General features: G+C 38.6%; 1 protein-coding gene across 1 annotated transcript; it reads right to left on the bottom strand.

The window, feature by feature from the left end:
- Window positions 1-15,191: 15,191 nt before the first annotated feature.
- pudp (pseudouridine 5'-phosphatase) lies at window positions 15,192-67,130 on the bottom strand. Its single transcript, XM_053314334.1, has 5 exons — window positions 67,056-67,130; window positions 66,065-66,283; window positions 62,013-62,242; window positions 16,237-16,835; window positions 15,192-16,009 (listed from the first exon to the last, which is right to left on the bottom strand). Exons 1-4 carry the CDS (start codon window positions 67,123-67,125, stop codon window positions 16,659-16,661), a joined length of 696 nt encoding a protein of 231 aa, XP_053170309.1. The 5' UTR covers window positions 67,126-67,130; the 3' UTR covers window positions 15,192-16,009; window positions 16,237-16,658.
- Between the last annotated feature and the right edge of the window lie 4,959 nt (window positions 67,131-72,089).

Here is a 72,089-nt window from a genome sequence, read left to right as displayed (position 1 = left end):
AACAAATTCAATCAGTCCTATGTTTCTGCTCAAGTATAAAGACTAAAAAAAGCAGCGTGATATTTCATTTGAAAACAGATTGCAAGACTCAGAGAACTGGAGTTATTTCCCAACCCATCTTTCATTCAGAGCAGCCTGACAGCAGGTCTGCCTCCCGGCACTTTACCACTTCCTTCATGTGTTGTACTAGATGTGGACAGCTGGAGGCCACTGAAAATTGAAGAGCTGACTTCAACTGGAGACACACCTCTACAATTCTACTGATGTCATCTTTTACTCACCTCTTTCCTCCTGCCCAGCTGTTCAATGAAAGTCTATAAGAAATATGGATGAATTCAAACGGCCGATACTGCTTTAAAACCATTACAAAAGGATCTCATAGGATAAACAGCTTGAGTCATCTAATGCAGTGTTTGCTGTGGTTTGAGTGCCATTGACATCTTGGCTGGTGACGGCTTGAAGAGAAACACTTCCATCGACCCGGCCGGCCCCCAGAGTGCAGACGCTCGCCGCCCGATCAGAGCCAAGCCATGAGAGCAACTGACAGAGCTCTGAGGAACCTTTACTGGCCATTCAGCAAAGGGCTGATAGGGCCATTTAAATGGAAGGACACAAGGCATCCCTCACTGTCCATTGGGATCCCAGGGGGGTCCTGGAGTTTGGGTCATTGACGACTGCTTTACAACAGGAGCTTGTAAACGGAGAGTCTCCTACTGGTTAGGGATGAGGAGAATTAATCATGTGTCAAATGATTTGGAACCGATAGATAGATAGATAGATAGATAGATAGATAGATAGATAGATAGATAGATAGATAGATAGATACATACATACATACATACATACATACATACATACATACATACATACATACATACATACATACATACATAGATTTACTTTATTAATCTCCAAGGGGAAATTTAAAATGTCGAAGCAGCAATACATGGCACAAACATGGTAAATAAAAGGTGTCTTTTAGTGGGATGAGGTTGTAAAATTGTTACAGTCATGTTGTGTATAATCACATCTGATGTGTAATGAAAGAAAAGTTGCCCAGTGTTTTATTCAGCAGTGTTTTATTTTCCTCCCTCTGCCATGTACAGTGTTGTGTGTATATAATCAAGTCAGATTGCTAAATTCAGTTTTTACCATCATGTTCAAATGTTTTCTTTAGTATGAAATCAGTGACTGTCTGTTACCATGGTAACAGGCTGTCAGTGTTGGGGAGTAACCAGTTACATGTAATGGTGTTATGTAATTTAATTATACATTTTAATTATAATTGTCCTTATGTAACATGTTACTGAATACATATATTGCCGTTTTTAATTATTTGAAATCAATATTTTTTTTATATTTAGTAAATAAATCATGACATGGGCTTATTTGGAGCACACATGGACTTAAATGATGTCACAGTACCAATTAAGCTCCATACCAAAATCTTTATTTCATATTCCAAAATCTACATGAACTAATAATAATAAATCTTCTTTATAAGAAATGATCTCTCTTATAAATCATGTCAGTATCCATGAAAAACAGCTGAACTTAGATTTTGGTGCTTAATGGGAACACTTAACACCCTAACAGCTGATAACATTACTTATTACATTTCAAATAGAGTAACTAGTAATCATACCAGCCATATAACCTTCACAACTCTGCAGACTACTAATGACCAAACTACTAGTAACTCATTTAGTGTGATATTCAATGGTGCATATTTACCAAGTTGTATATACAAGGTGAGACAGTTCAATATTCAGGAATTTGGAAAGGTTTATCCTCAATAACTTTTCAGCAAGCAGGTATGATCTGATATTGAAGCCTGGGGCTTTAAAAAATATTGCGTGACATGACAGGGAACATCAAGACCGTACATACAAAACGGCCAAGACACTTCAAAACCAACTTCACATTTACATTCCATGAGACAAAAAAAGCCTTATAGTAGACATCAGAAAATTCACAGGGTACCTTTTTAAATAGCAATAGAAAACAATTAAACAGAATATTAGGTAGTCTAGAACAATTTCCAACTATTTCTATGTCTCACCTACTGCTGCTGTAAATCTAAATATGTCCACAGATATGATGTGAATGTAACAACTTTGTGTGACACCTCTATAGCAGCACAAGCACAGAGATGGGAATTTGGCTGAGGTACACTGAGACATTTTGTGTGTTGTGCGCACCCTACTGTATGATGGAAATGTTGCTCCTAGCACCTCAGACTGATGGCCACATACATAATTCAGGAAATCAAGAACGACCAGCTCTCCCGACATTTTCACGGTGATGCTCGAGGCGGTTTTATTGAACTCAGATGACCTTGCACTGCATCATTTACTCTCCTTTAAATTGAGCTATTGTCTTAACTGCATACATTTATATTTCATTTCCTCTTATGGAAGTGTGGGGCGTGTCTGTAAAGTCCTCACAGAGCTCTGCTCGTGCACAGGGATCGAAGAGGCATTTTGTCTAACACTTGTTTGCACACATTCTATTGGCTTCAATAGAAACTGTAAGCCACTTAGTGAACGCCTCAAAAGAGGAGATTAACAACAAGAGATAAATAGAAACAGAGGGAAGGCTCAGAGAGAGTGTGAGGAGCGTGGAAATGAGATGCTGAAGCTCTGTTCACTCATTTGTCTCTGTTCTCCTTCACAGAAAAGCCTGTGTAAAGTATTCATGGCTTCCTTTTTACTTTACATTTTTTCCCCTCTGCATTAGATCACTATTGACTCTTGTCGGGCCCTCCACAGCAAAGAATCTGTGAGAGAGCAAGCGATGATGTGCCAAAGTGTGATATCGCAGCCTAGGCAGAACGTCTGCTGAGGCATACCAAAATGACTATTCCCCTGCCAGTTTCACACTGGCTGTGTCATACAAGTGGCAAAGCAAGGTGGAATAGATTTAGATGTGATTAAAAATTAAGTCAGGAATCAATCCCTACCATAAATAATTCAGCAGACCTGCGCAGGCTCAAATTAAAAGCATACAATATTATTAATGTTTGATGGGGTAATTTTAGTTAAAGAAAGAAATAAAATTGAGCATCTTGCTGGCACAGGAGGGAAAACACATCTGCAGTCAACTTCTGGCAGCAGTCCTTGTGACTTGGCCAGAGGTTCTATCAAATATAACTGTGAGGCTGGGATCTTATGCCAAATTAGGTAGGTTCCTAAAATACAGCTAGAAGTTGGCCTAGGGTGTCAGAATGCATAATGAGCCCTGGCCAATCATAGCATGTTGTTTTTCTCTCAAAGGTCAGTGGTGATTGAGTAGGAGGGCCCTGAGAAAACTGTCTAAGACAAGCTGTAGCTACTATGAGGCTTGAGGCTGAAGCCAGTGCACAAGGACCTTAAAGTGGCTCCAACTGACTCCCATTCACAGAGCTGCCAAGTTTGGACTTCAGCTTGGTGTGAGAGACTTAAAGTCCATGTAAAGTAAGAATAAATATGTGTTCTGAGTTTGACATACCACAGAAAAGTGTGTTGTTAACCACCCTGCCAAATTTGAATGATTAAAAAAATCGCCAAATATATGAAATTAGGCTTCAAAGTTGTGTAAAAATCTGCCTCTTTCTCTGCTACCAAACGCTGTGGGAGTTCACTGAAACTCTGCCCCCTACCAAGTGTCACCTGTCAATCAAAGTCATCACCTCTACCAGAAACCTGGATGCTACATCTGAGAGCTTTCTGCTGCTAACTCAGCTGCTAGCTCAGCTACTAGTTCAGTGGCTAGCCCAGCAGCTCACTCAGAGCTAACTCAGCGGCTAGCTCAGCTGCTAGCTTGGCGGCTAACTCAGCGGCTAACTCAGCTAACTGTAGACTGTAGTAGTAGTAAGGCAAGGCAAGGCAAGGCAGTTTTATTTATATAGCGCATTTCATACACAATGGCAACTCAATGTGCTTTATATAAAACAGAAATACATGTAATTTGAGAAACATTAAAACATACAATTAACCCCCCCCCCCCCCCCCCCCCATAATAAAAACAAAGTACAGAGAAATAGAAAGACATAAATAAAATGCTAGAATAGAGCATTAGAATAGTAGAGAGCTAGAATAGTAGTGTGTGCTGAATGTATTTATACCCCTACAGCAGCAGGGGCGGGTTTATGCTAATCACGCCGCTGTGATTTTCAGACCCGCCCACTAAATCCTGAACACAGTAATCTTGAAACACAGTTTGTGAAGCCTAGCTCCACAATTCAAATCTAAATGGCTAAAATGCTTTTTACACCTTTTATAGAAATACATTTATGACCTATTTAATGTGTTTAGAAGAAAATGTATGAATTCACTTTACACAGTCTTTAAAGAACAACATTTGAGGTGTTTTTACAACTGTCAAATCAAAATGGGTCAAATTTGACCTGAATAGTATGTAAGGGTTAAATTTGGAAACATACTGTACATATTTAGCAGGTGGGGTGTGGTGAAAAATAAAGTGATTTAAAACAAATTTCCTCTTGGATTAAGTCAACAAACAGTCAACTGCACTAGTCTAGATGAGTTAGAATAAGGATGCTGTGAAAACCAAGAATGCATCAAGAACAGTTAATAATTGGGTCGATTAAGACGAGAAAGCATTATTACAAGCTATTTAGGGCCCAAGCAATACAGTGCGAAGGCCCTATTGTAATCGTACCGATTATTATTATTATTATATAAAACAAACGCCTTTTTGACAGCCTAAACGTGCCCAAAGCAAAATGGCTCAATAGCGCCCCCTATTGAATATAAAAATGTGAGAGATTGACATACATGAACGAAATTTGGTATATATATCATGTCCAGACGCACAAAAAAGTCTTGGGGCCCATGACGTATCTCCAGCAGGAAGTCGGCCATTTTGAAAAATATGTGCGATTTTGGCATTTTCCACTCCTCGTACTTTAACGAACTTGTCCTAGAGATTTAATCCGACCGACTTCTAATTCACTCAGAAACATCTTGAGACATTGGAGATGAAAAGTTAACAAAAACTTTCTGATTAGGGATCCGGTTTGGCCGTGGCGGCGCCGACAATTTCCTTCACCATTCGATCCTTCGCCATGAAATTTCAAACCCTCATAACTTGACTCCACATGGTCTGAGCTTTCCCAAATTTAATATACTTGTTCAGTGTCCCGGTCTGAACACATATACAGTCTCATATTTAGTGACAGTCATAGCGCCACCTACTGGCAACAGGAAGTCACTTGCTTCAGTCTTTCACTGATTACTCCCATAATCTTAAGTATTTACACCTGAAATTAACTCAGCTGAGACATAAGACCTTGGTGATGCTACATTCTGCAACTCATGACCCATCATCAAATACCGTTGCCATGACAACACATTCAACGCCATGATAATAGGATTACAGTTTTTAGGGGCAAAGGATGCGTCCACGGTAACGAAACTCAACACACACGTCTGGAGTGGGTTCATTAAACATCCTATATACTTCAATGGGATGGGCGTGGCTAAACGGCTCAATAGCGCCCCTTGATTATTTCAAAATTGAACCTTTGAACCTCAGCCTTCCCGATTGACATAGAAGAATGAAATTCGGTAGGTTTATGTATCATCTCCAGACGCACAAAAATGCCATTTGGACCCATACCCTAAGTCCAACAGGAAGTCGGCCATCTTGGGAAAAATGCTATTTTTTGGTGAGTTTTTTGGTCATTTCCAGGCCTCATATTTGAACAAACTAGTCCTAGAGATTTCATCCCATCCACTTCGAATTCACACACAATCATCTTGAGACATTGGAGATGACAAATTATCAAAAGCTTTTTTATGACTTCTTCCTGTTGGGCGTGGCTGTGCGGACAATTTCGATGCTTCGCCATGAAGCAGGAAGTCCTTATAACTCCTACAGACCCACCTACACCAAATTCATCACGCATGTAGAGGGTCCCGCCCTGAACACATCTATGCATCAATACTGCTTTATATACACAGCGCCACCTACTGGACACAGGAAGTCAGCCTCATATGACAAACATTATCCGATGAAATTTACAGGATGTGTTCTCCACATCACACACTGCAACATGACATATAATTGGTGGGTGATCTCTAGCGCCACCTAGTGGACACATGCAATGTGACTTAGCCCCATCACACAATGTTCATTGCAAGCCCGGGTGCCAAGACGTCTACGTGCTCGCTGTGTCTGCCGTGTGCACCGACATGCACGGCGTACGGGGCGGTGCGTGGGGGGGCTTGGGCCCGATCATCGCTGCTTGCAGCTTTAATTCATATTTGAAATTATATATATATATAGGTTGTAGTCTACTACAAACAAAGACAAACACATTAAATGAAATAGCCTGACAACACATCACAATATTATTTGGATAATTAAAGCTAGTTAAACAATGTTAAACCTGAGGGCTGCTCTTCTCCATGCTCACAAGGCCATCTTCAAAGTCTAACAACTGCAATGAAGTACAAACAATATGGATGAATGAAATGGCCGCCAAACTTACCTAAAAACCATCACACAGAGACACAGAGCACCCCCATAACCATAGTACTCGTAGTATAGACACATGCTGCTGCCAGAAGAGCAATTTACTGATCAATATACATGGAAATATATTACCATAGAACAGATGTGGTAGGGTTAGGGTTAGATTAGGATTATGTGTCTATATTTCTAGCTCAACTATCAGCGTCCTCTTTTTGTGTCTTGATGTTATCAGTTATGAATTTGTTTTTCGCAGCCTGAGGAAATGGATGAGTGGTGTGAGAACATTTGGATAGAGTTAATTGCCTGAGTCTCATGATCAGTGCGTGAGAGTTAGCAGCCCTGTCCAATCAAAAATCACTGTGGTGCGTTTCAGAAGCCAGACACAGAAACAGAAACAGTACCTTAACATCTGGTCCATTTCCAAAATAAAAGAGCAGTCAGTTACGCCACTACTGCTGTAATTACAGTAGTAGTAAGCACTGGCCTGCTTTAACAAGGCTGCTGTAATTACCTTAATAACAGTGCAACTGCAACTTAATATAAAAGCCAGCTGTCAATCAAACACAATCAGTTAATCAATCTTTATTTATATAGCGCCAAATCACAACAGATGTCATCTCAAGGCACTTTACACATAGAGCAGGTCTAGAAAGCTATGATTTGATATTTAATTTCAGGCATTTGAGTGTTGTTAGTGACTTTGTTATTGTTGCTGTTTAATTAAATAACTTTATTACTGTTGGGGAAAATTCCTCCCAAAAGCAAATGAAGACATCTGGTCCCTTTTTAAAGAGGAAACAAAGCAATTGACAGTTGAGCTTAGATAATAAGACTGTTCTGTAATCAATCCAAATATTATTGTTTTTAAATTAGTGTAAGAAATTGTTACTATTTAATGCCATCTCTCCTCTTTTTCCATCAGTAGATCAAGAGGAGTTATTATTGCATATGTGTCATAAAGGCATGACATTTATTTTGTAATTAAATAACATAACGTTGTAACATGGAACTAGTTACTCCCCAGTGCTGATAGTCACAGATCTAAGCATAAGTGCAGGAGTTGAATGAAAAAATAATACAAACAGATATTTTTGAGATGAGGTTTGAGTATCACTGTGGATATTTTATGAAACTCTTGAACTGTGTCACCCAAATCTACAAAATAAAAGAAGGACAGGATCTCTTGTGAGGTGTGAGTTACAGACAATATCGATGCTTCTACACATTTATTTTTATTTATCATTACAATTTATATGTTTTGGAGTCATTTTGATCTCAGATTTATAGTTAAATAGTCTATAAATAAAACTATGTTGATGTATCATCAGCACCGCTGCATCCATGGATATACCCTCCCAGTGAAACTGCACCCTGATATATGAAAAGAACTGTCTGTCCACTTTATGCATTTCACAGGAGACGCATCATTTTCTGCACCACTTTCATGCAAACAAACTGAGCTGTTGTAGTAAAAGAAAATACCTCAGTGACGCATAGTTGAGTGAAAATTCGACAATGCCCCTTCACATTCTGCTTACTTGTTGCTTCCTTTTCAGATAATTAATCTGATATTGTGCAGCTTTAATTGTCTATTAAACTCCTCTTTGCATGGCTTCCTAGCAACCTCCTCAGTATCACCTGTTTCTGTAATCAAATACACTCTCATCACTGGAAGCTGAATAAAACATGAGGTGTATTTACATCACTGAGGAAGCAGAAAGCAAGTGTAGAAAGCGCAGTATTCTGTCTCATAACAGTCGTAGTACTGCTCGCGGTCAGAAGCCTTCGATATCTTCATCTCCATAAAATCCCTTTTGGTTCAAGTAGAGGTTGCACACTTGGCAGTAGAATAGAAAACGGCATCCAGCAGAACTACTTCCATCAGATCTTGGCATTCTTCGGTGCTTTACGCTTCTTGGCAATTCAGCCGTGGCCTGCGCTTTGGAGATATGCAGACTCCAGATATTCTTTCGCTTAGTGTCAAGAATAGAGGAATCTATCTTTAAGTTCTGCCACCTTGCATTTAGTAGAGTCATTTGTTTTGCCCGAGCCTTTAAAAAAAAAGAGGATTTTCTGAGGACTGTTGCCAAACACAGAACTATTGTGTACTGAGTATTTAAATGCAAACTTTTGGATTTTTGATAATTTCTCTCAGACAAATCAATTAAATGAGTCAAATCAGCGTTGCTTCACTGGATTTCCTGACCATAATAGAGAAGCTGCTGTATATTTAATCCTTCATTTCTTTCCATAAGGTGATGACTTTTTCTCTCTGCTTCTTAATCCCCCCGAATAAAAATACAAAAAAACTGCTTCCCTGCCTCCTTGAAGATATGACATTCAGGCAGTATCTTTTGATACTGCGCGTCTGAGACAAGATTGAAGGAAATGTAGAGAAAGAGGCCAGCCTGCATTATCTGATGAGCTTTCCCATCCTGCTTTTTCAGAGGGACTGTTTGGCAGCCCCTTAAGACCAAAGAAAAAGAGAAAAAAAAGCTTTAATGTTTAAAATTAGGTCATCCATACAATGTCGCTCCCTGGCGTCCAGTGTTTTTTCGACTTTGCCTGTAGAGGAGCTGCTTGTCTGAGCGCTGATAAAATCCGGGTATAAAACCTGACGTTGAAGATGAATGTGTCTCACAGCTACTCTTGCCTATCAGTCCTGAGCACAGACGAGGACAGAGGCCTGGGAAACATGTCAGCCAGCTATCTCCGTCTCTCTCCTGCCCTCTCCTCTTACAGGCAGAATTAAAGTTGAAAAGGTTTGCTGTGGGGATAAAAGAGACGGTGATTGGCACAGAATGCTAATGCATGTTGGATAAAAGGATAGGTTTTTAAGGTGTGTAATCTGTGTAACAGGTATGTTCAGAGACACACTGTGATGTGGATGGCTGAACTACTGTATGCTCCACCAGCCAAAAAATAAGTAGTATATATTTTTAAATATTTTGTATATTTTAGATTTTATCTCTTTAATATTCTGTGCAACTGTTTGGTAGAGCACATCTTGAGTCACTATATCTTCATTGGAAAATGTGTTGAACTTAACTCAACATGATTTAGCCATCTCTACCGTTCAGTTTAGTTGTGTAATGCTAAAAAACTCCACTAGATGTCACTTTGTCTTTTAGTAGCCTTTCCAGTTTGCCTCTAAACAGGAAGCGAGAAAGAGAACATTTTGGTGGAATTTTTGAAGATAAGGACATTTTTTGACATATTATAGTTTCAGATGTCTCACGGAACAGTATGATGTAACCTGATGCAACTAAAAGAAGTCTAATATTGGTCAAATCTTTTTCTTTTTAGACGTGCTCTACCAAACCGATTCACTGTTATTAAGTTAAGTTTAACTCATTTCTTTAATTTGACTGTTTAAAAAAAAAAGTTGTTATTATTGACCCAAGTAAATAAAAAATGCAAAGAAAACATTTTTCCATAGCTTTTTTGTTGGTGAGAACATCAAAGTGTTATGAGTTATATCTCCATCAGGATGCATTGCTTCTATTAAGGGATAAAAAATGGTCATAATGGTAAACAACTGAATGTTTTATTTGATAAAGAGAAGTGCTTTCCCTGGTCATCAATGTCACGCATACTAGTTTCTAAACTGAGTCCATCATTTCTCAAAGTATAGGCTTACCAACAAGCTTCAATTCTATCAATCTAATCACACATGCAATGAAACAACCACCTTAACTAAGCATGCTGCTGTGCTGACACGGTGTTAAGGAGTCTGTATCTCCTGGTGCATGTTGCCTGTTTAAGGGTTAAGAATGACAAAACCCAGGCTTGAAAAAAAAGAAATCAGCCTTCAGCTGGAAAGCTTTATCTTGAAATGGGTCAGAGCATGCACAAATGAGAGGAAACACGCCAAGCTCCACAACACTCCTCACAAGCTGGATTTCAATTTCAAAGACATGTAACAAGACAGCAGTGACAGTGTGCTAGCCTGCACGCACTATCAAATGCGCTCAATCAGTGGAATCACACACACAAAGCCTGCTAATCATGTTGTGAGGCAGCGAAGCCGAGGCTACACCGCTAAGTAAGAACATTTCAAGTCTTTTACACAGAGTGAGGACTTCACCTTGAATTATTAACGTATAGCAACACAAGATTAAAGATGAATTCCTCTGCCTATGATAACAGCATTGTGTTGTGCTTTAGAGGTTTTCATCAAGCTTCACTGATTCATCTCCAGTTAAATAAGAGCAGTAAAGCTTCCAGAAAAACATGTGAAATTCACTTCACATTCAGTTTGAAGTCACATCACTTAATATTAGTGGTATGACTAAAAGGTTAAACACAGGTAGTATAGTGGCTGTTTTTTGCTTTTATGTAATTAGCTAAATATCTTACATTTGACTCATGTTCCACTGAATGAAATCCACTTTTCTTCTTCTCAGGGGGGAAAACAGCTATTGAACATTTTGTATTTGATGTTACATAAAGTCTGGTCCATTACTGACTTATTATATTCCAAACTGTAACACACAATATTATCAGCTATCTCAATGTACTCATTAAACATGTTACTCATAATCAAAACATTTTTTCCATCTAGATTTATTTGCAGATTTCTCTACATTTTAGCACTGTATGCATTAAAACGACTTAATAGCACAATCAACAATTACAAACAATAAAAAAATGTTCCTTCATATGTTTAATAGTGTTGTATTGGATAACACTGTTGAGTCATCATATTTACTTGTGATGACTTTTGCTGCCCCCTGTGGTTGACATGTGTCATCATTTTGCCTACACTCTTGAACCTGTTACCTTGTTGTCATGGTGAACCGCCTCTTTATATACTTTTTTAAATTTACATTATAGCGCTATTATTCAGCACAGTTTTATCACTCAATCTGACAGCCTCAAATGGTTTTATTAGAGCCATGTCGTTTCCTACACATGAAATTAATTTACATGATCATTGTTGTTGTACAGTCTAAAAGCGACTTAATAGTTGTAGCTAATTGTTCTTATATCTTAACTTTTTCTGTAAAATACGTCTTTGTCTTCTATGTGATATAAGCACAAGTATAAACCTTCAATTTGTTGGAGCCACTCCCCCAGTTTGTGGGTCACACAAACGCCCCCCAGTTCTCCCATTACCACTGGCACCACTGTTGTCTTTACTCCCCTCAACTGTTCTAGCTCCTCTTTCAGCGCTTGATACTGTTCAAGCTTGTCGTGTTTCTTCTTCCTGATGTGGCTGTCACTCAGGTTTGCTACGTCTATCACTGCTGCCTTTTTCTGTTGTTTGTCCATCAACACAATGTCTGGTTGATTAGTCTGGATCTGGAAGTCCCACAGGATCTTAGCTCGGTCATTCTCAACCGCCTTAGGAGATGTTTTCCATTCTGACTTGGGACTTCCAGCCCATACTCAGTGCAGATGTTCCTGTATCCAGTCATGGCATATTGGCAACCCTGCACTTGATGCTATGGTAGGAGACACAAAGGCATAAAAAAGCCAGACTGGAGATTGCCACAACTTTCATAACAAAGCCAAAATCTTTCTGGGAGAACATACTGTGGACAGATGAGACCAAAATCGAGCTTTTTGGTAAGTACATCATGGTACTGTTTACAGAAAATGAAATTAGGCCTTCACAGAAAAAAACATGATCCCTTCAGTCTGTCCTTCAGTGTGTTTTGGAGTTACTTGTTACATGTCTTGACTGTGTGAATGGCATCATGAAATCTGATGACTACTGAAGAATTTTGGGGCGCAGTGTAGTGCCAAGTGTCAGAAAGCAGCGTCTCTGTCAGAGGTCATGGGTCTTCCAGCAGTACAATGACTCAAAACAAACGTCAAAAAGCACTCAGACATGGTTAAAGACAAAGTGATCGAGAATTCTGAAATGTCCAACAATGAGTCCAGATGAGAACAGCTGTGCAGAGATCTCAAAACAGCAGCAGGGAGAAGACATCCTTCAAATGTGAAAAATGTGGAGCAGTTTCCAAAAGAAAAGTGGATCAAAACTCCAGTAGAGACGTGTAAAGGCCCATTTATGCTCAACATATGTACGAAAATGTATCCGTCCTTTTCAAACAATGTTACCGTCACTGCTCATATACTTCCATGCATCCTTTACGTTGGCATGGATGTTAACCAATACATCCACCAGGGGGCAGCAGAGTCACGTTTATGACAACAACAAACTCAAAAGTTCCGCCATTGTTGTTTCTTCTTGGTGTCTCACTAGAGCTACGTATCAGGTAGTGACAGCAACACTGCCCCCCCCCACCCCCCCATGGTTTCCGATGGTACTGCTCCGTTTGGTCCGTAAGCTTTATGGAAACATGCAGAAATATAGACGAAATGAACGCAGAGCACGGACAGAAGGCTCCGTCTGTATCCAGATCTGCATTTAACGTTGAGCACAAATGGGCCTTAAGACACTCATTCATGGTTACAAGAAGTGACTGATTTCAGTTGTTGTTTCCACCAAATATGCTACCAAATATTAAGCTGAGGGTGCCAATATATTTGTCCAGTCCATTTTTTGAGTTCTGTGTTGAATTTTATCCTGTTTTTTTTGTTTGTTGTTTGTTTTTGAGTATGTGCTAGACCTCCTCTATGTATAAAGTGCCTTGAGATGACTTTTGTTCTTATTTGGCACTGTATAAATATTGATTGATTTATTGATTGATAGATTGTGTTGTTCCAATGCAAACAAAATAAATACACATTTGAATACCAAAGCATTTGTAATTGGTAGACTGGTGCATTATCTGACAGCAGTGCACGGGTGCCAATATTTTTGACTGTATATGTATGATATTATTCCTCATCCACCTATACAGTCAGCAAACTATATGTGACAAGATTAATGAAGCTGTACATTCATTGAAATGCTTAAATAGATTAAAAATCCACGCATGAGTTACATCTAAAGGTTCTGAAAATAACCCAGAAATTGATTAAATCTGAAATCAAAGTCAAGAGGAAAATGAATTTAAAAAAGCAATAAAAAAAAGAATAAAAAAAAGAAAGAAAGGAAATTGCATAATTACCACGCTCTGGGTTTCTGTTACGGATTTCTTTATTTGATAATGAACAGTTAACACATTTGCACAGCAGAGAAAATGTTGTTACACAGAGTGGATGAAGTCATTTCGGTGGTCTGATCCGAAGCTATTTTCAAGCAGCCTTCATTTGAATCTAAATCAAAATACGGGAATTCCTTTTAACACTGCAATCACTGTGTAGACACGCTGTAAGGGAATCTCTCTCACACACACACACACACACACACACACAGGAAAGGGTAAAACTACAGTGATGAGTGTGTGAGCAGGAAAAGGAAGAGAGAGAAGAGATTACCCCCTCCTTGAGGATGAAAGGCTAGGAACGCATTGAGGGGAGGGGGGGGACTGGATGGGAGTGCAGCGAAATCCTATTTCAGCAGCCTTGAGGGAGCTGTGGCACCGGGCTCCTGTGCCGGGGGGGCCCTCTCCGTCTTAAAGCCTGCTCGGCGAGAGGACATGTGAACTGTAGTAAGTGCAGAGGCAAGACATGAGCAGAGATGAAAGGGTGAGGACGACTGGCAGCCTCTCTCCTGGATTAGACTGAGGAAGGGAAGTAGTGTGTCTTTGGCATTTCAATAAGAGAGCTTTAAACACAATGTAGAACAAGGACAGTGCGGCATAGGCAAATATGAGCCAGTAAATGTATGACATCATGCAACAGTTTGAAGACTGCAGTACAACAAGAAAAAAAGAGAGCTCATTATTACAAAAGCAAAAGCACAGATTAGGTGAGTTGCAGGTCAAAAGTGGTCTAAAACTCAATGTGGTCAATAAGTGGAGGTCATTTTTCGACATTTAGATTAAAGCATATTGACATTAATGTGGAATTAATGTGTGTTATGATGGCCCTGTGAAGTAGTAGGGGTGCAGTGAAAGTTCAAATTTAGTGAACTTTAACTGAGCTGTGCCATTTGAAGTGGAAAATAAATGAAATAAAATGACTCTCCAGAACTGTAAAATAACAAATTAAGATCCAGACCAGACAGGAAAATATTCTGCTGAGGCAAAATATCCTCATGCAGATATAGCTAAACAGCCAGAGTCTCTGAAACATTGTAAGCTACTAGCTTAGGATAGGAAACTAGGTAACAATGAAGTAACCAGGGGAGATGTAGGTGGTGTCCGGTGTTTATTTTAGTTCTGCACCACCAGGAGTTGTGAAGCTGTAAATGATTGTTGCAGCAGGTAAAGAACATGGCCGGATCTACCACACAGGAAGCCTGGGCAAATGACCCTTGAGCAAAAAGGAGCCCTGGACTTGTTTTTGGTCAGGCTGCACAGACATACGACACAAGTCTTGACCCATTCTTCTGATGTCAGAAACCTAGTACAACCAAAACTAAACATGGAGTCACAAGGTTTTTCCACCAGACAGCAGCGTTATCCAATCAGAATGAAATAAAAAGTTGTTACCAGGAAAACAAGTCTCATGATTGGATGTTTTATTTGTCATTTTGATAGCTGGTCGAGTGATGATTGGTTAGCAGACCACAATGCACTGTGTTTAGTATGTATTGACAAGTGTGTGTGAGTACCAATCCAGCCTTGGTAAAGGATAGACATTTTTTAAAACAGATGAAAACAACCAACAAACTTGATGCAGACCATTACAGACCAGGTCAGAAACCAAAGCAAAACCCTAACCCTAGTTTATATATATATATATATATTAGGGATGGGCAATATATTGATATTATATCGATATCGTGATATGAGACAAGATATCGTCTTAGATTTTGGATATTGTAATATCGCAATATGTCACCAGAATTGTCTTCTCCTGGTTTTAAATGCTGCATCACAGTAAAATATATGATTTTTGGAATTTACCAGACTGTTTTGTACCTTTTACCCACTTTGTCATTGTATCCACATTACTGATGATTATTTATTAAAAATTTCATAGTGTAAATGTTTTGTGAAAGCATCAAGAATCATCTCTACAATATTGTTGCAAAATCGATATTGAGGTATTTGGTCTAAAATATCGTGATATTTGATTAAAAGTCTGGCTCATTTCTAACCGGTATGACTAACCCTGAGGCTTCCTGAGGCATGGAGCAGATACACTACATAACTATGGTTATGTGTCACACTCGAGGTCTGACATTGTAGCAATTTGCAAAGAAATACAATAAAGTGAATAATCTATATTAAAGGGTAATTTCACACAAATGACAGACATATTTCTCCACTTCCTCTAATGGTATGTACTCCTGCTGATAGTTTCAGTTTTATGTGCCACATGAGGTGTCGGCCTCCACCCCGACACAATGGAGATAACTGCTTGGTTTGTGTTTATTTGCGGTGCTCACAGCATCAACTGTACCTTATCTGTCCAGAAACAATGTCCCCATTACTGCGGATAATCCTCAGACCTCACTGTCGACAGTTTTTCAGTGGAACTACTTTCTGCTGTAAAATGAACTGTCCAAAGTGAGGTACAGGGTTCATTTAAAGCAAGTTTTTAATCCAGCATGAAAAAATACCTTAAGTCGGGGGTTGAGCATAGCTCAGCGGGTAGCGCACCCGCCCCATGTGTTGAGGCTATAGTCCTCGTTGCAGGCGACCCCGGTTCGAATCCCGATCCGAGCGGTCTTATCCTGCGTGTCATTCCCCCCTCTCTGCCTCCTGTTTCCTGTCTCTCTACACTATCCTGAACATTAAAGGCAAAAAGCCCAAAAAAATATACTTTAAAAAAAAAAAAAAAAAATACCTTAAGTCAAGGTCCATGATACAAACCTTAACACTGATCCTGACCTCCAGTTCTGAGGTTGGATGTTCTGAGAGACAAATATTAATTCCTTTTACTTTTACCTTTTTTATACCTTTTAATTCATTGTACTGAGGTGGAGGAATATCTAGAGATAAAATCAGTGTGACACAAAGCTTTCAAACAGGAGTGAGAATAGAAAGTGCTGATAAACCAGCTTTAAGGGTTTGACTAATGATGTGATGTCTCATCCAACAGAAAACAAAAGCAGAAAAACATCAAATGGCAACAAAAAAATATTATATTATATTCCCTGCAACATGATGAGCTACGCAGGAAAACAATCAGCTGGGGTTCCCACTCCATCATACTTCCCCCTAGAGGCTAATTAACGTAGCTGTGGTTCCAGGTTGGGTTTCCAGGCTTTAGTCGTACGCCGGCAGTCCGAAAAGCTGCGGCTCAAACTCCTCCATGCTCCTGAGCCACAGCGTGGCCTCCTGGGCAAGGGCTGGGTCTAGGTTGTCGTCAGGAATCATCACCACCTGCATCCCAGCAGCCAACGCCGCCTTCACACCGTTGGGAGCATCTTCAAACACCAGGCACTGAGCAAGGACAGGAGAGAGGAAAAACAAAGTGATATTATCCTATAAGCCTATTAGGTCTACAGGATTTCACCCATCACCCCCCCCCCCCCACTTCCCCCTCCTGACGCCACAGAGCTCAGAAGAAAAACAAACATGGGAAAATGGGAAACACAAGCACCATTTCCATTTTCAATGTGATTCACTTGACATTCCCCAGAGGAGTGCTGTTTACCTCTGGCAGCTGGACTATCCATTAAATCTGCAATTTGAAAAACGGTTTCCCCTGCAGCCCCGCTTCAGTAGCTTTGTTTAGATTTTCATTTACCGCATTCAAGATTTTTTCATTCTCAAACCGAATGGAGACCTTGTGGATATCAAGAGGGCCGGACACTAGTCATGCCTGCATGTTGGAGTGGCTTTAGTGTTTGAAGGCATTGAATCTGAGAAGATGATTCAAATCAAAGGTTGTGGATATTGGAAGTGGAGGTAGTGTGTAGTACACGTAGTATATCGGTTTTGTGTTGGTTTTTTATCACCTGCACATCATTTCAAAGGAATTTTAAGTGTGTTGGAATTAAAACAACCAAAGAGGGAACATATTATTTTGCACTGTGGATTTTGTCCCCCATCACTTCCATTATAATTATATTATCAAGGGCTGTATTGATATGAACAGGAAGAATCATTACAGCAAGAAAAACCTATTTCAGAGTTCATCTGGGCTTCTGACTGTTGTTTTAATTGTGAACCCATCCTTTAATTACCAAATTTGAGGGCCCTTATGAAAATATATATTTTTTGTAATAACATATAATTACCAGAATACAGAGTTAGTTATCAGAAACTCAAAGAATAATACTGGTATCAGTCGGGCTATAATTTCATTTAGGTCCGGTTTTAAAGACAGACAGATCAGAGTTCAATCCAACAATAGAATTAGTGAACGCTTCATTAAGAACACCTGTGCTTTAGCTTAAATTCTACATTTACAAAGTTTGTGCATTACATAGAAAGTGTTCCTATTATTTTGTCCACCCTATTAACGTACATAAGGGTGGCAAAATCAAGTAGGGTATCTTTATCCTCCATCTTCCTCTATTTAGTTTGATTACATTTTCATTCAGTTCCTGAAACAAGCAACATGTGGAATCATGTGACCACAGAACACAACCTATTTCTTCATATTATTCTCAATAGCTGATTGTGAGATTAAAAGATTGAATGTGTGACTTAAGGATGCAAAACAATTTGTGGTCATTATGTCATAAACAAATACAGAGTGTTTGTGTTTCCTGTTTCCACCCAGAGGCAACGACATTTGAGGTAAAATGTCAATTAGGTACATTTTCATTAGCAATGTTGATCCAGGAAAATTGCAGTATGCAGTGTGTGTGTGTTCATGCAGATTTTAATCAAAAAACAAACCAACCACACAAACTAATATCCAGACCATCATCACATAAAGTTGCACAAGTGGATTCTGACAGACAGTCCATCTCTGTACAGCTGTGCTTACAAACACAATACTACAGCTCTCTGTCAGAATGTCAAATCCACTTCTCAGAGTCTTCACACACGAGCTCATATCACAATGTATTTGAGTGTGAGTAAAACTGTATTTCCACAATGGAATAAACATAATATTGCGTCATTTTTGACATTTAGTGTCACATTTAACAGCAGACAGTATCCTCCACCATTTAAAGATAATGATGCTGAACACTTACAGATGGTCAGAGGACTTTTTTTATCCCAACTGTCAATCTGTGTTATTCCTTTCTAACAAACATGTATTAGTTTACACTTTTGGTTATAAAACCAGATGTTTGAGTTAAAGTTAAAGTAAAAGTTAAAGGTAGGCCTGTCACAATGATTACATTATCAGCTTATCATATCATTTTTTAATCATCAGCATCATGTCTATATGTGGACTTATCACATATACATGGACATGATCTTGATCACACTTCACATTAGCAGCTAAGAGGCTATTCATGTCACATTGGCTAAACAAGTATTGTCCTCCATTCCTCACTGTGTACGTCCTGAGTGGAGACTGTAGAAGAATTAAAGGTTAATAACTCTGTCCCCAAACATAATGACAGTCTCCAATCCCAACCCCCCTTGCATTATTATGCTATTATATTATCATTATATCAGTGGTATAAAATGATCTTCAAATGACAATAATATTGTTTATCGTGATTATTTCTGAGATAATATATTGTCCAACTAAAGCAGTTATCATGACAGACCTAGTTAAAGGTAAGTTCAGTCATTTTGGAGTAAGATTGTTGATATTTGAACTAAACAGCCAAACAAATACACCAATCATTTTGTACTCCTTCAGAAGCTGTGCCCCTTAAATTCATGGGCCAGCACTGCCATGGCAACGACCAATAAAGGAAATACGGTGAAATTTACAGTGGTGAGTCAGTTTTAGTCACATCTGTACTTCTAACACATTATCACGAACAGCGGAAAAAAATAATCTCATGAACACAACGGTCCATCTATACTTTCCCCCTGTCCTATGTTTGAGTATGACTGCCGTCTGCTGGCTGGATGGAGTAGTGTTGTGTGGCTTGGATTAGAATTTCAGACTCTACCTTCAAAGGCAAGAACATTTCACTTTCCTGAGTAGAAACACATTTTTCATCAAAACTTAAAGTTTGACAAAATAATACAGATTGTTTAGTCTAGTGTGTACATACATTTTGAATTAAATACAAGCAATATCTCATTATAGATAAGCGGAAAACTGTACAAATACTTGTAATGCAGTTCAGAACAGTGTAAGGCAATTTCAACTGTTTATTTCTTCACATTTTCAAGAGTGTTAAGAGAAAATATGTGCCTTAAATCTACTCAGACAGACACTTTACAACATGCTTTTATCCACTATTAAGAACATTTATCAAACTACAATATACTGCTGACAGAGAGGAAGAAGAAGGTGCAGAGGGGATATTATTCCACACTCTGGTTGGGTAAAACAGACACTTGAGGGATCATCAAATCTGATGCATTTCTAGGTTGGTTGCATTTTACTGCTTGCAGCATGTACAGTGTGAGTTTACAAGTCTAGCAATAGCATGACTTTTTCAATGAGGTTTAGTGCCTGGAATATGAAATATGAAATATATATAAAATACATCTTTCTGTGTGAAGTTTCTTTTTTTAAACAAGCTGCTGCTGTGAATCGTCTCTATTGCCATTTTTTGGGAATTTGTGAGGCGAAACTCTGAAACTCTCACTGCAGCATACCCGAGCCAAGCCAAAATATGAAAAACACAGAAGCTAATTGGCATTTGAAATCCTGATCTGTGCACACGTTCGACAAGTACATTCCAACAGCTGCGCTAAAATTAATACGACTGAACCTTCACCAGGAGGTTAATCATTTTTCAGTATCCAATAATCACATTCAGGAGTGTGCAGACAAAGAGAGGGAGGGAGTGGAGGAACAGTTCCTAACTATTCTATTGCACTGCATATTTTCATTTTCTGTATATTTACTCATGCAACTATTTGGCCAACTGCAGGTGTAAAAATATATCTACAAATGCAGATTTGCTGCACTAACATCACTGAGCTCTGTATTGTATGACTACTTATACAGTTGAAAGTACAAAATCAATATAAAACATAGAAACATCCACTGCAGAGTGTAACGTATTTAAAACATGGACATAGTAGGAGGTGGAGGTCAAAGGTCGACAGCACAACTCACCAAGCTGCTGTGTATGTACATCATGTGTGAGACATGTACAAACACACACACACATTATATATATAGAGAGAGAACGAAATATTTCAATTAAGCTTCTTCTGTTTGCTGAACTTTGTATAAAGAGGAAGAAAAAATCTATTACTTTTCAAAGCATCACCACTTTACTTTAAATGCCTGAAACATTTGCACAGTACTATATTTCATGAAGACAGACATGATAAAAGTAAGCAGTATTAAAAGAAAAAGACAAAAAAAGCTCAGGCAGTCTATTTCACTTACTTCATCATTTCAGGCTTTGTATAAAATTCCTAATATATCCTATAGGGACTTAGAGTAGTGCAGCTGAAGCTACTGAATGGAAGTTGATGAGATCTGCTGAGTCATTTTACACATTGGAACACTTTAAATTTCACTCATGAGTAGAAAGGTCTATCATGAAGGAGAGTAGCAGCTATAATAGTATAAGAGACTGAGCTGGATTTTCTCTGTCATCAGTCTTGTAGTTATAACTGGTGACTGATGACTCAACCTTTATCCCCACCTGACCTTTATCCCCAGCTGTGTTTGCCCATATGGGCTTCAAGTGGGTTCTTACTGGGTTTCAGGTGGGGCCCAACTGGGTGAGATCCATGTAGACCCCATAGGTCTGCCCATATGGGGTCTAAGTGGGATCACAATGGACCCTAACCCTAACCCTAACCCTAATTTGCCCTGTTTATGCCCATGCCCGCTTTGCCCACTTACATCCCTTATGGGTTAGGGTTAGGGCTCATATAGTCAACCCCTGTGGGCTTTACATATGGGGCCCATGTTATTGAAACTATGTGGGACCCAAGAAAATTGCCCAGTTCAAGCCCATTCCCACTCAGTACCCACATAGCCCACATTTAACCCATGTGGGGCCCACATGGACATGCTGGCTGGGATCTTATTTTAGTGCTAAGTACACACTGATCCTGATTTAGAACCCCATACCTTTTGACCAAACATGTGCTTTACTCCAGGATACGTTACACTAGCACAACTTTAATACACAAGTCTTAGAAATGTAGATTTAAGAACCCTGTATTTTGATACAAAGCTAAATATATTACTACCCACTCAACAAGGATGGACATAAACACTGTTGTGTTGATAGGTAAGTGAAGTGTCCTTGGCTCTGAGTCATACTGAGATGGATTGAGTTCAGTTTTATCACCAAGTCTTTTCTGGTCGTATAAAGGTGAAATGTGTCATCCATATTTTCATGTTTGTATGAAGCATGTTCAATAAGAGAGTCTACAGTGTGAGAAGACTTTACCAACAGACAGGGCAGTGGATGTGATGAAGGTGTAAAGTGGCAGTAAATCATTGACAGTTGCACACACTAATGTGTCCCTGAAGAGCTGTGGTTTGAGAGGACTCACATTTAGGAATAGACTGAGTGTTCCTGTGAGCAGCTTTAGTTGGTTAGTTTGACAACACTGGCTGCTGTTATACTTTGAGAATAGGTACAAAATAAGATGGATAAATGTACTTTAGACTGCAATTTATTTCCTTATTGATTAATCTCTCGACTAGTTGTTTGGTCTATAAATGTATCACTGTTTCCCAAAGCCCAAAGTGACATCATCAAATGTCGAGCTCTGTCCTGACCAACAGTCCACAACCCAAAGGTATTCTGTTCACTAGAAGACTCAAACGATTAATTTAATAGTTGGACACTTATTGATTAATCAACTAGTCATTACAGCTCCAATATGTTTACAATGTAAGTGATGGGGAACCAAATCAACTGTCCTTAGTTTGGGCAGAACCAAACCTTTTGTTTTTTTCCCTTGCCATTAATTGTTCATTCTGGTTATGGTATGGATGTTATTTCAGACTTTGCTGTCATTTGAATACTTGCTTTATATGAGACTTTAAAGATATTACACATATGTGATCAATGTTGGCCGATAAGGTCTGTCTCATAGTCTACGTCCAAATCTGTTCAGACCTCCACACACTGTGCAGTAACAGTGATCTTACAGGTTCAGGTCATGTCTCGCAGTGTGAGATGGGTCTAATAGAATCTTGGTCTCAATCTGGAGCAGGGGCAGACTGTATGATGTCAGTTTTGAGGAATGTCTGGAATCATAGTGCAGTGATGCAAATTGAAAAAAAAAAAGGAAGGTACAAGCAGAGACATGTCATCAACTCACAGCATCCATCTTCACCATGCATGTGTTGAAAATGTAGCAAGAAATAGGCTTTGACCATAGAACTGACTTTTTAAAAACTGTATAGAATGCACATATACAGGCACTGTGACAATTGTAGAAGCAGTCACATTGTGATGTGCAATACACCTACCTTTAAACAAGTGCAATACTGGCTGTATACGGAAGTGCTAAGTACTGTGTATGTAGGGGTCTTTCTATATGAGCTCCACTAAGGCAGTGCAGCAGAAATTTTGTTGTATACTCGTACAATAACTATGAACTATTCTATTGATTCTATTGAATCTTGCCCTATATTTCTGATGTGCCATATTCTCTGATGTGACAGTGTGCTGTTTTTGGTCAATGGACATGTCTCAATGGACATGTCTCAATAAAATTGAGGATCACATTTTGAATTACAATAATTCTTTTCTGGAAATGTTTGTAAAAGTTTGCAAAACTAGACTAGGTTGGAACTTTTTTTCTCAAGCTCCTCTTCACACAACTACTTCTGTCTTTTATTTGTACAACTGAGTGCAACACTATGAATACCTTCAAGGAAAGACTGTCTGAAAGTGTGTATTGTTATCCACATTACAACATCATGCAAAAGACACAGTTCATGGAGAGAGAGAAGGAAAAGGCAGAGTGGTGCAGCCATAAAAAGGACATGAAGGACAGTATTTTCATGTACAAACACTGTTGCCTTCAGAAATGCTTGAACACCATATAATGGCAAAAGGCACAAGTACTTTGTATTCATCTTGATATGCCAGTACTAAATCTATTTAATGAAATATTCTGGTTTTAATTGTCATTAGCATTAATATATGCCAAAAATTGCCCTTTCACCTAACTTTGAAATGCCTCCTTCCTTCATTTTCTTCTTAAACGTGGTGAATGGTGAATTAATTATTGGGTTAAAACACAGTTTTAAGTGCCTTGGAAACAGCACTTCAGAGTGAATAAAGGAAACAGCCCGACAATGATTTTAAAGCTCTACACAAGCCACCAAAAGCTAAGTCTCAGAGAAAGCCTTACGTACCTTTGTTCATCTCAACTCTAATACTCAGGTAGAACAAAGAGGTCTCTATGAGTCTCTTTAAAACCTAATTGACTTATGTGATGTCACTATGCCTGGAACTGGAGGAAGTGGAACAATGGCGGAGGAAGCACTGAGAGCTCACAACGGAGGGCTCTGCATTAATTCCCTTGATTGGGAGCAATTAAAACTGGTAATTACCCAATAAGCTTGCAAAATGACCCTTTAATCTGCTTCCAATGCACTATAATGAAACAGATGAAAATAGACAAAGATGCATTGCAGCTCACAGTGGACTGATAGCCTGGGTGGATTACAGATAGAAGTTACAGCAATGAGAAATAAAACATCTTTGTGGCTGAATGGACATGTATGAGCTTGTATGTGAGGTAAGTCATAGACATGACGTATATAAACTATAGAACAACAGGAGCACTTGAGCGGCTCTTTAAAAAAATATATAAATGCAATTAAGACACATTCATGAATCATTGTAATCCAATCATTGAACACATTCTAGCCAGATGTTGCATATGGGTAATTTGCATTAGTTCTACAAGGACCACATAACTGTTGCCCTGCAGCATGTGTCGTCATCTCCTAGATTGGTTCATATACCATCTGCAAACATGGAGGGGGTAATTTATGACCTATACTGCAGCAAGCCACAGGGGGCAATTGAGATATTTTGGCTTCACTTTTGAGAAGCTGTCATGACGTCTATATTTATGTATAGTCAATGCACTGGAGCTTCCTACAAGCTCAACATCTTGAATCTTGAGAGGCTTTGGTACAGTGTTCTTGTTTCAGATACCCTATATTTCTCGACCTCAGTTTTTACGTGCTGTATGGTTGGTGAACAGGGTTAGGGTTAGGGTTGGGGTTGGGGTTAGGTGAGGGTTAGCAGCAGGGTCGACCTCAGTTTTTAAGTGCTGTATGGTTGGTGAACAGTTAAGTGGTTAAAAACAAGAGAATAGAGAATCCAGGGCGTTGCATGGGTTGGCACAATTTGTTTTGTAGTCCAAAAGAACATCCAACATCACAAAATCCCATTAAGCAATAACAGTTGTACTTTTGTTAAATAACTGCTTTGCACACTTCCCACGCACAGTATGAAAACTAGATAAATAGCCCATTGCACTGCAACCTCAAACTGTTCCAATTACATATTCACCCTAAATAGACTTCAGTGAATCTCATGCCAGATGCACATGCATGAGTTTTAAACCCTGCTCAAATACAGTCTGGTTAATAATAGAAACGGATGGTCTGTTCATGCAGTCCAGACATGCAAAACAAGGTAGACCAATTAGAGTGACTGCTACAAGAAAGAAATCAAAGCTGGTGGTAAACCAAGTGGGTCAGGAGCTGGCACCAAGAAGAAGTGCAAGCTGGTCCCCTTCCTCAACCCCACCATCAACAAGCAGGAACATGCCTCAAAGCACTGTCCCTGCAGAAACCAATGAGTCTGAGACGTTTGTTGTCCTGGACCTGGTCCATGTGGAAGACCTGAAAATGGATAAAGACCAGGAACTGGGGTCATTCTCTCCATCTCCCCTCCTACCCACTAGTTGACTACAACAGCAAAAGGCCAAAAAAAAGGCCAGAAAAACTGTGTGCCAGACAAGCTACTGGGAATACTGTATAAGGAAAATGACATGCATGAACTTTGGTGTCTCAACCTGGCTCCTAAACTCAAACATCCGTCTGTCGAACAGAAGAACCTTTTTCAGATTTGTGTAGCTCCAATACTTCACAAGATCCATTTTTCAGAATTTCATGCAGTTCTTATTTGGCAGAAGTTATCGCTGTTTTCTGGTTCCAGGTAGGTCGTATGCCATTTGTGACAAGGAATATTTTTATGTTCTTACTTGTGTGCGTATGTGAGTGAGGGGGTTGATCATCTCTCACGCCACCCACATGAGTTATTGTTACCAAAGCAAGCAGCGCTCCCAATAGAGGCCTTGCACAAAATGATTGTACTGTATGGCTGCCTGCAACTGTTGGTAACCACCCTCATAAGAAAATGCCTACTTTCTGTGCAGTGTTAGAGTAGGTAAATCACTGGAAATGCATATTACTGTTCCACTGTGACTTGTTTCATCATTACTGAGAAGGCATCTATTGGGTAAAGCATTTTTGCCAGTTGTTCGATGTAATGCACTTTTTTATATATTGGACATTAGTAAGAGTCATTTCTTAAGACTGTGAGCTGTGTTCAAAAATGCTGCATTTTATGTATTACGGCAATGATTAACACTAAATAATCGTATAAATATATGTTCCTTTCTTTGTAAAGAATACAACATCACCATAGTAACATACTGTCATATATGTTCTGTTTTGTCGTCATGCCATCCAGAAAGTGTTGTCCATCTGCCATCTACAATCTGTCTGAATACATGTGAACGCATCATAAACTAAAATGTATTTCATCACATCTAGTTTTTATCTGGATATGAGACATGACAACTATAAAATATTACAAACATGTATAGAACAAACTGGGCTATTCGGTAGACAAATGTGCAACTATTAGTGCCGCAGTGTACACACTTTTAAATTGAATGGCAACAGTAGGAAACTACAACAGTATCAGTGGTTTAGTACTGCTGACTGTAGCCCAAAAGCATTTCCCAGCTGAAGCATTCACACAAAGAGGAGGTGTTGTGCTTGTTAAACACAGCCACAGAGCAACAAAGCCTCATAAAAATGTAACAAGATAAATCCACTGAAATTCACTTCACCCAACATTTAGTGGGAGAAAATAGTTTAACCACCTTTTCAAACCAACATAAATCCTCCGACACTCAAGTCAGAGCAGTACAGTAAATGATGGAGACAAAAAGAGGGAAACAAAATCACAGTGTTTTATAGACTGAAGGTCACACATTAGCAGTGCTGAAGGTGTTTTTAATGTTTATTTCACACTTATATTGCCCACTATTGGCTTTTCTCCCACTAACGCTGCACATTTCTTACCTCTTCCTTGAAAACGATACACCATAATGCTCACAAGGAAACATTTCCAAGAAGAACTAGATTTAGAAAAAACGGGGCACTTGAAGGTGTAAACTGGGACACTATTATGGGTAGTATTGCTATTTTATGAAGGGAAACAATTATAAATAAATATATTCATGGATAAATAGTCTGCAGATAAATGGATACTGACACAAATTGCCCAACCAAGTGACAAAAACGAGTTGAAGAGTTGTTTAAACGAAACCCAAACTTAATGTGACAACCATTTTTACACACGGTTAGGGGTATCACCACCAAGAAACCTAAACAAATATCCTACCTATACTGTCTTATATTAAATGGTATGGCGTCACTGTCATTTGTTTATCTTTAAATGTGCATATATTTAAAATTCTGGAACAAAATTCAACAGCAGTATATTAGGCCTAGGTGCATTTTTAATGCTCTTATCTCTTTATTTGATAAAGAAATCTGCAGAGACAGGAAACAGGGGTAGAAAAAGTGGTATGGTATGAAACAGAGGTCCAAGTTTAGAAACAAACAGCTGACATTGTGGTCATGTGGCCCATGACTTGAAACCAGTAGAACAAAAAAAAAGACCCTAACCCTAACCCATGTCCTCAGGCTTTGCACAATGAATAAATACAACAACAAAAAGCAACTCTGCTCTAAAGCTCAAGTTCAGGAACAAACTCGTATCCATTGAAATAAAGGGTCCAGATGTAATGCCAGAAGATGCAACTTTGTGCTCCATCAACAATCTCACCACCATCACCAAAACCATGTGCCATCAAAGATACAGTTACTGACTAATGCACAATATGGGAGAGATGTAGTCCTCTCCAATGCAAAACCATGACAATACTGAATAAAACACAACATCAGCTCACACAGCTCAAAATACCTCTGGAGACAGTTCATCTCATTACATTTCACTGTGTTTCACAATCTGGGTGGAAATGGTAAATGGTAATTGGTATGTATATAGGGTTTTTTTAGTCTTTATAACCACTCAAAGTGTTTTTACACTAAGTCACATTCAGACCAATTCATACACTGTTGGCACAACCATTGGGACAAATTTGGGGTTCAGTAACTCGCCCAAGGACATATCGACATGTAGACTGCAGGAGCCCGGGAATCAAACCACTGATCTTCCAAGTAATGGGCGACCTGCTCTACCTCCTGAGACAGCGCCCAAAAAAGAACAAATGTCCATGGAAAAAAAAACACCATAGAAATGAAGAGCTAATCCAAAGACAAGGAAGGCAATTTAAAAGAACTTACTATGGACTCAATGACCAGTTTAATTCAATTGTATTTATATAATGCCAAACCACAACAAAAGTTATCTTAATGCACTTTTTTGGATTGAGCAGGTCTAGGGCGTACTCTTTAAAATTTTAAAGACACTCAACATTCCCCCATTAGCAGCACTTGGTGACAGAACCAATACTTAGAGATTTTGATTTGATCGATGGAAGTAATTTGTCTTTCTAAGTAGATTAAAAAACAACTGATATCTACATGGTATATGACTATATTGCTGTGACTGATTGAATAAACAGCCTACATTCAGTTGTTTTAGGCTCATTCACTGGTGTAACTGTAGGAAGGTGTACAGTATGTAAATGTGACTGAATAAAGTTTCAGACTTTCTTCTCAGAGGTTCTGGCCGGTCTTCTGAATTTACTCCCTTCTGGTCGCCCTCTTCAAAAAGGTGCCATGGAAGATTTACAACCTGTCTTCAAGCCTGCACCCAAACACATGCATATTCATCAGAGCCAGCTGAATCTGGATTCATTCACTATGTACCTGAGTCAGCTCTGCTGAATGAGACAAGACAAAGGGGAGGTAGGGTGAAGCCAGTGCTGAAAAAACGGTGTGTCTACTGCGTGCATGGATACTCACACGCACCTTTGCTATTGTCTCAAACATAATTGGCCCACTGACACACACACACACACACACAGTCAAAGCCTTTAGAGGAGTGTGTTGTGGCGAGAAGACAGGAGCCGATGCCTGTGTGCTGTGATTTGGAGGGGATCCAGGCCTTGTTTGGCTGCAGACAGCACTGCTGGCTGTGGACAGTGGTTCAATATTGACGCTGCTACAATGAGCAGCTGTCCATGAGAGGAACCTGACTGAGCGATGTTCTGCTACATTTCAGCTGGGTCACAATCAGAAAGATCATCTCTCTGCTGTGATATGTTCATTTACTCCATAGCTGTTTTATGTACAGAAATGGGTCACTCCACAATCTCATCTACGTGAAACAGGAAGGTTAGGATCTTGGCTTGCAGCTGTTGAGCCAACCCACTAACTCTCCTGCTGGCCTGACTGGAAGCTGCAGCAGCTTCTCTCCTTTTTTTTTCTCTCTCTACTGTTCTATGGGAATTCTTATCGAATTAAGTGTGAGAAAGCTTGGGCGGTTACTGCATGCTACTTAGTGCTATAGAGGGTCTATCTCAGGCCAGGGATGTGTGTGTTCCTGCTTACTTTGCTGTGTGTAAATGCCAGAAAGTGAGTAATGGATGACAACTCCTGTTTAACTCACTGAATCGCTGGCGTAAACCCCCCCCCCCCCCCCCCTACTTTACTGGCCCCTTTACCTTAGTCTAGAATCACTGTCTCTCTTCAAATGCCCCTATATTGCAACATGTACAACTATGTGATGCCAAAGCTTTGGGTCCACCCTGTAGGTCCTGTGGGCCGCCATTGATCGGCCCCTAATGTAGGGCCCTATGATTTCCGCGATCACGGAATTGACTGATTAAAACTGAATTTATTTTTAACGTGGAATATCGTGGAATTTGACTGAAATGCTGTTTTCGTGTGGAAGAGGAACGTATGTCTGGGGAAAACTGCACGGAGGGAAGCAAATCTGGGTGGCACAACAAGCCCCCTCCACACACTGAGCCCATCCCCCTTCTAAACAATGTAAGCTTTGCGAAGCGGCTGGCCACGGCTCTGTCTTCATCGGCGAAAAAACTTTGAAAACTCGACACTAACCCCTTAGTACAGACCCGAGCAGTTCCTGAAGGACTTCTATGTGTCAGGTGAACTGTTGTTTTGCAAAAACACACTGTTTTTGTTAGTAAGATAAGAGTAAAAGGTAAAAAAAACAGGATTCACAAAAATTAAAACAGAAAAAACGGAATTCACAAAAATTTAAACGGGAAAAAACGGAATTTGGGAACAAATAAAACAGATTTTATAGGGCCCTACTAATGGTTTGAGCCATATGCATATTTATGCGCCTCGAAAAAGAGTTTATTATAATGTAATGTGTGGATGTGTGAATGTTTTAAAGGCAGTAAAGTTACTGTTTACAGTGAGCGGAGCAGTCTCCAGGGCTTTCTTCCACATTTCAGCTCAGATTTGTCCATAATGAAAACTGCGTAGGACACAAAAGGTCTCCAATACAATACAATGACTTTGCTGTGTGTGAATGCCAGAAAGTGAGTAATGGATGGCAACTCCTATTTAACTCACGAAATCACACACAGACTTCATTGGCCCCTTTACCTTAGTCTAGAATCACTGTATCCCTTCAAATGCCCCTATATTGCAACATTTACAGTAAAAAGACACAATGGGTTCATTTCATTTGTGTTCATGTCAACCGCACAGGGGAACAAAACAACTAGTGTGATGCCAAAGCTGTGGGTCCATCTTGTAGGTCATGTGGGCCGCCATTGATCAGCCCCTAATTGCTTGAGCCATATGCAATTTCTGCTCTACAAAACTGGTATGTTAATGTCAGTAAAGTTTCTGTGTTTCCTGCTTTCTTCCACATTGGTCCATAATGAAAACTGCATAGAGCACAAAAGCCTCAAATAGAATGTCTTTAATTAGCAGAGGTGCACACAGAGAGCTCTCACAATCACAAGCCAACTTCCATGTATTTTCTTTTTCTTGTCTATTGTTAGTAGAACAGAAGGTTATAGTCAGCTATTAATGTGAATCAGACAGGTGTGAGACATGTTAGATTAATGTCTGAATTTTACATGAATGTGTCACTGAATGTTACAGAAACATCAGTAGTGGTTTGCAGTGCATCAGATTCTTTCCTTTGACTTCATTCAGTAGCTGGAAGCTGAAACGATGAGTGTCTTTACATTGAGAGAGAGCGATGTGCACATTTATTCATGTGGCACAGCAGCAGTAACTTCATTAACGCTGGATTGGTCAGGATCTGACAGTAATTATAATGTTCTGTGTTGTGCTTTGTCTGGGTCATGTTTGAATGCAAATGAAATGAGATCCCTCATCAGATATATCTTTAATCATACAAGAGGTGAAATATAGTTTATGTGGTTTGAAATATGGCAGCATGTTTATTTATTTATGTTGATAATTATAAAAAATCCTATTAAACGGAGAACCTATTAAACATTATAGTGTGTACAGTAACCACAGGGATGTATTGTCTGGTAATGAATGTGTATGAATAAGAATGACACTTGCAGTGAATGTGACATGAAAGCAAGGAAGTTTTCTTTATAAGTTCTGAAAGACAATTTAGAAGTTCCATATATTTGGCTCCTTCAAATGTGTTAACTAGTTAGACTGGGATTCAGTTTAAGAGGTGGAGGACTGTTTGATGCAACTGTCATAGTTTCTTGATATCTATATACACAGTGATCCCAGCTACCCATATTTGATCCCAGCTCATTATTAGGACTGAGGAAGTTCAGTATTGTTCACATCTGAGGTAACACATTCCTCAAATGTGTTATAGAAAATTAGTGAATGATCATACTCGTTTTACACAGAATGATGTGATTGTTCTAAATATTTCTTAATCAATGTTTGGTTTAAGATGAGGGCTGATCCAAGCCTTGTTAATACTTAAATACTGTCTATATAATCCCTTATCCATCTCCAGTGTTTGTTTGTGTTGACTTCAACTGTCAAACTCAACCTGAAAACACTGGAACCACAGTTCATCAACCAGGTGAACTTCAGATGAGCTGACAGAATGAGCAAGCCAGATGTTTTTATCATGTTTTATCACCATCATGGACTGGTTATGTGAGAACCACTGTGTGACCAGAGTTAGGGTTCAATAGCATTTTATCAAACCACTGGTGTAATTAATACTTCATTATAAATATATGAACCTATTAAATAAGCAGCAGCGTGCAGCATAAAGGAGTTGTGGACTGGCAGTTGTCCAGTATAGCAAGTTAAATGAGGCTCAAGCTTAGCATCAAATAAATACATAAATACATTTTAGCTGTAGCAGTAAATGGTGAAAGACTTCCTGCACTAATAAAGCTGGAGGGACAGTGTTTGTATACATATGCATATTATTTTATATAAAAGCAGCCAGACTGAATCTGTTCTTTAAATTTTGTAATGTCCTCTCATGTAGTGAATACAGATCACATCAGAGGTTCATACATGTAGATGGTTCCAATACAGACATTTGTAGTACACAGTATTTTATATATTGGCAACATTTAATTGACTATTATATCATTAATGTGACAAATGATTAATTGAATTGCTCAAAGATCCATTAACATGTATTAAGGACTTCAAAATAAAGAATAAAAAAAATCCACGATCTAAATATATTTAATGTCAGAAGTTTAACTGCTGGACACAAGTTCACTCTCAGTGTTTGTGCACTGGAAGCTTCAAGTTTCTACATCACACTTGTGTCAGTTGAATATTGGACCATGATTGGCTGCAAACTAGTTATGATGTCACAAATTATCTCCCTAAAATGTTGAATAAACACAGAGAAACTTCCAACTTTCAACAACTTTCTGCACACACATACATACATCATTCACTGTTGAATGTGCTGAAAGAATCTATTTATAATTAATACTTTTCAAAATAAATCAAAAAATGAACATAATAAAACGTCTGTACTACTAGTTTTACAATATATAATAATGTATTACAAGCCTCAATGAAAGCCAAGGACGTCTCTGCTTTTATTCCCTACTGAGCTATAAAAAGAACACATAAGACAACAGTGGCAATAAAGTGTGGTTGTTATTACAGCTGAGATGCATGCTTGATTCATGCTATGATACTTTAACAAGCTGCTGAGCCCATGTATGTGTCAAAACACATATATGAACACTACGGTAATATATAGAGTAAGGGAGAATAGTATGTGTGTGTTATGTGTGTGTTTGTGTCCTGTGAGCATTGGTGTGTGAATAAGCGACAGTGACAGATTGCCCACCACATCTTCTAAATGATCGTGGAGCCCTGGGCGGCTGGAGCGAGGGATGTGTAACATTTCATCATCTCTGTTTGTAGAGAGTAAAAATAAAGTCAGTGTTGATGATGGACAGAGCTTTACAATGGAGGACGAGAACAGGAAGTGTATATGTGTATATGTGTGTGTTAGAGACATATCATAAGGGTTAAACAAATTGTTCAGTCACCTCTCGACAAAGAGCCACTTCCTGTTGACCGCTACTTAACAGCAACAACAAACTATCTGACGGCATTCAAACACAGATGGCGTATACGAGGAGATGGACGATGCTACAGTAGCTTAGATTTCGTGCATTATTTTCCTTCTAGTAATGCATATAAAAAGAACAACGGATCTTTTACTTCCGGGTGGAAATTTCCCAGTGGAAATTCTCGAGCATGCGCAGAATGCAAAATCCGATTTAGTTATGATTGCTATACATGGCGTTAAAATGCCAACTATGAACTAACTATCTAGGTCAGGGGTTCCTTTTCCAACTCAGGGCCCGCTTGAAAATTTTTATGAGAAATATGGAACATTCAGGACTGAACTGAAAGCACATGGAACATGCAGGAAGCTCCACAGCGCAGGGAGCACTTGTTGAAGTATAATGTTAAACCTACAGGATCTTTTAAAAGTAATTTTGTTTTAACATCTGAAACATTATTCATATATTATTTCACAAAAATCATACTTTTTTGAAAATTAATTGACGGCCCATTTGCAATACCTTCGCAGCCGACCAGGGGGCTGCGGCCCACAGGTTGGGAATGACTGATCTAGGTGTTCTTATCTGATTTTGAGATGTCCGTTTTGGTCCGAAGTAAGTCTGATGTAGATCAGACTAAGGTATTCTGTCTGGATTTAGCTGGTTGGACAGTCAGAGGACAGAGTTTCGAGAGGTGAAAAAAATCAACCTGAAACTGTAAAGATGACAGTTCATCCTGAGTTTATCCATTTTGTTGCTAATTAAAGATTATTCATTCTATAAGCTTGGAATTGGAGGACACCTGTTTGCTGTAAAAAAGACATTTTGGTTAATAAGGTTACTTTATGAGCCTATTCAAGGTTTCAAGGTTTCATTCCAGAGCATCTAAGTGTGTGAAAAGGAACATTAGATATCAAAAATAAATATAAAATATACATATGAATAAGTGTGAAGGGAGATCAACCCTGATAAAGATAAACACTGTCCCCTCTCACCTCTGAGCCGCTGTGCTCACAGTGTGGAGGCTAAATTGTTAATGTTCAAAAGTTCAGATGAAGTGTATCTTACCACACACTCGCATTTAATAAGAGAAGGCCGCTGCTCTGCTCTGTGCCAACACATCAGAAGTATTCAATGATTAATGAGGTTACTGCTGGCGTGCCACATGTGTAAATAGCACTCCTCTCTTCATTTAGAGACACATATGGATCCTGCTGCTGTGTGATCGCCACATCTGGTCTATTTAATGAAGTCAAAGGAAAGATATATATGAAGGTGACAAGAGCAAAAATTAAATGTGACATATGCATCAATTATTAACTTACAGTTGGACGCGATGCATCTGAAGTCCAGTTTGATGAAACATATGACGCGTGCAGGGATTAAATGAAGGATGTGAAATGTCAGATAACATCGCAATGCTTTATTGGATGATGTGGCTCGGTATTAATCGAGGAAGACTATATGTTTTAAGAAAGATGATTTCATATTAAATATCCTCAGGCACATATTCTTTCAAATCTACAATTAAATGAGCAATTTCACATTTTTACAATCACAGTGCTATAAAACACCTTTTCTTAACAGAGATAGTGCAGTTTGGATTCAGCAGTAATTTGAAATGGAATGGAGCCCACTGAAGTCTGACAACCTAAGAATAAATAATTAAAAAGGAATAATTAAAACTTAACCTGAGGTATTGTTGAACTGTCAAGGACATTTTTGTGTTTTTGTGTTGAAGAATGTTAAAGATATTATTAAAATAAAAGCTCAACACAGTGACAGTAAGGGAAATACTTCCAGGCAAGTCCTCTAGTCAGCCAATGGAATAACAAAGCCTGCACATGCTGCATTTCAGACAAAACTTTTTGGTAGCTGATCCACTGGGAATGACAACGGGTTGGGAATTTATTAACTTAACTTAAGCATGGTCAAAAATACACCTACAAGCACCTCTAAACCTATCTTGTTTGGTTAATCTGTACACAAACAGAAATGGAATAAATAAAATTGCAATTTTAAAGGACATTGTGTGCTGAAACTATATCTTGACAAATAGTATCTGTCCAATCAGCGCTTCGGTCCTTGACTACGGTAGAAATCCGAGCAGTATGTGATGAGTGAGCACAGGTTTGTGTATAGCTGTCTGTGCAGACTGAATTATCTCCAGGGAGTCACTGCACTCAGGAGTTGTTTGCCCAGAAATAGTTCCAATGAGAGATATTGATTTTCTCATCTAACTCTCTGAAAGAAAGCCAATAAACAGATTTCACAAAATGTTTAACTCTCCCTTTTTTTATTCCTTATATATTGCACTAAGTGACCTTGGAACTGCCTTTCTAAAAAAGTAGATGTTAAATTGTCTTTTGTTAATTTGTAGTTCATACACTTATACATTTCCATAACTTTTAACCAATTTTCATGACTGGACATTCTGTAAATGTAAAATGGAAAGAACACAGAATATAAGATATTCAAATGAACCATAATTATTCCAAAGTACATTTATATTCAGTACGGCTAAGCAATCATTTATTATTCTTATGCTATTACCTTTCAGTGGAAGTGTATTGTCAGTAAAAATTGATTATTCATAGCTAAATAAGCTGCCTTGAAAATCAATTTGATTATTTAACCACATTTTACATTAACATTGTGACATTAATCTCAATTATATTAGCCAGTCATTGTACAGTACAGTACATAAATGTCAAATGACAAGCTGTTATAGTAGAATATTTAACAGTATGCAGTTGAAGAGGATACAAAAAGGTGTGTTACAGAGAAGGAGATGAAATCCAATATCGTCATATCATACTTTTTTTTTGGTTATGATGTTGGATATCTATGTTAAACATGGTCAGACATAATCAAATACCAAATCTTGAGGTTAACATATGTAGCTGCCTGCAAGTCATAATTCAGGGAGTTAACCTGTACTGCGTTAGGGTTAGGGTTAGCTAGGGTTAGGGTTAGGGTTTGAGCTGACATCACTGAACGTAACAGCCGTCCATTCTGTACTCTTGGTTGCTAAGGTTGTTGCTACAGTATGATACCAGTACCAATCCAAGTACTCTTAACGTGATAGTGATACCAGCTGAGTATTTCATTGCTTCACTGCTAAACACAATAACTCAAATTCACCACGACTTCACCACCACAGACAGGTTGTAGCTGCTGTGGCAGTGGGCCAATCACATGTCACATTAAATCAACGAACGTTTGTGTTGATTGGCTGTCAGCAAGTCCCTACAAATAGCCATATTTTCTAACTCTGAGTGCAAAAAGGATTGCAGGTATTGTTTGATGGGAGACGTTTTGATGCTACTTGGTATTGATTTATTTTGGTAAATATCTTAAAAAGGTATCAAGTACCGATACCCAGCCCTAGTTGCTAAGGTTTTCACATTATATGAAATGTTCATATTGTCCACTCTCATATTTCGGATGATTATTCAAGTAAAGAACTAGAGGAAGTTTCAGACAGAGCCTGAACTGAAGGGCTGTATAAATGGTAAATAATAGCTAAAAAAACGTTTTTTGAACTGTAAATTATGCAAAGATATTCCAGTAAAGATCAAAAATTTAAAAACATAGATCCGAAAATATGTCCTCTATAAAAAAATAGAAAGCACATATTACTTGAAGTTACTTGCTTTTGATATATTTGAAGCATTTTCATACTAATTTCCATGAAAGCATACTCCTCTGTGCTTCCACACTGTGTAAGACAGCAGTATTATTTATTAGTCTATTGTATTGAATGTGAGAGAAAGCACATTCTAGATGAATGGATTCAGGTCATATATTAGTGCAGGATTATGGAAATGATCATTATCATTATAATTTATGACTTTGCTCTAATAAAAAATGAATTATAAATGTAGTTTGGAGTAGACTTTGCATGACTTTGAGTTTAAAGGATTCTTTGTGAAAGTGATGTGAAAGAAACACAGGCTGACATGCATGACATTCACAACAGAGGCAGCTATTACTGAGCACATTTTCATTAGGAGATAACTTACCGCTGTGCTCAGTGTTAAGAGATTGCAACTCATAGAAAAAGCTTGTGGACAGCCCAGGGAGTTCATCACAAAAAAAAAATCACCATTGAGCCAAAATGAGTGTCTGCAAATCTTCTAGCCACCCTGCCTCCCTTTGCTTTTCGCTTGTGATCTGAGGAGGAGCCTGCAGCAGGCTTAACCCACACATTTGAAGTGTGCGGTGATAAAGTATCCAGCTAGGAAAAAATACAAACAGGGAGGGGAAGGATGGAGCGGTGTATCCGGATGCGAGTTGAGCAAATCATACGCAACGCTAGATAAGAGGGATGCGGGAGTGTTGCAGAGTGTGGGCTAAGTGGTTTTAAATCAACTCAGCCATCACTGCACTTTCAACCATTCACCCACCCATAATATTTTGTCAGAGTTTATTCCAAAAACTTACCATCTTGAATATTTTAGAGTAGAAAAAAACACTAAGTGAACCTGAGCACTGTGTGGAAACTCTACTGACTGTTTTTGAGCAGAAACCTTTCAAAATATCCTCACAGCTTCTTTATCACAGAAGATGCATCAGCTGTATCACTGACCCTCACCATGTGGCACAATCAAGTATTGAACTGGAAAAAAAGTGACAAATTAATGAAATACTGAGTACTTTCCCCCTATTTCAAATCAGAATGCTGATTCTTTATTACGTGAATCCTTCTAAACCCCTTGATGGTGTCTGACGGATGAAAGCTAATAACAGTATGGAGGTGGGGCAGGTTCTAAACCATAGTTGCCATGTTGTTGCAGCATCATTATCTTCACATCCAAAGCTCCTTTGGCCAAAAGGGAATTCACCGACTCTATCCAGTCTGTGTGAGAACCTTCTCTTACTCTCTCTCATTTCCCCTCGTTTGAAGGAGTACTATTATAATAGCATGTTAAATTCATCACATTATAGTCGAATATGTGCAATAGTTACATGTCTTTGTTAGCCTTTACTGGTGCCTCTTTGAGGTTCACTGATTGCGGTTTAGAATCTATGGTCTAATAATAAAGTGAGACAAATTTAGCTCTATTTGTATAGATCTGCATTCACACAGTTGTTAATGAATTGGCTTGTTTTGTATGTGTGATCAATGGGAAACCTCACATACACATGGTGCTTCACTAGTATTTTAAATAAGTCAAATGAATCTTCCAAAGTTGCAGTTTTTTAAATGAATTTTCCTCTTTCTATTACGATAGAACCTCAGAATGTAAGCACTAATGGAAACACAGGCAAATTACAATATAAAGAATTCTAACTCAGATTGACTTCTGATAAACTTTGTATGGCCCTGGTTTAAAGGTGAGGGATTCAACCAAGTTGGTTTCTACAGCAATAACTTTTTCCTGTTTTCCTAAATAATTTTTCCTGTTTTCTGAATTGACAAAATCATTTTTCTGACAAATTTTTCCTGATACTTCAAAATCCTGCGAGAAGCTACCACCTGCGAGTAACGTTAACCTGTTGTTAACCATTAATGCCATATCTGTCCAGCTGATTCTGGAGAAACATCAATGTCCAGCAGATCTAAATGAGCTTTCCATCCCAATAACAATAGAATCTATATGACTTAAAGAGAGGAGTATCTATCAGTGTCTCAAACCCAAAACAAAGTCAAACTTGATTAAACTAAAGAAGGAAAAAACAGGAAAACAGGAATAATTTTTCAGAAAAACAGGAAAATGATCTCCTTAATTCCGAATGCAATACTCTTCCACAAGTTCCTGATAAAATTAGATGATAATGATTCAGTAAGGCAATTAAACAGAAAGTGATTTAATTTAATAAAGAAAGACAAATGGTTAACTGGGAGATTAAGATCATTTAGGCATAAATAACATAGTACTTCAAATAAACAGTTCTGTATTATTATAATATTGAAGGTGAACAGTGGAGGTACACTGAACTATCTTGTTTAACTGGTTACTACAGCTATCAGTCAGTGCCATCTGTGGGAACTGGTTGCAGATAAGGAAGGGGATAGTAGAGGGTAGAGTTATAAAATAAAATAGGAGAAACACAAGTTAAGAAAGAGAGCAATGTGGATTGAGAGAGGCAGCAGGGTCTATAAACTGTAGCTGTAGACAATAATGCACAATTCTTACCTAAGCACAGCTGATTTGTGCCAATGTGTCCGTTAGAAGCTGAAGTCAGTGAGTTGCTACATTGGAGGACACCACTGCTGACTAGAGAGGACTTTGTGCTTTCTGATGAGGATTTCACCTCTGCTGACATCTGCTTTCATCTATTGGACCACTCACTGTTTCTCCAGGACTAACTCTCAAATGTGAGTTGGACTTTCTTTGTCTTTTGTCTCTCGCGAATATGGATTCTTTTGACCACATTGCACCCAAGCAATGCACAGGCCTGCAACTTTTTAAAAATGATTTGTGTGTGTGTGTGTGTGTGTGTGTGTGTGTGTGTGTGTGTGTGTGTGTGTGTGTCCACTTCAATATTTGATTTGAGTCTGCTATAGTGAGATTATGATCTGAGAAGATTTGAGTGTTTAGTGTTGTATTTTGACTAATATTGTCTTGGGTCAGTTATTCAAAATACAGCATAGTCAATGTGAATGGACCTACAGCAAAGTTTAACAGTTTCTTTGTTTGTATTAGTAATGTAATGTACTATATGATACGATACGATACGATACTATATGATACGATACAATACAATATGATACTATAATATACAATATGATACAATATGATACTATAATATACGATACGATACAATACAATATGATACTATAATATACGATATGATGCGATGCTATATGATGCGATGCTATACTATATGATGCAGTACTATACTATACGATACTATATAATACGATACTATACTATACGATACGATACAATATGATACTATAATATACAATATGATACAATACTATACTATATGATACAGTACTATACTATACGATACTATATAATACGATACCATACTATACTATATGATACGATACAATACTATACTATATGATACGATTCTATACTATACAATACTATACAATACGATACGATATACGATAAGATACTAAACTATACGATAATATAATATAATACAATAAAATATAATTGGATATTGCCCTCAACCTCCTGAATTGGAAACATGTTAAGAAAGGAATTTCCAAAGGTCTGTATGAAAATGATATCTTATTACAGCAATGAGCAAGAATATTGTTTTAATTTTTAAACTAAATATGAACTTTTTGATTTTTTTTTTTTTTTTAAAACATTTGATACCACAGATCATGTGAAATGACCCTCTAATCTACAGGTATATGGCACAGAGGAATACTACAATGATAAAGTAATGGTTTATTTTGTAAAACAACCCTACAGAAACTGGATTATTGAGGGGAACACTGACATTGGGCACATAACTCCAGATTTGACATGACTTGTTTACAAAAAATATGTGACTTTTCTATTTCACAGATAATTAAAAAATATATGGATAATGAAAAGGAAATAGTTCAACTATGGATGTGTTTTGGTGTAAATGAAAAATCCTTTGTGTAAATTATAGTTTTTGGTATTTGAGATTTTTTTTTAAATGTAATAATGAAGACAATATTTAAAGGGAAATTAATTTTGGGGGTGTAATAATGGGCCTTTATCTGGATATATGGACCCTTGCAAAGCATATATAAAGACAAAAGTGTCCAAAATATAACAATTCTTAACAAAGCCAGGTACATGATGGATTATAAGGCACTTTTTACCATATTTTTGTTTCTGCTTGGAGGTGTGGAACAATACATATTCACCATATTGTATGTATTATTACAGGCTATTATTTATTACCAGAAGGCTTTCAGAATATTTTTCTTCTCCCTACTCATTCAATCATGAAATGTGTCCTTTTTTTACAGCTTGCATCGTCTATTTTATGAGTCATTTTTTTGTTGGAAGTGTACACTGAGGAGATTGAAAAAAGAATGATAATTATAATAGCTGTCTGCAGGAAGCAATGAATTAAAATAAGACTATGACTCTCTTAAGGTAGCCAAATGCCTCGTCATCTAATTAGTGACGCGCATGAATGGATGAACGAGATTCCCACTGTCCTTACCTACTATCTAGCGAAATCACTGAGAAACACAGCTTCTATTACGACAGTAAATTATATTATCTGAGTATTATCTGTATTACCTATCACTAGGTGACACTTGGGATCACTTCAAATTCATATTCGACACACAGTACATGTTGCCTTGATTCTAGTCATCACAGCTCATCATTAAATGTCTACTTCATGCCTTAAGTGCAAAAAACTGAAGAGGAGATCAGAATTAGTCAAATCAGGCGACCTACACTGCAAAGAGAGAAGAGAAGGTGTGTGCAGTGTGAACCCCAAGACCTTCAGTACAGCTGAAAAGAATCCCTGATTATATGCTTGATGTTTCCCTGAGAAAACCCTCTGATACTGCGAACATAATGAGGAATAAACAGAAGAAGATCTGGCTAGATCAAATGAGCTGTGAACAAAGAACAAAGAAGCCCATCAAGTCAAGACAAGGGAGAACTGAGCTCAGTGGTTTTACATAATAAGTCTTGCTGTAGCATTCTGAATCACATGCAGTCTCTCTATTGGGGGTTTAGTAATGTAGACAAGCGATATTAGTCCAGCTAGAATGTGACAAAAGAACCAATGATTCTAAACCAAGGAGAGTGAGAGTGAAAAATGAAGTGGAAAAAAGCCACATAGCTAGTAAGGCATGTTGATGATTCGGTACATGAATGTGAACTAAGGCAGCTCTGTGTGAAAAAACGCAGCACTCATTCATTTAAATGGGAGGGTTAGGGTTAGTGCCAATGCAGAAAGATCCAGCAAAGCAATACAGGGTTGTCCAGTAAAAAAGTTGAACGAGTCACAACTTTGCCATCAGAAAAGAGGTTTCAGACAATGATAGATCTGATGTGTACTTCATTTGAAGGATACTGAGGTCTTCGGAAGTGCTGATTTAATGCTTTGCTTCTAATGAAAGCCAGACTTATCAAATATGATGGAGTCTCAAACGATAGAGCTGCAACTAAGAACTATTTTGATCAAACTAGTCATAGATTATCGAAATGATTAATTGACAAATTTGCAGACTGTCTGAATGCTGCATTACGTTTTGTCGTTCTGTCATTGTCTTGCCCGAAATTTTCAACAAAGGAAGTCCACCCTTGGGTTCCTTCAATGGGGCACGGAGCCTTACTACTTCAAAACTGCCACATTGAAAGGTCGTTTTTGGTCGCATTACGTTTTGTCGTTCTGTCATTGTCTTGCCCGAAATTTTCAACAAAGGAAGTCCACCCTTGGGTTCCTTCAATGGGGCACGGAGCCTTACTACTTCAAAACTGCCACATTGAAAGGTCTGAAGTCTAGAATCTCGAACATTTCCAGGAGAAGGAGATATTAGTTGGCATTCAAGGCAGACTTATTGCACAAGAGGAAGTTCGAAGTTGCCCCTGATTCTTCAGATACCCACTTCCTTGTAAACACACGGGGGTCATGACAAAGAGATGGGTAGGAGCACTGCCAAGGCTCCATAGGCACTTGAATCTAGATCAGTGCCATCAAGAACCACCACCATAGAGTAGAGAATATAGAGAAAACTTTGGTGGATCTGTTGTCTCATTTCCTAATACTCCTGCAGGGATCATGGCAGAAAGGTTCTGTCATGACGTGTATCTGGGCAGGACCACAGATGCTGAGAGGCGGGTAGGAGAACCCCTAAGGCTCAAGTACAACCAGTAAGGACTACAGATGCTGAGAGGCATCTGGCATCCATGGAGGGGTAAGTTTGGAGGACACTTCTTCTTGCCAGTTCAGTCCAAGGCCTCAGTTAGTCAAGAGAGGGCAACTGGGGCTGAAATCCATGAGGATCCAGACCAGCATTCCATCAAAAAACCACAGACTTTGTTGATCGTCATTGTTGAATAGACTAAACAACCAAATGCGCACAGGAATGTAGGGACACATGGGTCTCTGCTAAGTACAATGTACCAATGATCAATGAGGACTTACCATATAAAAAGTGACCTTAACCACTTACCTACAGTACATCTTATATTTGCACATAAAAAATCTAAATTTGCGGATTTGCATTTGAAACCTATGGGCTTTTGAGTATTTAATGAAGGTTAGGGATGAATATAGTGAGCTTTTGTCGGAGCAATAACGGGCCAATTTAATGTTGAGATAGAAAAATTCATGTCTTAATTGTACCTGATTTGAATATCTGGATTATGAAGCCTTCCCCAGGTGTAAAGCCTTGTATGATTAATGACAGTGGAAGAACTAGTTCTCTGTGCCTCTCTCCCTCCATATCAGTATGAGCATGAACTAGCTCACGTTCATGTTTCATTAATCTTATTCAGGCTGCCGAGCACACCTTTGGTAAAATCTCCTGTCTCATCAACAGTGTTACTTTTGGAGATGTGAAAAATGTCTATGCTCTCTATGGAAAGGAGAGCAGTGCTTTTTCTTTCACTTTTGGTCAGCTCAGACAGTGTGGGGAGGTAGGGGGGGTGTGACACCACATTACTCATCTATGAGGCCACTGAACTGCAGTGTTCACAGTGAGGGACATGGGACTTTCTCAGCTCTGCCTCCTGGCATTCTGCAAATCACATTAAATCACATCTTGTAATATATATTTGCTTTGCTGCGAGGGACATTTTCATAAAATCATTCTGAACTGGACACACTACAATTTTCTGGCTTTTTATGAAGTATCATGTCAACAGTCATGTACACATATTTTGCGCCCTCGCCTAACTTTGTTTGATTTAACATCTCTTGATATGTGTTTATCATAAATGATTAAGGAATATGCTGTGCGGTCTTCGCATAGAAAATAAAATATCAAACTTTTTTTGTTGTCGGATAAATTGTTGTAGGACATCTTTGCTGCCTTTCTTTCATTTCAGACAGAGACATGTACAGTGTCTAAACCTTGAAAACACAACTGACCACTTTGCAAAACTTAAACACTGACAAAAAGATTGAACGATTCACAGCGGAACCATTTCTGACTGATAACAGAATTGAAGTAAAAGCAACAAATGACATCTAGGGTCATTTGTACCAGGAGAAAGAATCGAGGCAGAAAACTCTCAGTTTTTCGGCCTCTTATCTACCAGACAGAAGCATTCACATTCCTGAGGATTTTGGTGAAGTCCTAGACTTGAATTCCAGGTAAGTGTCTAATCAGTATGCATGTTATTGTAATGGTAATTGTCATGAAGAAAAAGAATGGTATAACTTTGATAGTGATAGTCATCATCTGTTTGGGAAATATTCAGTTCCAGATTGTATTACAATTTCTACTGAATTTGACACTGCTGCCCTTTATTGAATAGTTAAACTCTCTTATGGTAAGAGTTAATGGGTATAACTATGAAATTGTAATTTAAAATGTATTATGTGTTTTACTTATCATCTATTGACCTCATAGACAATCATATTTATATTAATTACATAAGTAGCTGTATTGAAGAATGAATTTGAAGAATTAAGCATTTGGAATATTTTTATGGATGTTAGAGTTATGATGAATTTATATTTAAGAATGTTGTACCTAGCCACATCATTACTTAACCTTTGTTTCATTTCAGTTTAGTATTAAACTTTTATTTCAGTGTAGATGATTTGAGATGAGATGACAGTTTGAGAAAGCTGAATCTGTTAAGGTTGGATGCCTCGACTTCATGAAGTGCCAATATAAAGGTTGATCTTACTACATTTCATATTTATTGTTAAGGTTAGAAATCTAGGTTTTAATAATCTCAATTGAATATATATATTATGACATAAGAATGTATGTATTTACATAGTCATAAGTGATAACTTTGATCATATAATAATAATAATAATAATAATAATAATAATAATGCATTTTATTTAAAGGCGCCTTTCAAAGCACTCAATGTCACCTTACAAGGCACATATGACACAACAACAGTACATCAAACAATATAAATCAGGTGACATTTAGTGCAAAGATAGAGAATAAATATGAATGTGACTACAAAGTGCATTAGTACAATAAATAAACAAGAATGAAAATTGCATAGTTAGTGAGAGACAGAGTAGGCCACTCTGAATAGGTGCGTTTTCAGGCGGAATTTAAAGGTCGAGACAGAGTCCGAAGTGCGAATGTCTGGTGAGAGAGAGTTCCAAAGGCGGGGGCAGATCGGCTGAAGGCTCTTGACCCCATGGTGGTTAAGTTGGCAGATGGGGCAGAGAGCTGGTTGGCAGAGGAGGATCGGAGAGTTCGAGAAGGTGTGTTGATGTGAATAAGTTCAGAGAGATATGATTGTGCCAGGTTGTGAAGGATCTTGAACGTGAGGAGTAGAATCTTAAAGTCAATGCGGGATTTGATAGGGAGCCAGTGAAGTTGCTGCAGGGCAGGAGTGATATGTTCAATAGAGGGAGTTCTGGTGATGATACGAGCGGCTGCGTTCTGTACCAGTTGAAGTTTGTGGAGAGATTTCCACAGAAGACCAAAGAGGAGAGAGTTACAGTAGTCCAGACAGGATATGATCAGGGTGTTTACCGGGATAGCAGTGCAGGTTGGTGAAAGTGAGGGACGGAGACGATTGATGTTACGTAGATGGAAGTATGCAGACTATGGAGCTATTACTGTTGCAATATTATTTGCAAATGCGTATCTCAATCTGTGTGTGTGTATTCAGATCTGTGTGTGCGTATTCAGATCTGTGTGTGTGTAATATGATTTGTGTGTGTGTATTCAGATCTGTGTGTGCGTATTCAGATCTGTGTGTGCGTATTCAGACCTGTGTGTGTGTAAAAAAAATCTGTGTCTGTATTCAGATTTGCAAGTGAAGACAAATCTGCAAGTGCATGCAAAGATCTGTGAATGTGAACACAGATCTGTAAGTGTACATAGATCTGTAAATGTGTAAACCGATCTGTAAATGCGTACAAAGATCTGTAAATGTCTGTCATCACTTACAACTCAGGCAGGAGCTCTCGATTGGCTGTGTTTTTACACGTGAATTTTGCAACACTTCTGCCGCGGCAGATCTGTGATCTGCAAATGTGTAGAAATGAGATTTGTCTGTGACCTCAGTGTTCCTTTGCCCTGAGCTCAGGCTCACAGGCTCATGCTGCCTGGCTGCAGTAGCAGTACCGCCTACATACCATCAGTCGGCGCGTTACTAAGTTACTGTTGAAACATGAACTTGTACTTACAGCGAACACTCTTGAATCCATGTGTATTGCCTCCCGACCATACACTCAACACAACGCCAACAGTGAGCGCAATGAAATGACCCCAAATGACACGCTTATCATCACTGGGTGCTACCATAGACTGTATATAAGAAGTGCTACGCGCCGACTGGTGGTGTGTAGGCGGTACTGCTACTGCAGCCAGGCAGCATGAGCCTGTGAGCCTGAGCTCAGGGCAAAGGAACACTGAGGTCACAGACAAATCTCATTTCTACACATTTGCAGATCACAGATCTGCTGCGGCAGAAGTGTTGCAAAATTCACGTGTAAAAACACAGCCAATCGAGAGCTCCTGCCTGAGTTGTAAGTGATGACAGACATTTACAGATCTATGTACGCATTTACAGATCGGTTTACACATTTACAGATCTATGTACACTTACAGATCTGTGTTCACATTCACAGATCTTTGCATGCACTTGCAGATTTGTCTTCACTTGCAAATCTGAATACAGACACAGATTTTTTTTACACACACACAGGTCTGAATACGCACACACAGATCTGAATACACACACACAGATCATATTACACACACAGATCTGAATACGCACACACAGATCTGAATACACACACACAGATTGAGATACGCATTTGCAAATAATATTGCAACAGTAATAGCTCCATAGCAGACGGAGTAACGTTATTGATGTGGGCTTCAAAAGATAGTGTGCTGTCCAGGATGACACCCAGGCTCTTTACCTGAGGGGATGGAGGAACAGTGGAATTGTTGATGGGCATGGAGAAAGTAAGTAAACAGTCGGATAGAGCTATGGGTGGCAGAGTGGAAGTAGGCTTAGTGGAAAGATAGAGTTGGGTATCATCAGCGTAACAGTGGAATTGTATGTCAAATTTCCTGAGAATGTGACCAAGAAGCAGAAGATAAAAAATGAACAGGAGGGGGCCAAGGACAGAGCCCTGGGGAACACCACTAGAGACTGGAGAGCAGCCGGATCTCAGGTTCTTGATTTGAACAAACTGTGTGCGGCCAGAGAGATATGATGTGAATCAAGCCAGAGGGATGTCAGTGATTCCAATGGAGGCTAATCTGTCCAGGTGGATGTCATGAGAAACGGTGTCGAAAGCTGCGCTCAGGTCGAGGAGAACCAGAATGGAGAGAAGTCCAGAGTCAGATGTCATCAGGAGGTCGTTTGTGATTTTCACTAGGGCTGTCTCAGTGCTGTGGAGGGGACGGAAGCCTGACTGAAATTGTTCATAGAGATTGTTGTCAGACAGATGGGTGTAGACCTGAGTTGCAACAGTTCTTTCTAGTATTTTGGTTGTGGTTCCTAGTATCTCTAAAAGTAGAATGGGAGGCAGAGCCTTCAGCTATCAGGCTCCTCTGCTGTGGAACCATCCTCCAGATTTGGTCCAGGGGACAGACACCCTCCCTACAGTTAAGAGTAGGCATAAAACTTTCCTTTTTGATAAAGCTTGTCGTTAGGGCTCTTAGAGCTCTTAGCTTATGCTGCTATAGGCTTAGACTGCCGGGGGACTCCCATGATGCACTGAGCTCCTCTCTCCTCCTCCCTCTCTCTCTCTATCCATCCATCTATATCCATTAACATTCATGTTCTATTAATTGCATTCAATAACCTAAACTTCTTCCCCGGATTGTCTGTGCTTTCTTGTCTCACAGGTAATCTGGGCCTGTAGATGTCCGGATGATTCCAGTCCCGGACCTTCTAGCTTCATTGTTGATTTTCATTGTGTTTCTCTCCTCTATCCTTCCTTTCTCTCCTCTCAACCCCAACCGGTCAAGGCAGATGGCCACCCACTCTGAGTCTGGTTCTGCCTGAGGTTTCTTCCTGTTAAAAGGGAGTTTTTTCTTGCCACTGTTGCTCATGTGGGAATGTTGGGTCTCTTTAAAGTTAAAACCTGAAGAGTTCGGATTAGAACCTGCTCTATGTGTAAAGTGCCTTGAGATAACTTTGTTGTGATTTGGCGCTATACAAATAAAGATTGATTGATTGATTGAAATGGCAAGTTTGAGATGGGACGGAAGTTGTTCAAGTCAGGCGCCAGGTTTCTTGAGCGTTGGTGTTATTGCAGCAGTCTTTAGTGATGATGGAACAACACCAGAAGTCAGTGAGGAATGAATGATGTCAGTTATTAACGTGGACAGGGCAGGTAGGCAGATCTTGACCAGATGGGTAGGTAGGGGGTCTAACTGGCAGGTAGATGACTTGGATTTATGAATGAGACCAGTTATTTCGGAGACAGTTGGCAGTATGAAGCTGGTGAGCGGAGAGCTGAAGGAAGATGTAGGCCAAGAGTGCAGAGAGGATGCAGAGTTTTTAGTAGCAATGAGTGTCTGGTGGATATTTTCAATTTTGGCATTGAAGAAGGTCATGAAGGTATCACACTGTGTAACTGAGTAAATGAGGTGGTAGAGCATCAGGTGGTTTCAGAATATTGGTCTTGGCTGAGGAAAGAGCATCCTTGTATTGAAGTATGTGATTATACTTGTAGTACATTTCTTTGTGAACTGCAAGGCCGGTTTTTACATAAAGGCGCTCCAAACAACGGCCTTTAGTTTTGAGCTGGCGTAGTGCTGGTGTAAACCAAAGGAGCAGAGTGGGTAAAAGAAACACACCTATTTTTCAGAGGTGCAAGAGTTTTTAGCTGGGTTCTCTGCTGGGTAAGTCATCAATTCTATTGGAGAGAGCCAACAAGTCAATATTTTTGATGTTTCGGAATGTGATAGAGCGATGCATATTAGTCTTGGATAATCTTAGATTGATATTGCAGGATATTAACTTGTGGTCTGAAATAGGCAGATCTGAGGCACAGCAGTTATGAGGGGTTACACCAGAACAGCAGATTAGGTCAAGAATGTGTCCTTTGGAGTGTGTTGGAAAGTCAATATATTGCTGTATTCCAAAGCTCAAGTCAAGGCATGAAGTAAAGTCCCTTGTAAAAGCATTGTTGATGCTATCCAAGTGAATATTAAAATCACCCAGCAATAGTAAATTTAGGGACACAGAACATAAGGTTGTTATGAAGGCAGAGAATTCCTGCAGGAAGGCATTGTTCGGCTTGGGTGGACGATAAATAGTGGCGAGGATGGTAGGAGTTGGGCCCTTGATTTGGAGAGCAATGGACTCAAATGAAGGGTACACAGATACAGTAATAGAGGACACTTTTTTTTCCACTTTTCACTGTATAGTATTGCCAGGCCGCACCCTCTACCAGAGGAACGGGGTTGTGATGTGTAGACAAACCCAGGAGGAATAGTTTGATTAAGGTGTGAGAAGTCATTAGGCTGCTGCCATGTCTCAGTCAAGCAAAAGAAATCAAACTTACGATCATTCAGGAGATCATATAGCAGAGGTCCCTTGTTAGTCAGCGAACGGATGTTAAATAACCCAAAGGTTAAATTGCTGATGTGAGGTTTGGGGTTAGCTGACCTGGCTGGATTAACTAGGACACTGTGATCAACAGTTCGTCTGTACCTGTGCCTGTGCATTGATTTGCGATGTGAAATAACAACAGGAATTGGGAACCTGTTAATCACAGCATTGGAAGTAGCTTTATGGCAGCTAGTAGGAGATAGTGGACCATGGTAAGGGCAATGAACCAGGGAAAGTGTCAGTACCTGGGTTAATCGCCAGGGAGAGCTTGTGAGAGATGCAGTACTGTTTACTACCGGAGTAGGCGGAGAAGAAGAAGGCTCCAGGAGGGGGACGTGGCTGGTGAATAGTCAATCACGGGGGACAGCGGTCTGGACAGCATGCTGGATGTTAGCTGCTAATACTCTCCTATTGGATAGGAAATCACAACTGATGATTGTATCTTTATTTGTGAATGTTGTGTTTAAGCTCACATAATTGCTGCTTTGACTTTTATTCACTATATCACAGCAGGACTGTTATTAATCAAAAAATATCATGAAATACTTGGATATTATGAAAGGAATATGTTTACAACTTTAATGTGCTAAAGTGATTAAAAGTAGATTTTTGTGCGTAAAAAAAGAAATTCACCAACCACACTCAGTCCCCTGAGAGTAAAACATTAAAACACCCAAAACTCGTCATTTGATGCAGAAAAGGCTTTTGACCAGGTAGAGTGGGAATACCTCTTCTTTACTCTGCAAAAATTTGGTTTTGGTGGTAATTTCTTATCTTGGGTCAAATTACTGTACTTTTCCCCAATGGCGTCAATACGTACAAATGACACAATTTCCTCACACTTCCAGCTACACAGAGGAACTAGACAGGGTTGCCCTTTAAGTCCTCTGCTCTTTGCAATAGCGATAGAGCCGCTTGCTATAACCCTGCGTAATGATCACAGTATCCATGGCATCCATAGAGATCGGGTACACAAAGTTTCGCTTTTTGCAGATGATTTGTTAATCTTTATTTCCGACCCATTATCTTCTATCCCCATAATCTTGAAGTTATTAAAAGATTTTGGGACCTTCTCAGGGTACAAACTCAATCTTGCCAAAAGTGAACTAATCCCGATTAACACCGCAGCAGATGAATCTCCACTTTGCTTCCTTCCATTCAACGTTTCACGTCGAAGGTTTACTTATTTGAGGGATGTCATAACACGGAGATACAGCGATCTTTTTAAATGTAACTTTCTTCCTCTGCTGGGTCATACCAAATTAGATCTGGAACGCTGGTCTGGGCTCCCTCTGGCTTTGGTCGTATCAACGCAGTTAAAATGAACATTTTGCCTACATTTTTATACCTTTTCCAATCTATACCACTTTACATTAAGAAATCCTTCTTTTCTTCATTAGATCAACTTATTTCATCGTTTATTTGGAATGGGAAAACACCTCGAATACGCAAAGCTGTCCTTCAGAAACCGTGTGCAGGTGGTGGAATGGCCTTACCAAATTTCCAACAATATTATTGGTCCTGTAATGCACGGTTCATAAGCTCCGAAACTTCATGTTGGCTAGCCCTAGAGACGTCATTGCTATCTCATACATCCCTACACTCCCTCCTTTGCTCAGCACTTCCTTTGGCTCACCCCATATCCAAATTTACTACCAACCCGGCTATTTGTGAATCTGTTAAGATTTGGAAACAATTTAGGCTTTCAAATGTAAAGATCCTCCTATTGGAACCCCTATAGCAAAAACCAGGCCTTCCCCCCCTCCGTTTCTGACAGAGCCTTCGAGATTTGGGGTCTCAAGGGTATATGCTCTTTGGAGGACCTATTTATAGATGACACTTTTGCGTCTTTCAATCAGTTGTCTGAGAAGTATTTACAGGTCCGGGATTTCACCCGCTCTAAATTCAGTCAATTTCCAGCGTTACCTGCCAAAACCCAATTAGACCATATACTTGATCTTAACCCTGCTGGAAAGGGGTACATTGGTAAACTTTATGATAATAAATACCCTTGGCCAGGTACCCCTTGAACCTCTTAAGAATCAATGGGAGAGTGATTTGGGAATTAGTGATAAAAAGGATACACTCGTCTTCAATATGATTGAGACATAGCATCATCCAGTTTAAAGTGGTCCATCGCCTTCATTACTCCAAAGAGAAATTGGCTAAAATCTATCCAGAGCTGGACACAACATGTGACAGGTGCAAACAAGACACTGCCAGCCTCTTTCATATGTTCTGGTCCTGTCCGAAGCTTACCCTGTTCTGGAAATCCATTTTTGATGCCTTGGCCACTGTCCTGCATTACCCACTCGAACCTTCTCCTCTGAATGCTATTTTTGGGGTTGTTCTGGCTGGTGCACATCTACATGCCACTAAGGCAAATGTATTGGCCCACACCACTTTATTAGCTAGGAGATTGATACTGTTCAAATGGAAGGAGGCTTCTGCTCCTACTTATGCACATTGGATTAAGGATGCTATGCCGTCGTTAAAACTAGAAAAGATTAGATACACCATGAGAGGATCTATATCCAAATTTCATTCGACATGGAAGCCTTTTCTAGTTTTTGTGGAGGAATCGGATGCTCGATTACTTGCTGAAAGGGGTCAGCTTACAATTTAGGTTGTTGCTCTCCCTCTTTTGTATCTGCTTTGTTCTTATTTTTTTCCCTTATATATGTTTTTAAATTTTATTTATTTATTTATTTATTTTTTAAATCCACTTTACAAATACTGTTATGGGTTAATTTGATGTCTTGGATAACTTGCCGAACGGGGTTAGGGATACAAGGATGGATGGGTTGGAAACTATAGTCCAGTGTTTACTGATTATTTCTTTTTTTCTAAGTAAGAATTGAAAACTTTTGAAACCAGTTCAGTTAGTCATTGTATACATTATTTCATTTTTAAAGATTTGAGTGTAGTCAGATTAAACTTTATTCAGATTAAACTACAAAGCTACTACAACCCAACCAAGACCTGAATCCTCAACTTAAACGTCTGAAGAGGAAAACAACACAAAGCCAAACGGACCAAAAGAGTCTCAGATCAGCCTGAAACAGCTGGACTCCTTTCCACTGCTGCACCCACAGTCCACAACCTGATCCAGGTTCTTCAACTGCCTAACACTGATGGTGACTACACCAAAACTACACTGGACCTGCCAAGATTACTTCTACAATGATGAAACATGTCAACTGTGGGGTATTTGTGTCGTTAACATTCTCCGTTAGCCTCGAGTTGCACACTTTTCATGCAATTCTTTTCATGATTTTACTTTATTTTCATTTATAGTGAGTACTCATCAAAATGAGTAGTGGACAAGTCACTGACTGGAGTAAGAGCTTAGGGTTATGAGACTGATTCATTGATTAAAACATACAAAGGTTAGTGTCTCCTCCTGGCACTAACAAATCCTGACTAAAACAGAAGCGGTGCCCCACAATAATGAGGTAATTACATAATAAAGTATGAGTACTCCAGCAATATTTATTCAGACTTCAGTCAAACTTTGCACTGAATGATTTGCATATTACATACATAAAAGGCTCATTAGTTCCTGCGCTGGTACTGAACACTGGTGATGGACATAAATCATGCAGAATCATCCAATATGGACATAATTCCTCAGGAAGCTGCTCTGACCCTCTGGTGCCAACATCCAATCTCCAATATCCAATAGAAAAATCCCAATATCAATTTATCGGCTGATAATACAGAATATATACATAAACACAAGATATGTAATAGTGCACTGAAACAGTAAACTTCACTAGGAATTGAATATGTATATATTAAACTTGAATTAGGAAAGAAATGCAGCCTATATATTTTTCAAAAAATATCAGACAGCATAAACACAGATACCGATATATGTGTGATTAGGCATGGGCCGGTTACCGGTTTCAAGGTTTACCACAGTATGAAAAAGTCACGGTTTCAAAACCGTTCCGTCACACCGTTCCTGCGGTATGAGTGGGTTTTTTTTTAATGTGACGTCTCGTCAGAGAGAGAGTGGAGGTCGCTCAGGTCGCGTGCAGCTGCAGCGTAAAGTCCAACTCCTCCCACACCTCCGGTTGCTGTTACAAGCAGGTAGCTCTGCAGGCTGTATGATGGCTGAAGGAGGTGAGCCCCCCGAACTTCCCCCCCGGTCTAAACGGACCAAGTCGGCTGTATTTATACTTCGGCTACCGTAAAAAGACAGACGGCCGCGGCTCAGAGGAAGAAGGTCCTGGACAGTAGCAGCGCAAGGAGGAAATACATCCAATATGATAGTGAGCAAGTCTCCAAAAACTGTTGAGATTCAGTTTTAAGCTCCTGCTGCATTTATTTATTTATATTTATCTTAGATGTGTTTTTACTTTTTTCAATTATTTATGTTCTGATCTTGAGCCACAGAGGTTAAGTGATTGCATTTATTTGCATTTTGTGTTGGGTTTTTTTTTCACAAAAAAATAATTAATTTATGTTGTGACTTGAGTTGCAGGTTTAGCCTCAGTTAAAGGACAGCACTTATTATTTTTTTATTATTATTTATTTTAAATACATATTTACTAATGTTCGATCATGTTCTATATATGTTTAAAAATAAAAGACCGTTCAATTGAATTTTTTTCTTTTTTTTTGGTTTTAAATAAGAACATTTCAAAATATCACATTTTCTATCCGTAATCATAATACCGTGAAACCGTGATATAAGGTTATCATACCGTCAGACTCTCATTCCGGCCCATGCCTATGTGTGATAGGCCAATATCAGTTGAATTATATATCGGTTCTGGTATTATGGGCATCAAAAGACCGACCCTGTTATAGCTGACGATTTCATATATTTCACTCATCATCATCATCAACAAAGCTCATGTGCAGGGCCAAGCCAACAATGAACTGATCATACATACAAGTAGATACTGCATTCATTTGTGCTGTAGACAAAAACTAGTCAAAACATATTAGGCAGTGAGACATTTCTGAAACATTTCTTTAACACATCCCTTCAGAGTATTGCTCCCGAAATCTCTCCAGATAGATGAGACAAACTGACTTTGACCTGCGTGTGGAATCATTTCCTTTATTTTACGTGCTTAGCTACAGTCATTGTGTTTTTTTGGGCTCTGAGCACTTCCAAAACGTGGGTGACCTACACTTAACCATGTACCTGAACGCCTCCTTGTGTAGACACTCGCTGTTGATCTGCTAAACACGCTGCTAACGCTACGCTTTCTGTCTAGATGCAGGGTCAGAGTGTCCATTTTTAATTAAAAGTCTACTTTTCTCTCTTTAGAGCACTTTGCACTCTGCTACAATCTACCACCATCTTTTGTTTTGGTCCAATGTGTAATAAATTGTACATTGTAAACTCTAGTACACTCAGGGTACTTATTCCCTTCCTTGACCTCAACTGACCATGACTAATTGTCTAAAATATACCTCTGAAGAAATCGACAAAGTCAGTGAACTGTACCTAGCACCCGAAAGTCTAGTTCTGTGTTTGTGAAATGAAATGTGTGACATGCATCTGCCTTTCTGCCTGTTTCTTGTGTCTCTAAGTAACTAAAAGCTGTTTCCCCTTAGAGTTAAGATTAGGCCAAGAAGAGCTGACAATTGGATGTGTGTTATTACCATTACCATGGGCCTGCTTCTTCTGTTTACCGCCTCTTCTCCTCCCTCCTTCCCTCTAGCTCTGCCTCTTCTTCTTTTTCTCTCATTCTGTCTCACGTCTCTGCCTCTCACCCCCTCCTCCTCCTCCCGCTCCTCTCCTCTATCACGGAGTGGGAGCCGGGGAGTGACGCATCATCATTCGTTATTCCGCTGAACACTCTGTCGATTCCCCCCTCTGAGCTGCAGTTTCATATCTCATCAAGAAAAATGCCAGCCGTAACCACGGCTGGCTCCAGATTAAAAAATCAGGTGCGCTGTGTGCTACAGGCAGACCTATTTGCAGCAAAAAGCCTTTATAGTGAGAGGAGAGGAGCAAGAATATATCTATTGGAGGCCTCAAATTTCCCTGTTAAATTAGGCCATGAATGTCCAAATGCAGTATGAGGAAAATATCATCATTGCTCACTTTTTCAATGATTCCTTTTGATGCACCTTGTTTTTGTTTTGTTTTTTTACATTATCTAAACATTATCTAAACATTATCTATTTTCGCTCACTTTTTTAAGGTTAGGGTTTATAACATCAATGATAGCGACCCTGTTTGAATGATGAACATTTGATGTTACTGTATAGATGTTGGGGAAAACTGTTTCGCAGCAACCTTTCCACCTTAAAACTGCCATTAACCTCTTGAGACCCAAACATTTGTTTGGTGTGCATTTAAAAATAAAGTCCCAATGTCCTCAAACGTCTTGATTAGCAGTGTCGTAGCTTGTTTTCTCTAAGATTAGTCAAATTTGAATCAAACTACAAACGTTATTAAGCATAAATAAACTAAATGTTGCCCGCCATCTCATTTTTACACAGATTTTTACACTGTAGTGTACTTTTACTACCACTAGGTGGCACAAAAACGTGTGTACGAATGAGGACAACAGGTCAAACTTAAGCAGAACGAAGTATAAGGTCCAGGAAACCCAAAATGTAATGTAATGTCAGGAGGTTAAACTGAGCTCTTGATTCCTGACTGAACTCTGAGTGTTGAGATCTATCAAAGCTTGGTCAGATCTTTACTCATGCTTTGATCACTTATTGTCTGATAGAAGTATTTATCTCATTCATTTAACTATTTATTTCTGACAACTCTCTGTGGTAATAAAACATTATACACTGATGCATTTGAGAATTTTGGCTCAATTCATTCAAATAAAAAAGGGTCTCGGTCATGCATTCAAAACACTACAGCCAACGCAACAGACTCATCCCCCTGTGTGTAAAGTAGATTATTTTTTTAAAAGCTTATTCTCATTGGCTTTTTACTCTCCAAGCTTTTATTGCATGTGCAGTAAGTGTCTCTCCTGTGCTGCGCTGCTACAGAGCAGAGGAGAGGAGACAAAGTAGCACAGTTATAAACAACAGCAAAACATAGTAGACTCTCAAAGTGAGCTGAAATGAAATGAGTGCCCATAAATTAGGTAAATTACATAGACGAACTGCCTCTACTGCGTTTTGCTGTCGTTTGAGGTTGCACTTTATCCATTCCCCTCCTTCCCTCCTCCGCTGTGTGCAGCAGAGAACAGTAAAGTACTCAAGTTGACCATAACTAAACTTGTTACATTACTGTAACAAAAAACTTTGCAAGTATAAACTCAAAAAGAGTCATTTATCAGTACTAGCAGTGCAAAAAGAATAAAAAAACTGCTTATCACCACATGGTGTCGCCAAAGAGAACATAACAGATCTTTGAGATTGCTACTTAAAACTACTTTAAACATGCAACCTTTGTGTGAATAACTGTAATTTGCATGCACTTTTCCTTTGTTCACCAATATGACCAGTGTTTCCCATTAATTATATAGTTTTTATAATTTGAGTCTCCATACTCTCATGTCTATACACTCTCATAAACGTCATGCTGTTTTATGGCTGATCGGTATATCGAGTTTTTTAGATAAATCATTATATTTTCGAACGAGATATAGCTTATTTTGCGTTAAAATAACTATCCGTTCCGTTCAGTCTTCATTCCTGCGTATTATATTGTTAAATGACTGAGTTACGTTGTCACAACTGACAGAGTTACTCCGTCAGTCAGCGGGTACAGAGTTAGTTACAGATCATCAAGCGAGCTAATTTAGGAGGGAGCGCTGGCTTTGAGAAAGCCAGTGAATCAGATCAATAAAACTTTATTTTCTGCGGTTACGTTCAACAGCACAAATAAACTTCCCCACACACAAAAATGAACGAAAGTCAGCGTTAACATTTTCGTTTGCCCTGCAAGTCAGGTAATGTGTGGCTTGTGTGTTGGGCAATGGGGAATAGTAGTATGTGTGTAAATGCTGACATGTCCTATCAGGTCATAGTGCCTCTGTTCATGGACCATATAGTGTTTATTGCAATTCAGATTTTATTGTATATAAATTATAATTCTTATGACCATTTTTAATTTTTTACTTATTTCCATCTGTACAATAAATCAACTCTAATCCTGATTCACTTCTAAGACATCTGCAAGTCTTTTATTGATAAGTAAAGACAGTTAGTTTAGTTCTTTGAAGAAACACAATGCAAACTTGAAACAATGTAGGTATTTGTATTTATGTCGAACTTGGATAATCACTTTTTCTTTCATTGTTTCAGAGCTGAAATATGAGCACAAGTCTTTGTTGGTTTGGAACATTTATGAACTAGTAAAATGTCTTAACCATGCTTTGTGGATGTGACCTTTTTGCTGTGTCATGTCATCACCATTCATACCTATACAGCCAGCAGTTAAATTACTAAAGTACAAAATGATTTAGAGCACAACATTTTTTTTATAGATATACAACCTCTTAATGTTGCTGTCAGAGTGCACTAGAATGATGCATTTGACTTCAATATGTAGACCAGGGTGATGATTTCAATAGATAGTGTGCTCCAACCAGCAGGATATCACATTACTCTGCCTCTCAGATATGAGGGGGCAGTGTTGCTGTCACTACTCGATACGTAGCTCTAGTGAGACACGAAGAATAAAATAACAATGGCGGAATTTTTTGAGGAAAGGTTGTGTGAGTTGGTTAGAAACATTAAACATATCTTTTATGCAAGAGATACATTATCAATATCTCCTCCACAGTCGCCATGTTTGTTTTTGAGTTTGTTGTTGTCATAAAGGTGACTCTGCGCTGCCCCCTGGTGGATGTATTGGTTAACATCTATGTCAACGTAAAGGACACATGGAAATATGTGAGCAGTGACAGTGACATCGTTTGAAAAGGGGCGTAAGTAAGTGGCATTAGCAGAGCATGTGGAGGATGCGACATGGTTACGTGGTATTTTTGATGTATTTGTTCCATATAAGTCAAGGTAACAGCTTATTGAAGCCAATCCATTCACTGTGGCTGAATAACATTCTCTATTTAGTGTTTCTGCAGGTTCACATTCACATACCAACACAGTGCATCATGGTCATCATTTGTTCCTTCAGTTGTACATTGTGAACATCATCATTCCAAGTGCTTATGAATACATTCATACAAATAGGCAGATAGGAAATGAGTGTCTAGCGAACATGAAATTGTTAAAGAGTAACGCAAGTGGCAAATGTTAATAAGAAACATGTTTTCAAGATTCATGTTTCAAGGTCACACTGGCAATTCAATCTTAATGCACAGCTGTCCTGAACAATAGGAAATGTTAATGTGCTAGACGGCAATGCCTTAGAACAGGGCATGAAAAGTCTGGTCTGGTCTGGTCTGGTCTGGTCATGGTCTGATTCTACACTGAACTACATTTGAATAAAAACCTCTTCATTGGAAAAAAGAAGTGTTTTAGTGACTGTATGGAAATGATTGGGGGGAGAAGTGTCAGAATAAGGTCTGAGCAGGAGAGGGTTTTTTCATTTTTCTGTCACTCCAGATATTTATGACCACATATTGGCAATCCACATGGTTATTTTTTATTAAAACTTAATAAAGTGACATATTAGATGGGGATGCTGAAGTCCATAGCATTTTATACAATTACACCTGCAGGTGGCGCTACAAGGTCTCAAAAAAAAAATAATTGCAGTTTTCTACATTTTTGCCAGTGCTTTGTGATTTATTTCAGCGGGTCAGCATTCACACACCTTCTATACAGGAAAAGCATTTTCAAATACATTTTTAAGTTGGTATAATTTGCTTTATAAGTGTGAACTTTGATTTGATTTGATTGGAACTGCAACAATTAGTCGACTAGTTACCAAACATTTAATTAATCGCCAACTATTCTAATAGTTGACTATTTGTTTATATGAAAAAAAAATTCAAATTCTCTGGTTCCAGCTTCTCAAATAGGAATATTTTGTTTTATTTAGTCCTAACATGAATATCTATGGGTTGTGGATTGTTGCCTGGGACACAATAAAGACTTCTGAGGATGAGCTCAGGGGAACAGTGATCAATACTTCATAGACAACTAACTAATACTTCAAACAACTAATGTCTAACGGTCCCCAACACATGAATAGTTTTCATACACTCCCTTACATACTTAATGTAAAATATATACATATATAACCATGTTAGGGGTCAGCCCATCCAATTACAATAACTTCCCTGTGGTATATATCAAGGCATATACTGTTTTGACTGTATTCGTCCAGGGTTTGAGATGTGTCACAACATTTCTGACCCCTTCCATCTCAATACACGGTGTACAGAATTTAGTTTATATTCACAGTATTAAGATTCACTTTTTATTGTAACCATGCACTCACATAAAAAGCTTCACGGTAAAAAAGAAAAACAACACTCCCACCCAGAGTCTAGATATACACAGAAACATTACCTCTGCCAGCTACAGCTTACTGCTTTTTAAAAAAAATATCTCCCTAAAACCTCAATGACTGAGCTACAGGTGACAATGTGAATCACATGCAGTATATTCCTAAAAACTCTGCAGAATTGTACATGACCGAGAAATTAAATGAAATTGTATTTTTTTTAAAAAAGCATGTCATTAAATTATATATTCAATTAAGAAGTAGTGCACCATGCAATGATCAACAGCAGATTTGTTCAAATTAGCATAATGCAATCCTTTTTTTCATGTGGTCTATATTGTGTGTTTTTGTGGAAGTAGGTCAGGCCTCATACTGTTATTTGGTTCTTTTAGTGAGATATTTGGCAGCTATTTTAGACTGACTCAACACTGCGCAAGGCTTCCAGAGTGCCTGAAAATATATCTTAAACAGCTCCATGAACCCTGAACGCTCACCACTTTTGATTAAAGTGTCACAGTAGAAGTGTGTGTCTGTCAGTGCACAGAGTGGCTGCATTACTGCAAATGGAACACATTAGCTGCAAATAAAAAGCCATTGGCTGACATACAAGCAGCTAAATACACACTGCTGACTTGTAATGCTATGTCTCTGCCTTAAAGAAACCTTCACTGAGTTTTCACACATTTGGGTAGATACTCCACCAGCCATTACAGGTTGGTAGAGAGTACAGTAATGAGTGGATGAGACCAGAGGAGAATTGGCGAGCGCCAAACAGACAGATAACTGACAGTCGGCTCATCAATCTTGTTTGTTTCAGTGCATTAAGCAGACTGACGCTGGTTTAAAAAAAAGATATGATATTTGGAAATCATTCCAGTGCTTACTAGCAGTATATAACAATAATTAATAAAGATATACATGACCATAAGTAGCAGAAAATGGATGGATGGAATAATCGATGAAAAATTATTAATTTCAACCATGAAACTTATGTTGACCCCCAGGTCAATTTTAACTGGTTTGACTGTTAATAAGCATAACGTATAAATGATCACCCAATTCTGTGTGTTAGATCTTTTTAGCCAACTTCATTTCAACTTTACACTTATTTTTGTAAATGATGGTCAATATCGGTTCATTTAAATGATACTAAACTTCAATTCTGAGTTAAAAAAGGCAGAAATTATGAAGTATTTTAACTACATTTAAGATCAAGAGGAAAATATGTTGATGATTATCAGAAACTCGTATATGTCAAAACCATTTCAAATATTTGAATGGCAGCACTTTATCAGACCTGTTGTCCTGGTCTGGTTTGACTGTTTATAAAGCATAAAGTAAAAATGATCACACAATTTAATGACAGTGGTGATGACTGTACTTAGTTTTTTGGGTTAAATCAACACTTGTCCATTGTGAGTGGATAAGCATTATAGCTAGTGTTTACTACAGGTCTAGTGGTGCTGACTGAAACTCTTAAAAAATGTTTAAACAGCTTCCTGTGTACACTCCACTGTCAAAAAACAAACCCTCTTTATAGATGTAGAATGACTCCCAACAGCACACAATGAGGTACAAAACACTCCAGAACTTTACATTACAGCCTACTGCAGGAAAAAAAGAAATATTTAGGGCTTTTGTAAATTTAAGACTTTTAATACATTCTAAGCCCTATACATGAGGGAACTGAATTGAGTGCTTCTTAAAACTTTTCCACACCTGCAGATACTCTGATTTAAATATCAGTACACTTCAAAGAACACTGAGGAAGTGGATTGACCTGACCTTAAAATGTCTTAAGTCAGTGATACTTACAGTCTGTGGGGAGGCTGGAGGTTTGAATCTGCTGGCACAGACCAGGAAGGAGTCAGGTTGGGGTTTGCTGTTCTTCACGTCAGGATCGTCTCCCAGAACAATGTGGTCGAACCCAGAGAAGAAGGCTTTGTGTTGGCTTGTCTTCAAATTGAAGGTGACGCCAGCCGAGCTGGTCGCCACCGCTATGGGGATGCTGTGTTTCTGAAGATGGTTTATCAGCTTCTCCACACCTTTAGTGCATAAACAATGAGATCTGACATTAGAACAATATATCAGTCCGTCACTTCACAAAGCCTGTTGATATGGAGCTTCTTCCCAGCTTGTGAATATGTTTTTATTTGTTTTGTTTTTTTTATTTTGATAGCTCAGCAGAATTGTGGGAGGATTTTACTCTACAGCATCAAGTCTAACAGTCCATAAAACCTGTAATAAAAATCCGCTCAAGGAGGACAGTCCTTTAACTTTAATGTTAGGTGACGAAGATGGACACTGAAACCATCTGTAGGTCTTCAGCAAAGTGTTGGCAGTGCTGCTCTTTACCAAAGATGTTTTACTGCATGTACATACAATGGCTCCACCTTGCTACATTTCTAAATGAAATATGTCACAACGGGCAATTAAAGCTGAATTAAAGCCGTTCTGTTCCAGGTTCTCTAACAGCAACCTTGCAGAACCACTACAAGATTCCTATCCCATGTGTCCTGAGATATGAATGCTACACATCCACTAAATGCTTTAAAAGCCATGAATAGTGGAGGCAGCAAAGAATGTGAAGTAAGGTGAACAAACAAACCAAAATGTAAAGTTTTCCACTATATGATGTGAAGATATTACACTAGCTGTTAAGACTAAGTATCTTGAAATGTCTCGATTAGGCCTGCAACTAAAGATTATTTCAGTATTGATTAATCTGTTGATTCTTTTCTTGATTGATCGATTAGTTTTTGAGCAATAACAAGTTGGAAAATGGAGAAAAATGTGGATTAGGGCTAGGGCTGGGCAATTAATTGAAAAATAATCGAAACCGACATTTAGAAACGACTTAATCTTGATCATATCAATTAATGGTGGTGTTCACTGTTGCCATGACAGCAAAGGTTTCATATCTTTAAGGAATATGAAAACTTGTCTCCAGTGATCATTTGAACCCAAACCATGATCTTTACATAGTTCTAATCAAGTAAACTAGACATTAACCACAGCGTCACACCTTAAAACACCTTTATTTTCATTCCCTAAAGATACTCATGTGTGAAAATACTAAACTAAAGAAACTGTGAAAATACATCATTGTTCATTAAGGGTGGAGATAATCCTTCATTAATCGTAATCAAGGTTAAAAGTTTGATTAATCACTTTTGCCATAATCGCCCAGCCCTAATTAGGCCTATCACAATAATTACAGTATCAACTTATCGTGCAGTAACGTAATTATCAGCATCATCATATCTATATATGAACTTATCATATGATACATGGACATGATCTTGATCATTTTTTGACCTCAGTATTGCCATACTTCACATTAGCACCTAAGAGGCTATTCATGTCACATTGGCTAAACAAGTATTGTCCTCCATTCCTCACTGTGTACATCCTGAGTGGAGACTGTAGAAGAATTAAAGGTTAATAACTCTGTCCCCAAACATAATGACAGTCTCCAATCCCAACCCCCCCTTGCATTATTATACTATTATATTATCATTATATCAGTGGTATAAAATTATCTTCAAATGACAATAATATAATTTATCGTGATTATTTCTGAGACGGATGTGGCCACCAAGTGGAAAATTTACGGTTTTGATTCCTCCAGTCCACATGTCAATGTTTCCTTGGGCAAGACACTTAACCTCAAATTGCTCCTGTTGCTGCGCCAACGGTGGATGAGTGCGTATGAATGGTTACCGTAAAGGGAACTGAAAGGGAACCCGTTTCTTCCTGATGAGCAGGTTGGTACACTGTGTGGTAGCTCCTGTCATCAGTGTATGAATGTGTGTGAATGGGTGAATGTGACATGTAATGTAAATGTGCTTTGAATGGTCATAACGACTAAAAAAGCGCTATATAAGTACAGTCTATATATCATCTAACAAAAGTAGTTATCATGACAGGTCTAATGTGGATCACTGTTTCCAAAAACACAACGTCATATCCTGAAAATATCTTGTTTTGTCCACAAACCAAATCAGTATACTGTCATAGAGGCCTAAAGAAACCAGAAAATATTCACATTTCAGAAGCTGGAATCAGATCATTTTTTGGCAATTTATTTTATGTTGATCAAGTCATTGATTGATTAACTAATCATTGCAGTTATAATCTGGATAGTTAATCACAGGTTGTTACTATTCACTGTTGGCCATCATGGGAAATGAACCTGCTCTAGTGCTCCACTGGTATTTAACAGCCTGAGTCAAAGACCACCTCTGCAACATCATAAAAAAATCATTACACCTTTATGAAATTGTCCTTCAATTATTTATTATCCTTCAGGGGAAAAAAGAGCAGATGCAATATTTCACACAGGAATTTAATTAATATTGTTTCAGCCATCGTCTACTAACTAAATAGAATAATCATCAATTAACTATGCCAGCATTCAGGTGACTTGAATTCAGTTTCCTGCTACAAAGTAATACACCATAAATGTTGAGTCTGGTTAAACGTGTTAGACTTGCAGTCTGAGAGTAAAATGAACAGTAGCTAATCATTTTACCCACAGGTGGCTGAAAATCTTTCATGATTAATTTAATTGAATGAATTCATTATATTATTGGAAAAAATGCAAGCTTTCCCAATGGTTAGACCTGTCATGATAACCTCTTTAGTTGGACAATATATTGTCTCAGAAATAATCGCGATAAACAATATTATTGTCATTTGAAGATCATTTTATACCACTGATATAATGATAATATAATAGCATAATAATGCAAGGGGGGTTGGGATTGGAGACTGTCATTATGTTTGGGGACAGAGTTATTAACCTTTAATTCTTCTACAGTCTCCACTCAGGACGTACACAGTGAGGAATGGAGGACAATACTTGTTTAGCCAATGTGACATGAATAGCCTCTTAGCTGCTAATGTGAAGTGTGGCAATACTAAGGTCAAATGATCATGATCACATCCATGTATCATATGATATGATCCATATATAGATATGATGATGCTGATAATTACGTTATTGTACGATAAGTCAATAACGTCATTGCTGTGATAGATCTACCAATCGTTTCCTGTGATGTCATTGACTTTGTCCTATAATGTTGTACCAGGAAGATCCAAACAGCCTAAATACCCACATTCATGTTTTACTATGTGCCTGATTAATGTGCACTGCTGCTGAACAACTGCACACAATAAAAGAACAACTGCTTCCATGCACTTTTGCGAAGGAGCCGATTATATAATGAACATCAACCCTAATGGCTCTGCTAAGCCAACCCTGACCATCAAGGTGTTCTTGTCTTTGTTGTGACGCTCTCCATTATAATTCAATGATGTTATTATGACATTGGTAGATCAAATCTGGGCATTAATGTATGATGCACCTGCTCAATCACCATACTTACATAACACTAATGGACATATTTATAAGATGTGCTTTCTTTTCTGAACCCATTTCTACAGACAGGAGCTTTTTATGATGATAAGTAAAGAAAAGACTCAGATATGATGACATGCTTCATCATGTACATCTGACACTTGTTGTCAACATCTATTTGTCACAACAGAGACACGTGTATTGGTCATTATTGTGGACCTATTACAGAATAATCTCCTCATTAATCAGAAAATAATTGTTGCAGCTATTAGAACAAAGTGTTGCAGATGGCGTGCACAAATGTTCTAACAGTGCACACACAAAAAAATGGCAGAAGCAGCACACTCCTACACGTAGAATAAAGAGGACAGCAGCCCACACAGGCGCTACGATGGACTACTCACCTCACAGCTGACAACAAACCAGTTGAATTTTACTGTCTGGACTGTTTTGTATTAGCCTTTAAATATGACACTGATAAAAGATGGTAAATGAGGCGTACCTGGCATGAGTTGAGCAGAGGGAAATATCCTTTCCTGTATTTGTCTGCTTTCAGCGAGGAGTTCCTCTGCTGTCATGGGAAGCTCCAGAGTGTCCCGGATAATTTGGGAAGCATCCAAAGCCTTTAAACCCATCACTTTTGACTTCACTTCCCATGTGTACTGTTTTCCAAACCTGTCACATATTTCCTGGAAGGACACAGTGTACAGCCGCTCTGTGTCTGAAAATGAGGAAATACAGAAAGAAATTAATAGCTGTAAATAATAAATAATTTATGATTAGACATCAATGGAACCTCTGGTACACTGCCACTAAGTCATTATAGCCTGTAAATGAACAGAGGGGACTCAAACAGATGGCAGTAGCACTATACTGATTTGAACTAGTGATGATGATGATTCTTTAACTATTCTAACACCTAAACTAAAATGACGTTTAGATATTAAACAATTAAGGTTTAAACCTTCATTGAGTCATATTCTTGCTCTTGTTTAACAAGGTGCTACCAAGCCAAAGCCCATTAAAAAAATAAGGTAATTTTTAGAGGATGGGTTTAGCGGTATATCGGCAAATCGGCATGTATAATCAATAAGGAATGTTACATTGAGTTTAAAAGGGAACCTTTAGAAGTGGGTCACCGCCGCAACCAGTCTCCACATTAAACATTAGCAGAGTCACTTCAACTCAACGTCAACCAGTAAGCAATATTTAAGTTGTTATAATGTTTGTAGCGCATACTGGTTAATCAGATATACGCCGATTATAATGTTTAATACATTTTACTAAATCATGTTCAAAATGTTAAGTTGTTTCATTCATATGCGAAGAAAGTCAAATTTGTATTTTTTCCTATGGAGTTTGGCATGCAACCATTCACCGTGCATGATCACAGGAGTGACAAAGTGAATGAGTTTCTCCGTTGACTTAGCTTTAGCGTTGGTGCACATTTATATAAAAATACTACAACGTATAAAATATAAAGTGTTCAAGACCTAATAATAATCCATCCATGTCGAAAATGACATGGCTCACAGGTTTGTAGGAGCTGCTTGACACAGGCATGTTTGACTCAGTTTAGTTCCGCGTTGAATAAACCGGAAGAGGGGAATATAAAAACTAACACACATATACACTCTGGCATAAAGCTATAGCTCTTATTATGAGAGAGTGTTCACACTAAATATGATACACACGCTTTACAAAACCTGTTCGATAAAACTGATAGTGAATTAAACATTTTTGCCTGAAACGAAGCGACAGCTTGTTCAGGGACACTTTATAATCGTCCTGAAAGCAATGGCTGCTGGGAAATGAAGTCCTTTGACATGTATAGTCTAAAACAAGTTGAAATAGTTGAATAGTACATGCTTAATGCAAAACACTCAAACAAATATTAATAATAATAATAATAATAACTGCTAGTGTTGGCATTTACATAAAACCCAAAACGTTTGATAGACAACAATGAATATGGTGTCAAACTGTGTGTGTGTGTGTGTGTGTGTGTGTGTGTGTGTGTGTGTGTGTGTGTGTGTGTGTGTGTGTGCCTGTGTGTCAAAATTAAAGCAGTCTAGACACAGATATCCTGACTGTTACTCCCTTTATAAGTCAAGCTCTGAAACCCTTGACATCTTTTAACACCACCACCTGTGTGTTAAACAGCATTTCTGTTATAAATGTGTGTTCCACAAGTGATAATTCTGATGAAATCACTATGACATTATCAAAGTTATTGCCTCAGAGTTGACAAAACTCATCCTGAGCTAAGATCTATTTTCACAGTCTTGGCAAAACTAACCATGACAAGTAAAGAGATTTAAGTTTCTATCCACAACTTCTGAATGTCATCACACATTTAACGTGAACACAATGAAGATGCTGCTTGACAACACTTTTAGATAAAACAAATGTTTTTATTAAGTAAAGATACATCTCACATCTCTATTGTCCAGAGTGTGTCATAGAGATAGGTTGCTGCAAATTACTGAACAAATGCCTTTTCACTGGATTGTTTCCAGCACTGCCACATTTTTCTGAATAATTGGAAGCTCCATGTTAACAAAGTTTGTCTTGTTAGTGTGAAAGAGATGTCAGGGGGGATGAGAGAACCTTGTAACCTGGATGATCTAATGAGTCTATGGATTTCACGTCTAATTGGGGGACGGTGAGAATGAAATGGAGGCTTTGAATCCTGCCGGGTGTGCTGGTGCCAAATTGCGCAGTTTAGGGAATTGCTCTTCGACTCATTGTCTTGACTGAAAGCTTATAGAAGCAGGAGCAAGAACCCATGTGTCTTTCTTGAGGAACATTTTCCTGATGAAACATTTCTCTAGCACAGAGCAGGAAGCCTGATGATGCTTCCAATCCCACAAATCAACGCAACAACAAAAGTTTGACAGCGTGAAAGACGTAGCAGGAGATTGCTATGACGTTAGCCCAGGGCGACATTTTGCTGTCTGACTGAAACAGTGTGTCTGTATATAAATAGTGGAGTGGTGAAATCATAGCCAGAAACACAGTCAGTTAGTTTTCTCCCTCTGGAGTGGGACTGCTGCACACACACTTCTACAATTAAACTGGAGCTGGTATATTCAACGCTTTGTGTTTTTGCCATATAATTAATACTCTGAGATACAGTATCTCACAAAAGTGAGTACACCCCTCACTTTTTTGCAAATATTTTATTATATCTTTTCATGGGACACCATTATAGAAATGAAACTTTGATATAACTTAAAGTAGTGAGTGTACAGCTTGTATAGCAGTATATATTTACTTTCCTCTGAAAATAACTTGTGGCAACACAAGTGAGTACACCTCACAGTGAACATGTCCAAATTGTGCCTAATTGTGTCATTGTCCCTCCCTGGTGTCATGTGACTTGTTAGTGTTGCAAGGTTTCAGATGTGAATGGGGAGCAGGGCTGTTAAATTTGTCAGTGCTCAGACCAGACCTGAAGCAGAGCATGATCCCCTACCTTCAGAAACTGGGCCGCAGGGCAGTTTTCCAACACGATAATGAACCCAAACACACCTCCAAGATGACAACTCATAGAAATAGATACTTTCACACAGACTATGCAATTTTCATTCTTGTTTATTTATTGTACTAATGCACTTTGTAGTCACATTCATATGTATTCTTTATTTTTGTACTAAATGTTACCTGATTTATATTGTTTGATGTACTGTTGTTGTGTTATATGTGCCCTGTAAGGTTTCCTTGAGTGCTTTGAAAGGTGCCTTTTAAATAAAATGCATTCTTCTTACCATTATTATTATTATTATGAATAACAATAAGGCATTAAATCAAAAGGAAAACAAAAAAAATTACTATAAATATGACTATCTATATATTTTTTTAAATTACATTTCACTCTGTAACTCTGCCTCAACTGAAATGTCTTAAGAAGTTTTACTCTTAATCACAGTAGTTATAAATTCACTCTGATTCAAACATTTGGGATGAGCCTCAGAAGCCACAGCATAGCTCCGCCCCTGGCAGAATCTAAGAATATGCAAATATACTGTATTTTATTTTTTATTTTTTAGAAGTTTAATAAAGTTCATTCTCAGTGTTGTGTAAATTGAATATTGGACCATGATTGGTTTCCAAACTAGTTGTGATGTCACAAATCTTGCTTGTAGGCTCGCCCCTTAAAAGTTGTTTTTTTAATGAGCTGAGAGAAACTTTCCACTTTCAGCAGATTAATGTGAACGTACGTGATTCTGCACAGTGAAGCTCAAACATCCAAGTGTAAGAACAAGAAGAAAAAATATACTTTTGGAGGGTGGTGGAGCTTTGAAGCTCCAAAATGTGACAATATTATGTGCTGCTAGGGAAAAATAGGTTTTCTTTACTGGAATTTTACCTGGCTCCACAGTTGTTGTATAATAATTGAATCAATATGTTAATTTAGGATTAAGACTTTTTAAGGATTTGCAACTAATAAATACAAATCGTATATGATGGATGCCTTTAAAACTAGATTTTTTAATTCTAAAATATGGCTTCAAGCTTAGATAATAAACATTATGTGTTATGTTGGTTACTGTGCTTGAGTGTTGCACATTCCTAAACAAAATGTCTATCAAATTAGCACAATCCCTCTGACACTCATTAAGCCTGGAGCTCTCAGGGCCCCTCAGGCCAGTTGCCCGTTGTGCCTGGTTGGTGATCTGTGTCTTCATTGTCTTTGATGCACAAATGCCTCAAAAATTCAGCAGCTGAGGTTGACTTTAGTATGCAGCGTATGCAGAGAGGAGGAAGTCAAAGCTCAGATTTCTGGACTAAATTAATGAGCGAATTATGACCAATTTACATGACAGTGAATATGTGTATTCATTGTATTATTTGACATTTTTCTGCATATTATCAGACATTCTAAAGCAGTGGCACAGTCATTGTTTTGTGTGGGGGAGTGAATTTAAATGCCGTGTGCTTCGTCAGAGCTGCTGTAACTTCTATCTCTAGCTTTTTTTTTTTTTCTATTTCTGTCACTTTTCATGTTAACTAAGTGCAACTCTGTCTTTCAGGGGAAACTGTCTTAAAATATATTTAAATGAACTTCTCTGTGACTTCTTTTCCCTCTAGAATGGCTGCTGGGGACTAGAAACACTTTTTTTCAGACAGCACATCTAACAGTCTAGTACAAACCAGGTTAGTAGGGTAATCGGGGAATGAGTTTAACTAGAGTCTTCCTCACCTCTGATCTAATTCTGGAAGTATAACTTACTGTTGTAACTGTGTAGTGATAGGTACTCTCTTGACTCTGCCAAATCACAATAAAAGTTATCTCAACGCACTTTACACATAGAGTCTAGGTGGGCAACTATCTGTCTTGACCAGTTGGGATTGAAAGAGAGAGTGGAAAAGGAGAGAGGAGGAAGAGGGAGAGAGAGGAGAGAGACACAGTAGCTGTGGCGGCATTTTAACCGGCCACCAGCTTCCAGCCGCCATCCTTTATTCAGGGGTTTGCTGTGGTCGAGACGTGCTCCAATAAAAAAAACAATCACTGCCTCTCTTCAATCATGAGCAGCGTTTTATTTGTGTTGTGTCCATACACACTTTCAGAGTCATGAATATATACTTAAAGAAAGGACAAAAAACGAATAAAGAGAGCGGTCTAAAAACATTATGGCTCTCCCCTGTCTCATCCGAGCCACCTGTCTCCCTCCTCCCTTTTATCCTCATTTCCTGGGAGGTGGCTTCATAACTATGAATACTCAAACAGTTTAATTAAATAATATCTAAACAGCCACTCTTCAGTTTAATAGTGTTAAGGAAAATAATCATTAAACAAAATATGCAAAAATGGCTCCAATAGTAGCCACAAATAAATAAAATAAATAATAAAAGTATTGTTACATACTCCTTTCTGTTGTGATGTGATTTTAGTTTGAAGGGAAGATCCTAGGGCCATTAATGGACAGTTCTGGGTGTCCTCCTTTCTTTATGTTCAGTTTGACCAGCTCATCAGCTTTATTAATTAAATTAATAGCTTGTTTTTATTAATAAATTGGTTAATTTTGCTTTCAAACTGCCTCTTATTTGGTCCTCTTGGAGACGAACCATTTCAGAGGGTCGTAAAATAAAGAATAATGATGATAGCAGCAGCACATGCGGCCATCTATCAGGACCTGGACATCTATCAGGACCTGGACGTCTATCAGGACCTGGACATCTATCAGGACCTGGACGTCTATCAGGACCTGGATGTCTATCAGGACCTGGACATCTATGAGGACCTGTATATCTATCAGGACCGGGGACCTGGATGTCTATCAGGACCTGGACATCTATGAGGACCCGGACGTCTATCAGGACCTGGATGTCTATCAGGACCTGGATGTCTATGAGGACCTGTACTTCTATCAGTTCTGGGCATCTACATCTACCTGTGAGGCCACCAGTTGTCTCCACTGTTCTTGCCTTCACCATTCACCATTCATCTTTTTATTGATCAGTTTCCTGTCTCTTAGCAGACTGTGGCTCAGGAGGTAGAGTGGGTCGTCCATCAATTGGAC

Source organism: Scomber japonicus, chromosome 24, assembly GCF_027409825.1.
Source record: "Scomber japonicus isolate fScoJap1 chromosome 24, fScoJap1.pri, whole genome shotgun sequence".
Lineage (NCBI taxonomy): Eukaryota > Metazoa > Chordata > Actinopteri > Scombriformes > Scombridae > Scomber > Scomber japonicus.
The sequence above is the reverse complement of the archived record's forward strand: the minus strand, read 5'-3'. Positions and strand labels throughout refer to the sequence as shown.

Excerpts from the sequence above, each read along its gene's own strand:
- pudp (XM_053314334.1), bottom strand. The coding sequence starts at position 67,125 with ATGCCTGTGTCAAGCAGCTCCTACAAACCTGTGAGCCATGTCATTTTC. Across the intron at positions 62,243-66,064 it reads CTCTGCTCAACTCATGCCAG|GTGTGGAGAAGCTGATAAAC; the intron begins GTACGCCTCATT and ends TATGCACTAAAG. Across the intron at positions 16,836-62,012 it reads CTCCAGCCTCCCCACAGACT|TGCCTGGTGTTTGAAGATGC; the intron begins GTAAGTATCACT and ends GTCCTTGCTCAG.